The sequence below is a fragment of the Salmo trutta genome, chromosome 34, assembly GCF_901001165.1.
Source record: "Salmo trutta chromosome 34, fSalTru1.1, whole genome shotgun sequence".
Classification (NCBI taxonomy): Eukaryota; Metazoa; Chordata; class Actinopteri; order Salmoniformes; family Salmonidae; genus Salmo; species Salmo trutta.
The window spans coordinates 10,792,391-10,854,533 of NC_042990.1; the positions used below are offsets into that span (position 1 = coordinate 10,792,391).

Sequence of the window (62,143 nt, forward strand, 5' to 3'; positions counted from 1 at the left end):
TTGGAACCACCAAGACTCTTCCTGGAGCTGGCCACCCAGCTAAACTGAGTAATCGGGGGAGAAGGGCCTTGGTGAACCCCATGGTCACTCTGACAGAGCTCTAGATTTTCTGTAGAAATGGGAGAACCTTCCAGAAGGACAACCATCTCTGCAGCACTCCACCAATCAGGCCTTTATGGTAAAGTGGCCAGACAGAATAAATTCCTCAGTATAAGGCACGTGACAGGAGCTTGGAGTTTGCCAAAATGCACCTAAAGGACTCGGACCATGAGAAACAAGATTCTCTGGTTTGAATGCCAAGCGCGACGCTCCCCATCCAACCTGACAGAGCTTGAGAGGATCTGCAGAAAAGAATGGGAGAAACTCCCCAAATACAGAAGTGCCAAGCTTGTAGCGTCATACCCAAGAAGACTTGAGGCTGTTATCGCTGCCAAAGGTGCTTCAACAAAGTACTGAGTAAAGGGTCTGAAGAATTATCTAAATGTGATATTTCAAATCAAATTGTATTTGTCACATGCGCCGAATACAACAAAATAATTAGGTAAATAATAGATAAGATAAAATAAGTAAATAAAGCGCCGCAGTAAAATAACAATAGCAAGACTATTAGTCGAGGTAATATGTGCATGTAGGTAGAGATAAAGTGACTATGCATTGATAATAAACAGAGTAGCAACAGTGTGAAAGGAGGGGGAAATGCAAATAGTCTGGGTAGCCATTTGATGAGCTGTTGAGTCTTATGGCTTGGGGGTAGAAGCTGTTAAGTCTTTTGGACCTAGACTTGGCGCTCCGGTACCGCTTGCGATGCGGTAGCAGAGAGAACAGTATGACTAGGGTGGTTGGACTCTGACAATTTTTAGAGCCTTCCTCTGACGCCGCCTGGTATAGAGGTCCTGGGTGGCAAGCTTGGCCCCAGTTATGCACTGGGCCATACGCACTACCCTCTGTAGTGCCTTGCGGTCGGAGGCCGAGCAGTTGCCATACCAGGCAGTGATGCAACCAGTCACGATGCTCTCGATTGTGCAGCTGTATAACTTGAGGATCCATGCCAAATCGTTTGTTTTCTGAGGGGGAATAGGCTTTGACGTTTCCTCATCAAGACTGTCTTGGTGTGTTTGGACCATGATAGTTTCTTAGTGATGTGGACACGAAGAAACTTAAAGCTCTCAACCTGCTCCACTACAGCCTCCTCGATGAGAATGGGGGCATGCTTGGTCCTCCTTTTCCTGTAGTCCACAATCATCTTTGTTTTGATCCCATTGAGGTAGAGGTTGTACTGGCACCACACAGCCAGGTCTCAGTTGTCAGTGAGCAGGCTGTTGTCATGAGCAAAGGTAATGGTGTTGGAGTTGTGCCTGGCCATGCAATCATGAGTGAACAGGGAGTACAGGAGACTGAGCACACACCCGAGGTGCCCCCGCGTGACAGATGTGTTGTAACCTACCCTTACCACCTGGGGGCGGCCTGTCCGGAAGTCCAGTTGCAGAGGAAGGTGTTTAGTCCCAGGGTCCTTAGCTTAGTGATGATCTTTGTGGGCACTATGGTGTTGAACGCTGAGCTGTAGTCAATGACTAGCATTCTCAAACCTGTTTTTGCATCATCATTATGGGGTAGAGGGGGGAACTATCTAATCCATTTTAGTATAAGGCTGTAACATAACAAAATGCAGATTAAGTCCAGGGGTCTCTATACTCTCGGAAGACACTGTTGGCAAATTCATACTTAACAAAAATATAAAACGCAACAATTTCAAAGCGTTTACTGAGTTAGTTCATATAAAAGTCAATTGAAATAAATTCATTAGGCCCTAATCTATGGATTTCACCTGACTTGGCTGCACCCCTGCCCATCGGTATAATTTTCTAAAACAAGGGTTTTATTACAGACAAAAATACAGCCCCCCCCCCCAACAAATTTGAGAGAAATACAATGTGCATTTTATTTCCGCTCATGAAAAAACTAAATGTTGCATTTATATTTAGTGTAGTAAATGAACCCCACATCTTCACTAAATTCTGTGATGTTTCATTTTGGTTGGTTGTGAGAATGACCATGTATAACACCAAGGTGGACAGTACAGCATTCCATTCACTAGGTTGCAACTGAACCTAGGACTTTGACCATCACTCCGGTCCCTTTTACAACCTTTTCAAAACTATACCACATATATGAATGAGTATACACCGCCTTTCCCATTCCTGGCCTGTCTACAGTGCCTGTGTTCAGTCCCCTCTAATTGGGGATCGATTAAGACTTGGGCACAACATTGTGTAACATTCAGATAAATTGACATACCGGACATTGTAGAATAAGAAGTTACATGAGTTCCATTCATGACATTCCCACCTTTGCTTACAGAACGTGGCCCAGGTGAGTGTAGTCTCTGTTCATAAAGTGACAAACTACCTACATGGGAGCAAAGAAAGCCAAAACTGCCACTGACCGAGGCTCTGTTCTGAATCAACTACACAACTCCAACAACCGCACCAAAACAACTCCGTATGAAGAGATGAGCAAACAGCCAAATGTGTGAACTGTGGCATTTATTGACACATGGGGAGCAGGGAGACAGTTTACTTCTTCTTGGACACACCAACGGTGCGACCACGACGACCGGTGGTCTTAGTGTGCTGGCCACGCACACGCAGACTGAAAGAGAGAGGGACAGTCAGTCGTTACAAATGTATCCAGGAAGTCAACTTGAGAAATCCCATACTAATGAGATTTAGTAGTAGGTTTGTAGGACAAAACACAGACAATTACTTGAACACGTTGACAGCAGAAGTTGACGAATGTGCGTACCATTATACCATAACATTGGTATGCCTACAATAAGCACTTACTCAAGGAACTTGTGCAATATTTTGAGTTTTACTGCAATGGACTACAAAATAAATGGGCTAATAATGCCTTCTTGATATAACATCTCAGCAGTACAGAGATCAATCAATCTAAATTTGTCCAAAAATAGGGAGTTGAGTCTTGTTCTCATTTTCTATGTGCCCTAATGAACAACCCCGGAACTAAGTAGTCTGTCCGGGAAACCAGCCCTTCAGCTGAAAAATGGGATTTCCCCCTTTTCATTAAATACAGAAAACACCCAAGCAACATAAAAATGTATAATTTGGTGGGTGCTTATTTTTGCATATCCCAAATCCTTCTGAGTGGGTTCACAGCCAGGGTCATAAAATAAACCTACATAGCTGGACATTAGAACAGCGCTTACCCCCAGAAATGCCTGAGACCACGGTGAGCCCTGATCTTCTTCAGCCTCTCAAGATCCTCTCTCAGCTTGTTGTCCAGACCGTTAGCAAGGACCTATAACACACAAACAAGGACCATTGTAAGACTGAACTCTGAGACAAATGTACGTTTAGCTTTCAGAAATAAATGACTCAATTTGTATTGACAAACCATCGACGGGACGTCAAACTTAAATAGTTAAGTTACAGTTTGGAAATGAGTCACCAGAAGTCGCAAGTATGCTGCAGTCACATACCTGGCTGTACTTGCCATCCTTTACGTCCTTCTGTCTGTTGAGGAACCAGTCAGGGATTTTGTACTGGCGAGGATTCTGCATAATTGTCACTACCCTCTCGACCTGGGGACAAATGCATGTATACGTCAACATTAGCGAGATGCCAGGTAGAAAAAGATACATACGGCTTCTCTCAACATGAAAGCTGTATGTACACAACAGCCCCATGCATTCCTCACCTCATCATCGGTTAGTTCTCCAGCCCTCTTGCTGAGGTCGATATCAGCCTTCCTCAGGACAACATGGGCATATCGTCTGCCAACACCCTGTGCAGGAAAAACACATGAAACATTACTTAGGTTCATTCCCACAATAGCCAACGGTGCGGACATCTCTACCTGGTTCTGAGAAAGACATTCTGAACAAGTCTACCTTGATTGCTGTGATGGCGAAGGCAATCTTCCTCCTACCATCAATGTTCGTGTTGAGAACACGAAGAATGTGCTGGAACTTCTCAGGAATGACCAGAGACTGCAGAGAAATAACAGAACAAACACGGTCAAGAGATTCACTTTGCTAGGTACATTGTCCTTCATTAATAATTGGTCCTTCTGCATTAATAATTTGTATTTCTACAACCAAAGCCTGGAATAAACTAGCAAACATGTAGTGTAAACATCTTGAGTTCAAATGTCAGCCTTCACATGGACTGACTTTAGATACTGTAACTCGTAAACAAGTTCTTACAAACTTTAACAAATCAGCCAACATTGACTAGCAATGCGATTACCAAAACGAGTTGACAAGGATGGCTGAAAACTGATTGGCTAATACCAACCACACAAACAAACTAGCGTGTAAAAGTGAGGGTTACTACAATCTATTTTGAAAATAAAAGACCACAACCAAAGCCTATATTGACAAAAGCTGTACTTCCATGCAGCATAGTGTCCGCGCAGAATAGGCAATTTAGCATTGGCAGTTAGCTTTTCATTTGCATCAATATATGCAACTTCAATATAATAAATACAGGCTAAAAGCTCTCAAAAACAATCTTAACAATCTTACCATCGTTGTCCAATGTACAGAATGACCCTAAAAGCGACGATGAACGCAGATATTTAGAATAATTTGGTAACCCAATTCAGCACTCACCATCTTGGAAGCAGGTTCCGTTCAAAGAGGAAATTCCAAGGCTCTCGCGAGGGGTTTTGCGTTCGTTTCGAGAGTTCACTGAGGAAGTGGTTCCATCCGCAAAACGTGTCCGTCTGGGAACAAATCAAATTGTATATATCACATGCGCCGGATACAACTGGTGTAGACTTTACAGTGAAATGCTTGCTTACGAACTTTTCCCAACGATGCAGAGTAAAAATATATATTTAAAAAAATTATATATATGTAGTAACTAACTCAAGAGGAATAAAATACACAATAATGGAGCTATATACAGGGAGTACCAGATCAATGTGCAGAGGTACGAGATACTTATGTCTATGTACATGAAGGCAGGGTAAAGTGACTAGGCATCCAGATAGATAATAATAAGAATAAAGAACAGAATAAAGCAACAGCAAATGATAAGTGTAAAAGTGTGTGTTTGTATGTTTGCAGTGGTCTATAGTACTTGAGGAAAAATACTTAAGTCGTTTTTTGGGGTATCTGTACTTTACTATTTATATTTTTGACTACTTTTACCTCACTACATTCCTAAATAAAATCATGTATTTCTTACTTCATACATTTTCCCTGACACCAAAAGAACTCGTTACATTTTGGATGCTTAGCAAGACATGAACATAGTCAAATTCACACACTTATTAATATACCATCCCTGGTCATCTCTACTGCCTCTGATCTGGTGGACACACTAAACACAAATGCTTTGTAAATTATGTCTTGAGTGTTTGAGTGTGCCCCTGGCTATCGTAAATAAAATAAAACACGAAAATTGTGCCGTCTGGTTTGCAAATTTTATAAGGAATTTGTAATGATTCATACTTTTACTTTTACTTTTGATACTTAAGTATATTTTAACAATTACATTTACTTTTGATACTTAAGTATATTTTAAACCAAATACCTTTATACTTTTACTCAAGTGGTATTTTACTGGGTTGACTTTCACTTTTCCTTGAGTCATTTTCTATTACGGTATCTTTACTTTTACTCAAGTATGACAATTGGGTACTTTATCCACCACTGTATGTTTGTTTGTGTTGTGTCGGTATGCGTGTGTGTTATGTGTGTGAGTGCGTATGTAGTGTTTGAATGAGTGAGGGATTTGTGTGGGAGTGAAAATGAAGTGTGAGTGAGTGAGTGAGTGAGTGAGTGAATGTGTATATGGTGTGTATTTGAGGTCTAGTGAGTGTGCGTAGGGTCAGTGCAAGATAGAGATACAATATTTAAAAGATAGCTTTTAAAACAATATACCAATAAATAAAATATACATTACCTTTAAGATTGTGTATATTTGTCTAATAATTATATTCAACATACATTTATTTTGCAACTAATTTCAAAATGATCTTGACTTATTGTTTTTCCTCACGTATCCCGGGGACATTGGGGAAGAGCACACTACCTTTGTAGTTTCTCTTTGGTTTGGAAGCTATGGCGGATAGAGCAGTGACTGCTGCTATGTCCGATGTAAACACAACTGTCAACTCAACGGCGAATTCCATGGCATATTTACAAGATGAGGTAACGTTAGCTAATGATTTTGGCATACCGTATATGTTTATGATAACTTGACTGTTCGACTTCTATTGCTCTCGGTGTTCATTACATTGACAACACCAGCACAACTTACGTAGCTAGCGAACTAGATCGCCTGATCTGTCCAGTTAGCCAAGCTACTGTTATCTATCTCTAACCAGCTATATTTCTGATGATTTACATTACCTGTAGTGTTTGCCGTCTTCGTCGTCGTCTGCATCATTCAGAGATGCAAGGCTAGCTAGCCAGTCACTGATTTATTGTTATTATGTTTAAAGCTATGGTCCAGGGCGTCGTTCCTGCACCAGAGCTAGTAAGTTACCTACTAAGATGACCCATACCTCAGAAGTCCCCATTGGCCCCAAGTCAGAGTAGACCAGAGCCCTAGACTTTTTAGGGGCCAGGCCTCAAGAGGTGGAAAAATATAAAACAACTGTCTAAAACCTGCAATTGAAAAGGCCTATTTAAGTAGCTAGCGAAGTCTTTACTCTTATGAATGGAGTAGCTAGCTAGCTAGCTAGCTAATTGAATTGTTATATCTTCCTTTACAAAGTACATCAAAGCCATGTCAATTTACTGTCATTCTTCAACAGATGAAGCCTGACACAGATGCCATGGCCCCTCTCAACCTGGGTGACTTGGACTTGACCACGGATGAGTTCATCTTGGATGAGGTGGACAGTAAGTCCTTCAGCATTATTGTCTTTTAGATGAAGTAATGGTCATATCATCTGGTAAAATTTGTTCTTAGCCAAATAGTAATTTAGCTAATTAGTTCAGTGTCTTGGATGAATGTAAGAACGGACCTTTATGGAGATTAAACTAGCTACTTTCCTTTACTTCACCCACCAGTTCACATACAGGCTAATCTTGAAGATGACTTGGTGAAGGAGGCACTGAAAACGGTAAGATCACGGTACCACGGCTGCACCATGCATGGTCCTGAACATCAACACATTTCAGTTTCAATTTTATTTTCGGTTAGTTTTCATTTTATAGATTGTATATAAGGCTACGTTCCATCAACGGATGGTTTCCTTTCATCTGAATCTCTGTTTCTTTCAGGGAGTTGACCTCCGGCAATACTCCAAACAAGTGGAGGATGAACTCCAACGGATTGAACAAGCTTCCATCAAAGACTGTATCCATTAATGTCTTGAATGATTGTGTGAAAGAATTAGTGCTTTATTTATGGTCATTCCTGATAGATACAGTAGTTCACCCTGATGGGTAATCTTTGACCAAGCTTGTGTCAGATATCAAGGAGAGCCAGAATATTGCCTCTCTGCACAACCAGATCACAGCCTGTGACTCCATACTGGAGGTGAGTGGATGATTTCCTCAATCAAAAGTGTATCAAGTGGCTTCAGAAGTCCATAAGTCCATTCTAAACGGATCAACATTTTTTGCATGTGCAGTTGTTTGAAAGAATGCTTTTGCAATTCCCTGGCAAAAATATGTAATGAAGCCATTGACAAATCTATTTTCTCCCCCCTTCTTTCTTGCTCTCTCTCTACTGCCCATATCTCTCTCTCTAATCCCCACCTTTCCCCTCTCCCTTTCCAGCGAATGGAGGGCATGCTGAGCGGCTTCCAGAGTGACCTCTCGTCCATCAGCAGTGAGATCCAGACTCTGCAGCAGCAGTCGGTCAGCATGAACATGCGGCTGAAGAACAGGCAGGCCGTACGCAGCCACCTCAGCCAACTGGTGGATGAGCTGGTGGTGCCCGGAGCTATGATCCAGTAAGGGAGTGTGTGTTTTAGTGTTTTATACAGATTTGTAACGATACATGTACCTGTATAGTTTTAATGGGAGAGCACATGTCATATTGATGTCTGCAACGAGAAATGTACTTGACGGTCTCTATGATGTTGTAAGTGTTCCTGCGGGTAAGCGTGTGTTCTAACTGTTCCCCACGTGTTGTCCGGTCTGCAGGGTAATCCTGGAGAGCCCGGTGACAGAGCAGGAGTTCCTTGAGCAGCTCCATGAGCTCAACAACAAGATCAACTTTGCCAAAGAGCTCAGCTTCAGGGAGACTTTGGCCTGCTCTGACATCCAGGACATTGTGGACCGCCTCAAAATCAAGGTGAAGATACAGGGAGGGAGAGAAATAGAATGGGATGGGAAGAGGAGAAGAAGATAAAAGCGAGGAATAATGGTGTGGAAGGTAACGGAGCAAAGATATTGGGTATAAAACTGGCTTTTATTTTGTTCCACAGGCTGTCACCAAGATCAGAGAATTTATCCTGCAGAAGATTTATTCCTTCAGAAAGCCCATGACCAACTATCAAATCCCTCAGAACACCCTCCTCAAGTACAGGTAATGATATAGGCTGATAACAGGCTTTAAAACCTTCCACATGTTTGGGTACCTTAAAACAGACTAAAAAGCACCACTACAATCATGTATCTACCAAAATCGTAAATGTTTCTTTGTACTTTAGGTTTTTCTATCAGTTCCTCTTGGCAAACGAAAGGACAGTGGCCAAGGAGATCAGGGATGAATATGTGGACACCATGAGTAAGATCTACTACAGTTACTTCAAGTCGTACAGCGGCAGGCTCCTCAAAGTACAGGTGAGCGAATGGCACAGGTGCTAAGGGAGTGAAGGAGTTAAAATGCCTTCTCTTGGTTGATAGGCTCAATATACAGTACCTTCATTTAGGTTGTCACTGTGAATTGTTCTGGAACAGCTTGCTGCTATAATGTACAGCAAGGGCTATGTTGTGTTTGATGGTACATTTTCAACAGTGTCGAGTATCATATCAATCAAATTAGCTGATAATATTTGAATACTGTTCGCGTAACATCTTTCTCTGTTGACAGTATGAAGAGGTGGCAGACAAAGATGACTTGATGGGAGTGGAAGACACGGCCAAGAAAGGTTTCTTCTCCAAGCCCTCCCTGAAGAGCAGGAACACCATCTTCACCCTGGGCCAGCGGGGGACCGTGCTGAGCCCTGCCGAGCTGGAGGGGCCCATCCTCATCCCCCACACTGCCCAGAGAGGGGACTGCAGGGTGAGACCACTGGCAGCGCTGTGCAACCCAAATCAGACCCTCCAAACTATGCCATGTACTACTGCTCGACAGTAACAGACATTTTGAATGAAATGAACCTACCTTTACTATAAGATGTTAAGCACTACTCTGAAATCATGTGAACATGCATAGAGTATAAGGTTGTGAGGTGAAGACACAAAGCCAACCCTAAACATCTAGATATCGTTAAGCTGTACTGCTCCAAAAGACCTGTGCTTCTCTCACTACCTTCTTGTCACCACACACACACATCTTAAAGGAATGCACAACGTTAGAACTCAGACCACAGATTGACAGTTAAACGCAATGCTTCGCAGAAAAGAATGTAGACTCCAGTTCTAATATTAACATTGATGTAGATGATCAAGTCACCCAACCAGCCTTCTTCGTCCTCTCTCAGTATCCCTATGAGACGCTGTTTCGCAGTCAGCACTACGCCCTCTTGGACAACGGCTGTCGAGAGTTCCTCTTCCTGTCTGACTTCTTCATGGTGGCTGGAAATTCTGCGCTGGACCTCTTCAACAGCGTCATGGGAAAGACGCTCAGCTTGTTCCTGGTACGATAAGACTTTTCACCAAAGCATTGCTGTAAAAGAAATGGTAAAGCCATAACACAGCGTTTTAACAGTGGAAATGTGAAATGATCATGATGATGGTCTCTTATGATATGACTAACTCTTTCACTAACGTACCTATACCCACCTTTCCCGCTCATCCTCTTTTCTTTCCCCTGCAGAAGAGCATGTCCACCTATGTGTCGGACTGCTACGACAGCATCGCCGTGTTCCTGTGTATCCACATCATCCTGCGTTTCAGAGCCATCACAAACAAGAGGACCATCCCAGCCCTGGACAAGTTAGTAGTACTCCATCAGCGCAAAAACTCCATACACTTTAAACTTGGAGCATAATGCTATAGACTTACCCTATTTCCTGCAGTATGCTATACGCTCACCGGACAGTTTATTAGGTACCCCGGTCACGAAAATGGATCGCTCCTGAAGACAGTGAGCCACGTGGCCGTGGCTTGCTATATAAAGCAGGCATACAGGAATCGAGGCATTCAGTTACTGTTTGATTGAACATTAGAATGGGCAAAACGAGTGACCTAAGCGACTTTGAGCGTGGTATGATCGTCGGTGGCAAGCGCGCCCGATCCATTATCTTAGAACTGGCTGCCCTCCTGGGCTTTTCACTCACGACAGTGTCTAGGGTTTACCGAGAATGGTGCGACAAACAAAAAATATCTAGTTAGCGGCAGTCCTGTGGACGAAAACAGCTTGTTGACGAGAGTGGTCGAAAGGGAATGGCAAGAATCGTGCAAGCTAACAGGCCACAAACATAACGGCACAGCACAACAGTGGTGTGCAGAACTGCATCCCAGAACGCACAACTCGATCCTTGTCATTGATTGGCTACTGCAGCAGACGACCACACTGGGTTCCACTCATATCAGCTAAAAACGAGAAGCAGCGGCTCCAGTGGGCACGCGATCACCAACACTGGACAATTGAGGAGTGGAAAAACATTGCCTGGTCCGACGAATCCCGGTTCGTGTTGCGTCATGCTGATGGCAGAGTCAGGATTTGGCGTAAGCAGCATCCATGGACCCATCCTGCCTGGTACAGGCTGGTGGCGGTAGTGTACTGGTGTGGGATTTTCTTCCTGGCATGTGTTAGGTCCCTTGTAGAATCCACCCCCCGAAGAATTCAAGCTGTTCTGGAGGCAAAGGGTGGTCCGACCCGGTACTAGATGGGTGTACCTAATAAACTGTCCTGTGAGTGTATATGCTATAAGTAAAGGGAAAGTCCGAATTGTTAACTTATGATACAGTAGTCTTTTTACTGTATGTACTGTAAAATGTAACGTTTTGGACCTGACATGCTAATGTAATTTGTTTCATGAAAATGGTCCTGAGTGGCTCAGTTGGTAGAGCATGGCGCTTGCAATGTCAGGGTTGTGGGTTCAATTCCCACGGGGAACCAGTACAAAAAGTATGAAAATGTATGCACTCACTACTTTACGCCATCTGCTAAACAACTAAAATGTCAAATGAAAATCACATATTGACGTCAATGGATTTGATACAGATTTGTTCAATGAAAACACACATCTTAACTCAGAATCCACCCTTGATGCTTATGTAATTGTTTCTCCATGGGTTGCCAGGTACTGGGATGCGGTGCTGGAACTGCTGTGGCCCAGGTTTGAGCTTATCCTGGAGATGAACATTCAGAGCATCCGCAACACGGATCCGCAAAAACTGGGCGTGCTGGACACCAGACCACACTATGTATGAATACACACACAGGTGTTTTATGTATCAATATCTAATAATACCAGACAATTGTTGACACCAGTTGTGTTTCAGATCACACGCAGATATGCAGAGTTCTCTTCTGCCATAGTCAGCATCAACCAGACATTCACCAGCGAGCGAACCCACACCCTCCTTGGCCAACTGCAGGTACACAACTAAACAATAGTAAAAACAGTACAACAGTATAAATAGTGGGGATCCTACAATAAGCATAAACATTTGATATAGCTAACACTGGTATTTTCAGGTTGAAGTGGAGAACTTTGTCCTGAAGATGGCTGCTGAGTTCCCTTCACGTAGGGACCAGCTCATCTTCCTCATCAACAACTATGACATGATGCTCAGTGTACTCATGGTGAGAATAACACAAGTTTAAAACCATAAACATGAACGATTCACTTATTTACCCACCTGAAACGATTCAGTCATTTACATTAAAATGTTAGTCATTTAGCAGACTCTCTTATCCAGAGTGACTTACAGGAGCAATTAGGTGCCTTGCTCAAGGGCACATCAGTAGATTTTTTTCACCCCGTCGGCTCAGGGATTCGAACCAGCGACCTTTGGGTTACTGGGTCAACGCTCTTAACCGCTAGGCTATGTCTTGTGAATATACAGAATTGAAAGATGTCATGTTTCCCTCTCTTTCTCTCCATATCATAGGAGAGGGCAGCCGATGACAGTAAAGAGGTTGAGGGCTTCCAACAGCTCCTCCAGGCCAGGAGCCAGGTAAACCTGCACAGGGATTCTGGGAAATTGAGTTTTGTCATGTGTGCCAGATTCACAGATGGTCAGTTTACTCAAAGTATTTACTCCAATGAAATGTTCCCCTCTTTCTTTCTCCTTTCATCAGGAGTTTATTGAGGAGATTCTGTCCTCTCCCTTTGGTGGCATGATAGCATTTGTGAAGGAGAGCGAGGCGCTGACGGAGAAAGGGCAGCTGGATAGACTAAAGAATGACGAAGGTGAGTATAGTGAAAAGATGCAGACCCTTTTATAATGGAATTGTTTGCCGAATGTTTTCATGATTATACAGTTGAAGTCGGAAGTTTACATACACTTAGTTTGGAGTCATTAAAACTAAAACTAGTTTTTCAACCACTCCACAAATTTCTTGTTAACAAACTATAGTTTTGGCAAGTCGGTTAGGACATCTATTTTGTGCATGACACAAGTAATTTTTCCAACAATTGTTTACAGACAAATTATTTCATTTATAATTCATTGTATCACAATTCCAGTGGGTCAGAAGTTTACATACGCTAAGTTGACTGTGCCTTTTAAACAGCTTGGAAAATTCCAGCAAATTATCTCATGCTTTAGAAGCTTCTGAAGGGCTTATTGACATCAATTGAGTAAATTGGAGGTGTACCTGTGGATGTATTTCAAAGGCCTACCTTCAAACACAGTGCCTCTTTGCTTGACATCATGGGGAAATCAAAAGAAATCAGCCAAGACCTCAGGGGGAAAAAATGGTAGAACTCCACAAGTCTGGTTCATCCTTGGGAGCAATTTCCAAACACCTGAAGGTACCACGTTCATCTGTACAAACAATAGTACGCAAGTATAAACACCATGGGACCACGCAGCCGTCATACCGCTCAGGAAGGAGAAGCGTTCTGTCTCCTAGAGATGAACGTACTTTGGTGCGAAAAGTGCAAATCAAACCCAGAACAACAGCAAAGAACCTTGTGAAGATGCTGGAGGAAACCGGTACAAAAGCATCTATATCCACAGTAGAACGAGTCCTATATTGACATAACCTGAAAGGCCGCTCAACAAGGAAGAAACCACCGCTCCAAAACCGCCATAAAAAAGCCAGACTACGGTTTGCAACTGCACGTGGGGACAAAGATTGTACTTTTTTGAGAAATGTCCTCTGGTTTTATGAAACAAAAATAGAACTGTTTGGCCATAATGACCATCGTTATGTTTGGAGGAAAAAGGAGGAGGCTTGCAAGCCGAAGAACACCATCCCAACCGTGAAGCACGGGGGTGTCAGCATCATGTTGTGGGGGTATTTTGCTGCAGGAGGGACTGGTGCGCTTCACAAAATAGATGGCATCACGAGGAAGGAAAATGATGTGGATATATTGAAGCAACATCTCAAGACATCAGTCAGGAAGTTAAAGCTTGGTCGCAAATGGCTCTTCCAAATGGACAATGACCCCAAGCATACTTCCAAAGTTGTGGCAAAATGGCTTAAGGACAAGAAAGTCAAGGTATTGGAGTGGCCATCACAAAGCCCTGACCTCAATCCTATAGAAAATTTGTGGGTAGAACTGAAAAAACGTGCGAGAAAGGAGGCCTGTAAATCTGACTCCGTTACACCAGCTCTGTCAGGAGGAATGGGCCAAAATTCACCCAACTTATTGTGGGAAGCTTGTGGAAGGCTACCTGATACGTTTGACCCAAGTTAAACAATTTATAGGCAATGCTACCAAATACTAATTGAGTGTATGTACACTTCTGACCCACTGGGAATGTGATGAAAGAAATAAAAGCTGAAATAAACCACTCTCTACTATTATTCTGACATTTCACATTCTTAAAATAAAGTGGTGATCCTAACTGACCTAAGACAGGGAATTTTGACTAGGATTAAATGTCAGGAATTGTGAAAACCTGAGTTCAAATGTATTTGACTAAGGTGTATGTAAACTTCTGACTTCAACTGTACATATAAATGGTTATGTTTGTGATAGAGATCAATTTGTTTATGCAAATGCCTGTGCATTTACCAGTGCCAAGATATCCTGTGGTGTGACACAGGGTTCAATAATTGGACCTTTTGTTATTCCTAATCTATATCATTGACTTTACTGCTGGGTCTTCTACCGTACTTCCCCTTCTCTTTGCTAATCATACCAATTGGATTTTATCACACAAGAATATTGATTCAGTAATTAATGAAACCACCTCAGGTATGGCCACATTTTCTGAATGGTTCCAGATAAATAAATCATCTTTAAATGTAAAAAAAAATCCTACTTAATTGTAAGAATAGGAAATATTGTAAAATAAGAGCCAGAATCTCAATTGGTGGGAATGAAATTGAACAAGTCACATCCAGTAGATTCCTCAGATTTATAATTGATGAAAAGTTATCCTGGAAAGATGATATTCAATTTGTCTGTAGCAAAGTACTGAAATCTGTACCAATATCTCATTTACTGTAATATTGTCTGGGACAGTGCCTCCTACCTACACAAATGACTCATAACATTTTCAAGACTAGCCACCTCCTTTAATTACCTGGCTTTACGACATTAATTTACCCCAATTATGCACTTTCATCTACAAATACTCATACCTCCCAGACAGTTTACCAAAACCCTTCATTGGATTCTTCCAGGTTCATACTGAAATCCATCTATATAACACAAGACACTGCGATAACCTTCAGCCTCCCCATTGCCGCACCTCACATAGTACATTCTCTATCAGATACAGAGGTACCATACTCTGGAATTCTTATCTTCACATTGCCAAAGCATCATCATTCCTCAATAACTTCAAGTGACGACTGGGGGTCCGCCTGATGAACCAAACTACCCAATAACCCCCTCTATGTAGCCTAACTCTCACACTCACATGCGCACGCACACACACACACGTTTATTTGTATACTGAGTATATCATGTTATAATTATAATTATGCTTTGTTTAAGTGATTGAACACTTTTTTTTTTTTACTTACATTTGTGATGTGGTTTTCATATCAGCCCTTTTGGGCTTCCAACCTCATCTGCACACTCTTTTTTTTTTACCAGTTTTTATCGGTACTGTTTTGTCTTTCACTTCTTTTATTTGGTGCGAATAAATGAAACCTAAGACTGTGCCCGTTTCCTCGGTAACCTTCTCTTTACTTCTACTTTTCCTCTTGTCCTGACTCATTGTTTATTTACCTCTACTGTTTGGACCTTTTGTTTCTACTCTCCTGTGACACAGCTTGTTGTTTGACTTTCCACCATAACAATTGTCTTACATTTCTCCCACACCTTTTCACACCCATGCCTCCCATCTCGAAACGTATATTTCTTTCTTTCTTTCTTTCCTTCCTCTCAGTCCGGATCACCCAGCTGATCAGGGGTTTCTCCAGCACATGGAAACAGTCTGTGGAGGCTCTGAGTCAGGACGTCATGAGGTCCTTCACCAACTTCAAGAACGGCACTGGCATCATTCAGGTACTGCCCTCTGCTTTCTCTAACGGATGCACTGACCGAAAACACGTTCCAAACCAGTAATATGATTGTATGTAATTAAAGGCTATATAGAACGTTTGCCCCTAGGGGTGCTCTTGAGCCAAAAGGGGTCCCTTAAATCGACAGAAATATGTAAAAAATATATATATATTTAGGCAACCGTGAGCCACGGGCTGTTGTTGTTTTTTTTCTTTCTCTGAAGCTTATTATTCAACTTTAGACTGCTGTCCTCCTATCCTCCAGGGGGCGCTCACTCAGCTGATCCAGTACTACCATGGCTTCCACAAGGTACTGTCCCAGCCCACCTTTCGCAGCCTGGCCGTGCGCTCTGAGCTCATCAACCTGCACCACCTCATGGTCGAAGTCAAGAAACACAAGCCCAACTTCTAACTGGACACTCCAAGAGTAGACTGAGGAATGATGTGATGGATTAAATGAAGGAGCTCAAAATCTGACATGGCCCGATTGGAAACAAGTGAAAGAGTATATCCCTTTGCTCGTGACATCACTCCACTGATTTAAAGACTGTATTGCCCGTGGGAACCTGTCGTTTGTGATTTTACCAATGTCAATGGGTAAGGTGTTGTGTAATAGTGCTACCTTTTCTTTCACGGGTGCTGGGTTCCTTGTTTTTTCGGGATGGGATAAAGAGACAGAAATAGGATGAGGGAAGGTTCAGTGGTTATTGGGATTGACAGGAGAGATTATAGAAATCAAAGGCTGTCAGAAGAAACGGGGTAGATGGTCTATTCCATTCAGGGGTGCACAACTCGAGTTGCGCTTGTTTTGGCTTTCGTCTTATCACATAATTTAACAATTCCTGGTTCATGCGTGAACTCACCTGGTTTCCCAAGTATAATTCAGGCGGGTTTAAATGGCAAGGGCAAAAACCACCAAACACTGCGGCCCTCAGACCTGTGCACCCCTAGTTTATTATGAGTTTGAGAGGGAGGAGCAGGAAAGGGGAGGGATTGGCATCTCCTGGGCCCCTGTTGTGTTCTGATGTGTATACTGTAACTCTAGATGATAACATATTGGAATGTATTAATTTAAGTGTAATATACTCGCAAGGCTGTAAAGGACCATCACATGGCTGTCATTTTCAATGCTTTATTTAACATAAATTAAGATTACATTGCTGTAAAGGACCATCACATGGCTGTCATTTTCAATGCTTTATTTAACATAAATTAAGATTACATTGCTGTTATAAAATTCAACACCAAAATAACTCACACTTTCATTTGATTATATACTTTTTTTGTGTATATAATGCTAATACAATGTTGGTTCCATGGCTGTGCCCTTGCCCAGTCATGTGAAATCCCTAGATTAGGGCCTAATGAATTGATTTCAATTGATTGATTTCCTAATATGAACTATAAATCAGTAAAATCGTTTATGGTTGCGTTTATATTTTTGTTCAGCGTATATATTACTATCATAGGAGTAATAGAATATTTACAAACACTGAACTTCCAAACTAAACATGGTGCTCTCAGGTTATTTGTACAAATCAAACCCATTAACGCTAGAATCCTTAAATGAAACAATAACAAAGCAGCCATCTGCCTGTGTTTTGGTAAAAAGGTAAAAGGATGAACCTGGAGAAATGTAACCACTCAAATCCATAGACAGAGCTATGGAGCCAAGGACTGACCAGCCATGATATCAACATTACAGGTTTAACATTTGCATTCTTTACTAACATCGGAGCAAAACAAGCATGTATTTGGGGTTCTGATATATACGTTGCATTCTTCAAGAATGAATGGGTATATCATTCATTTAGCAACTAAGGATTACAGCTTTAATGATGTGGAGTGAAGAAACAAAGTTTTAGGATGATTTAAAGAGAATGAGTTCATTTCAACTTTTAAATTGTTACTGAATTGGATTGACCCAAACTCTGTAGAACGAGAACTCAATGTGACAGTAGCAGAGAGGAAAAAGGGGCATCACCCTGAACACAATTGGCCGGGTTTTACGCACCCAGATTAAACCTAGTCCTGGACAAACAACCACTTTCAAAAGAGATTCTCCGTTGAGCATGCTTTTTAGTCAAGGACTAGAATTAAACTGCATCCAGGAAACTGGCTCAACCATCTTTCATTTGAGCTTAAAGGTGCACTGGAACTCACTGCCCAGACTACAACCAACATTGTATTAGCCTTTGTTATATTTAACTCTTGCTTTGCGAGGGGTAAGCACTACGCCACTGATTGGCTTACATGGCCCATGGGTGTCACAGACTCTACATGTTGAATTGGGAAGATGACCACGGCACACAACCAACCACACAGCAGGTGGTCCCTAACAACATACCAAGGTGACCACATGCGATAGAATGACCACATGCTGCTTTCAGACAACCATCGGCCCAGTATGTCTTCCCTCTATGCCTATAGACCAAAAATCACTTTCAATGGATGAAAGCGCTTTTTAGTATAGGGTTTTGTTTATTTGGTTCTGGGAAACTAGCCCAAAAGGTTTAAACCTTGTTAGAGGAGCTGTTGAATCAGAGGACTGATCAGTAGGACAAAAACAATGAGCAGAGAGGAGGACCCGTAAACAGTCGATTTACCTAGAGAGACGGAGAAGATGGAGAGAACATGTTCAAAATGTACTATTATTGTCCATCAGTCTTCTACAGTGTCATGAACTTGGTATACTTGCCTTGAATAAGTCATCTCAATGATTTATTTAATTTACTTCCGTCTCTTACCAACAGGTTTGTCCTGGATGTGGATCATCTTTTGAGTTTTAGCAACTTCTGTGGGATACAAAATGTTAAATGTTAGCAGCGGCTGCACGTGTTTACAGATACATCACAAAAAATAAGCAACGTTTACGCATTAGCATTTGAGGCCATTTTATTACCTTCCACTTCGAGTTTCACAGTGCTCACTGAAAGCCCATGGGAATCCAACACTTTATAAGTCCCAGAGTTGTCCATCCTTAACCCTCTGAGGACCACCACCCCTTCAGCCTCCTCAAGACGACCCCTGGTGACCTTCTCGTCACCCCTCATCCACAGGACCTTCCACTCTGTGCTGTTCCTCCCTTGGAAGACCACTCTCATGGCCTGGGGAGTGTGGAGCTTCAGGACCAGGTCTTCACCCATGCCCATTGACAGCTTGGACTTATGGTCTGGAGAGAATAAGGAGAGATGAGGCTAGCTAAATAAAACACAACTATTTCAGCTCAGGTCTGACCTGTAGATCTACCCTTACCATAGACTGAGAGTTGGACACTCTGGATGAACACCCGCCTTTTCGTCCTTGTCCTGTCAACCACCATGAAGCTCTCGTAAAGCCCCACATCCCCAAACTGCACGTCGCGCAAGATCAGAGAGCAGTCGCCCTCCCAAAGCTTTTCCTCAGGTACCTCCAGCCGCCCCTCAAACTCGCTGGCCTGCCACCGTTGCTCCCCGTTTTGCTCAAACACGAGCGCATTGGGTGTCTGCCATAGGACGTGGCAAACTGGGAAGTTGTCTAGCTGGGACTTCCATTTGCAAGGAAGGATGGCTTGGCTTCCAACAGGGGAAGAGATGGAGACAGGGCCAGAGGGTAGGGAGGAGGAGGCTGTAGGAGAGAGATGGAACAAATGTCTAGAAAATCATATGAATTTTTGTTATGTTATTATGTACTCTATCCACAAGTTGTAATTGTTCATTTATACTCACCAACACAGCCCACAATCCACAGACAATGAAGATGTATAACATGTCTAAAAAAAAGAAACGAAAGAGGAAGCAGGATAAGAGGATTTCATGAAATAAAAAAAATATATACAGTACCAGTACCATGCAATTGTGTTCACTGTCCGTAGCTTATTTCTATCCATACCATAACCCCACTACCATGGGGCACTCTGTTCACAATGTTGACATCAGAAAACCGCTCGCCCACACCATACACCTGGGCTGCGGTTGTGATTTCGGTCAGACGTACTGCCAAATTCTCGAAAACAACGTTTTTGGTAGAGAAATGTAAATAAAATTCTCAGGCAGCAGCTCTGGTGGACATTGCACGCTCCCAAAACACTTGAGACATCCGTGGCATTGCGTTGTGTGACAAAACTGCGGTCTTTTATTGTCCTCAGCAAAATGTGCAATTGTGTAATGATCATGCTCACTAACAGGGATGTAAACAAATTTGTGCACAACATTTGAGAGAAATAAGCTTTTTGTGCATATGAAACATTTCTGGGATCTTTTATTCAGCTCATAAAACATGGGACCAACACTGTCAGCAGCATATCTGTAGACACCTCCGCCACAATTTCATTTATGAAATGGGGGGTGAAAAACATGCTATTCTCATGCTTAAATTCAAGGTCAGAATAGCATGGAGAGAAAAGTGCATAAAAAGGGAATTATGTTCCATTTATGCGTGCATAACTCGGGTCGAAATTCACCCCTTGATGCACAGCCATATCATTATATCGTTATATTATTATATAATATCATTATGCAAAAACTGTTGTTAAACAAAAGCCACAATTAGAAAAAAACGAAATATGTTTTACTTTCATATACTGCAAAATGATCTCAAATATTTGTAAAGTTTAAACCTCACTAGCATATTTGGCACTTGGTGTGAAATGAGTTTCGTTTTGCCTCCTGTAGGCGTTTCCAAAAGAGAACGATATAGTTTCAATTGCGTCTCTGTTGAGACTGGCTGTGAGCCCTGCTCTGAAAACGAAACTAGATGAATATTGCGGTGCTAAGGAACCATCCATCTCATCTAGTAAACAAACTTGTCCACACATGATGACATCCACCAAGAAATGCATACATCTCCTCGTTTAAATTAGTTGCACGACGTGAGCGCATAGCCTAGCGCAGCACAGTGAAGAAGAATAGTCAAGCAGTTAAACAGTATCAATCAGCCTGCAGATACAAATGCAATTTTTTTGTTTATTTCACTCTAAGAATTCTTTAGATTATTTGCTAAATAATATGCAAATTAAAATGAAATACGTGTGTCTCTTACCGGTCTCGGTCTATGCCATGCATTTTCATTGTAACAGACTAGCTAGTTGGTTGACTCCTAGAACTTCCAAGTTGTGAGCCTGAGCAGCGGCAGGAAGCAAGGCAATGCAAGCCCCAGCCGCGTCATCTGAGCTACCAGAAACGAAACCTATGGAAAAAATAGATGTATTAATTACAGAGTATTTCCATTTTAAGTATGGGGAACTTCGCAGGAAACACAACCTAAGTCAAAGCAAGCTACATTGTCCAAACCCGCAGCTCAGCCTCAGACGCAAACAATGTCAAATGTGGTGGTCTTTCTCGGGTACATAAGCATTTCCCCATTCAATCCATGACCATATACTGCACCATAGGCTTTATCTTTAGTACTTCGTTAGGGTTGTCTAGTAGTGAATAGACTGTCATCTTCACAGGTGAAATATCGTGCGATTATGGGGAAGTGTGTCTACCTGCAAATTTTATTTTGTAAGTATATTGATTGATGGTGAGACTGACTGACTGACTGACAGATTGATTAATAGAAAGACAGACATGTAGGTACTGATGATAGATAGATAGATAGATAGATAGATAGATAGATAGATAGATAGATAGATAGATGATAGATAGATAGATAGATAGATAGATAGATAGATGATAGATAGATAGATAGATAGATAGATAGATAGATAGATAGATAGATAGATAGATAGATAGATAGATAGATAGATAGATAGATAACAGAGGACGCTAGTGGACGGGGCTTCACGAGGACAGGCTCATTGTAATGGCTGGAATGTAATTGACAGAACGGTGTCAATGTGGTTTCCATATGTTTGATACCATTTAATTTACTGCATTCCAGCCATTACGATGAGCACGTCCTCCTATAGAGTCTCCCACCAGCCGACACTGATAGATAGTTTGCAAATGGGTTTAATAAACTATTTAATGTTCTTTTCTAGATGTTTCTGGACTACACCTTCTGTTCGCATCACCTGTGGTCCATTTTGTTCAGGCTGGACAAAATGCTTCCCTGTCATGCAACCTCACAAACAGTAAAGAAATAATCTGGTTCCAAATGCGCTCAGAGGAACTTGTTACCCTTTTAACTGTTACCAAGCATTCACATTTTCTAAATACTCCAGCAGTTAAAGAGGAATTCATGGGTCACTTTGACACAAAGGAAAACAACAGTTTGGAGATCATTGTGGTGACAGAAGCACATTTGGGACTGTACTACTGTGCTGGTCGCTACGATGGGACAATGCGATTTGGAAAAGGCATCCGTCTGACTTTTGCAGGTATGTGTTGGTCATCATTATATAGTCAAATATGTATTTGGCCCAGTCTAAGAAATGCATTAGCTTGTCTAGTGTACTGAATAGACACGTGTATAATGGGGTCTCAAAACCTTGCGTTACTTAGACAAATTCAGACAAAGGTCAGGTCCCCAGGTGCACAGGGTATTCAGATATATAAAAATGATATGTTAGTACTGTATACTGAACAAAAATATAAACGCAACATGTAAAGTGTTGGTTTCATGAGCTAAAATAAAAATCCCAGACTTTTTCCATACGCACAAAAAGCTTATTTCTCTCTAATTTTGTGCAGAAATTTGTTTACATCCCTGTTAGTGAGCATTTCTCCTTTGCCAAGACAATCCATCCACCTGATAGGTGTGGCATATCAAGAAGCTGATTAAAGAGCATGATCATTACACAGGTGCACTTTGTGCTGAGGACAATAAAAGGCCACTAAAATGTGCAGTTTTGCCACATAACACAATGCCACAGATGTCTCAAGTTTTGAGGGAGCATGAAATTGGCATGCTGACTGAAGGAATGTCCACCGGAGCTGTTGCCAGAGAATGTAATGTTCATTTCTCTACCATAAGCCGCCTCCAATGTCACCTCACAACCTCAGACCACGTGTAACCACGCCAGCCCAGGACCTCCACATCCGGCTTCTTCCCCTGCTGGATCGTCTGAGACCAGCCAAGCTGGGGCCAGTTGTACTGTTAGAGGGGCCAGTTACATTAGACGTTATTGTTGTCATATCGTTTTCTTCACTGCATTGCAGGCATTAGCAGGCAAAGACCATGTTTATAATCATCATCGTTGCCACTGTCTAATAACAGATGTAAAAAAAGAACGATAGCAAAAATTTGTTATGTAAAAATTATTCCATACTCCACAATTAGGGGGGCCACAAGGGGGTCCAAAATTGTTGTCACAGGGGCACAGCCCCCCCCCCCCTCCAGAACCGCTAGTGCTCCATCATTCTTAAAGGGAAGAAGTTTGGAACCACCAAGACTCTTCCTAGAGCTGACTGCCCAGCCAATCGAAGCAATCGGGGGAGAAAGGCCTTGGTCAGGGAGGTGACCAAGACCCCGATGGTTACTCTGACAGAGCTCCAGAGTTCCTATGTGGAGATGGGAGAACCTTCCAGAAGGACAACCATCTCTGCAGCACTCCACCAATCAGGCCTTTATGGTAGAGTGGCCAGATGGAAGCCACTCCTCAGTAAAAGGCACATGATAGCCCGCTTGGAGTTTGCCAAAAGGCACCTAAAGACTCTCAGACCATGAGAAACACGATTCTCTGGTTTGATGAAACCAAGATTGAACTCTTTGGCCTGAATGCCAAGCGTCACGTCTGGAGGAAACTTGGCACCATCCCTACGGCAAAGGGATGTTTTTCAGCAGCAAGGACTGGAAGACTAGTCAGGATCGAGGGAAAGATGAACAGAGCAAAGTACAGAAAGATCCTTGATGAGAACCTGCTCCAGAGCTCTCAGGACCTCGGACTGGGGCGAAGGTTCACCTTCCAACAGGACAACAAACCGAAGCACATAGCCAAGACAATGCAGCAGTGGCTTCGGGACAAGTCTCTGAATGTCCTTGAGTGGCCCAGCCAGAGCCTGGACTTGAACCTGATCTCTGGGGAGACCTGAAAATAGCTGTGCAGCGACGCTCCTGATAAAATATTTTATATGTTTAAAGAAAACGATTCAATAATTCTACCCTGAAACGTAACTAATTAGTAATTGTTTTTGTAGCATGTATAATGCATAATTAAAGTATTAAACATAAGTCCAACTAGGTTGGACTGGGAGGGAGATAAATGTGTGTATGTGTGTGCCGAAGAAAATACAGAGAACAATTAACACTGTGTTTGGCTTGACCTGGCTAGAACTCTGAGAAACTTATGATAGGACAGGGAGTACTTCTCAAGGTTTCTCTAATCTCGGGGGAATGGAAGCGCTGGGTAGTAATACATAGTGGTGAGAACTCTGGAGAAGCACACAACTCACCTACTGTTTGTGTGTATGTACTGTATGTGCTGTCAAGGTTGGCTCAAGGAAGCAGGAGAGGCAGAGTCAAGCGCAGGAGACAGAAAATCCGTGAATACACTTTTAATGAGCATCCACAACGTACGAACACGGTAGGGCAGGGCGCATACAAACAAATGCTCCAAAACCCCAGCTCAAACACTAAGCAGGGACGCAGCCCACAATAACCTCTGAGGCAAACAAAACACAGGCAGAGGGAAACACTCGTTCCTCAAATGACATAAGTCCTAACATAGAACAATCACGCACAAAACACAAACATACCTAGCTAGACTAAATACCCCCCCCCCACCAACAACTAATACAAAACAGGTGCGTGCCTAACCTAGACCTAACCAACAGAAAGTGAAACAGAGGATCGGTGGCAGCTAGTAGGCCGGCGACGGAGGGGCGCCACCTTCCGTCGGTGTCGTGACATGTGCGTAGGATATCTACTGTTTGTGTGGATGTATGTGCGTAGGTAGGAAGTGAACTATAAAATGGATATCTTTGTATAATGAACTTCAGAGTACCCTCGTGAATAAACATTTTGACTATTGTAAGCTGGGACTCTCGTCTGTTTCATTCAACCAGAATCTTACAAACTCTGGGTTGCAGACTGAGTAGATTAATTAAAGTTTATGAACATTGATAACGAAATTCACATAACAGCTCCCCATCCAACCTGACAGAGCTTGAGAGGATCTGCAGAAAATAATGGAAGAAACTCCACAAATACACGTGTGCCAAGCTTGTAGCGTCATACCCAAGAAGACTCAAGGCTGTAATCACTGTGTAACGTTTGTCGTTGGGAGACGAGGAAGCGGACCAAAACGCAGCTGGGAGCGAATACATGTTTATTTAACACACTAGAATTAAACATGTACACAAAATCAAGGAAAAACTGCCAATACGTTACGTGCTCAAATAACAGAGGCAACAACCCACAAACATCGTGGGGGAAAAGGAACTTAAATGTGATTCCCAATCAGACTTCACAAGCGACAGCTGTCTGATTGGGAAATCACCCCCGAGCCCAACATAGAAATAAAACACAAAGAAAGGCTATAACCAAAACATAGAAAATAAAGCATAGAAATGCCACACCCTGACCAAAATAGCAGAGTTCACCTGGTCAGGGCGTGACAGTACCCCCCCTCCAACGGTGCGTACTCCCGGCGCACCAAACTAAAGTCTATTAGGGGGGGGACCCGGGTGGGCGCCTCACCCTCGGTGGAGGCTCTGGCCCCGGGCGTGTTTCTCCCCCTGCCTCCACCCTAGCCCTACCCCTCTGGCCCGGACTGGACCACTGTGGAGCGGCATGCTCAGGCTCCGGAGCGGAGTCGTCGACCGGAACATGATTGGGCACCGGTGGACCAGACACGGGCCGTGCCGGACTGTGGACACGCACCGTGGGCTTGGTGCGGGGAACAGGAACGGGCCGGACAGGACTGTGGACACGCACCGTGGGCTTGGTGCGGGGAACAGGGACGGGCCGGACAGGACTGTGGACACGCACCGTGGGCTTGGTGCGGGGAACAGGGACGGGCCGGACAGGACTGTGGACACGCACCGTGGGCTTGGTGCGGGGAACAGGGATGGGCCGGACAGGACTGGGGACACGCACCACTAACCTGGTGCGGGGAGCAGGGACGGGCCGGACAGGACTGGGGACACGCACCACTAACCTGGTGCGGGGAGCAGGGACGGGCCGGGCCGGACTGGGGACACGCACCACTAACCTGGTGCGGGGAGCAGGGACGGGCCGGACAGGACTGGGGACACGCACCACTAACCTGGTGCGGGGAGCAGGGACGGGCCGGACAGGACTGGGGACACGCACCACTGACTTGGTGCGGGGAGCAGGGACGGGCCGGACCGGACTGGGGACACGCACCACTGACTTGGTGCGGGGAGCAGGGACGGGCCGGACAGGACTGGGGACACGCACCACTGACTTGGTGCGGGGAGCAGGGACGGGCCGGACCGGACTGGGGACACGCACCACTGACTTGGTGCGGGGAGCAGGGACGGGCCAGACAGGACTGGGGACACGCACCACTAACCTGGTGCGGGGAGCAGGGACGGGCCGGACAGGACTGGGGACACGCACCACTAACCTGGTGCGGGGAGCAGGGACGGGCCGGACAGGACTGGGGACACGCACCACTAACCTGGTGCGGGGAGCAGGGACGGGCCAGACAGGACTGTGAACACGTACTGGTGACCTGAAGCGTGGAGCCGGTTTAGCCACTCGTCCTGGCTGGATGCCCATCCTAGCACGGCATGTGCTGGGCATGTCCACCAGACGCACTGGGCTGTGCGGGCGCACTGGCGACACAGCGCGCAACTCTGCATACCATGGCTTGGTGCGGGGAGCAGGGACGGGCCGGACAGGACTGGGGACATGCACCGTGGGCTTGGTGCGGGGAACAGGAACGGGCCAGACAGGACTGTGAACACGCACTGGTGACCTGAAGCGTGGAGCCGGTTTAGCCACTCGTCCTGGCTGGATGCCCATCCTAGCACGGCATGTGCTGGGCATGTCCACCGGACGCACCGGGCTGTGCGGGCGCACTGGCGACACAGCGCGCAACTCAGCATACCATGGCTCCTCCTCCAGATCTTCCCTCTGCAGGTCCTCAATCAAACGCCTCATCTCCTTCTCTTCCTCCGCCGTCATCCCCCACGAGAGCAGTGGTCTGGGCTCTTCCTCTGCCCTTCCGGACCACCCCATTAGCCCCCCCCCAAAATTTTCTTGGGGCTGTTTTCCGGGCCTCCTCGACCGCCGCCTGCGACTCCGTCTACCGGCTGGCTTTTCCTCCTCGACCTGGGAGTCCATCCGCCAGGGTCCTTTCCCCGACATGATCTCCTCCCAGGTCCAGAACTCCTTTCCCTCGCGAGCCCATCTCTCGCGCTCCTTTTCCTCCCGCTGCTTGGTCCTGGTTCGGTGGGTTGTTCTGTAACGTTTGTCGTCGGGAGACGAGGAAGCGGACCAAAACGCAGCTGGGAGCGAATACATGTTTATTTAACACACTAGAATTAAACATGTACACAAAATCAAGGAAAAACTGCCAATACGTTACGTGCTCAAATAACAGAGGCAACAACCCACAAACATCGTGGGGGAAAAGGAACTTAAATGTGATTCCCAATCAGACTTCACAAGCGACAGCTGTCTGATTGGGAAATCACCCCCGAGCCCAACATAGAAATAAAACACAAAGAAAGGCTATAACCAAAACATAGAAAATAAAGCATAGAAATGCCACACCCTGACCAAAATAGCAGAGTTCACCTGGTCAGGGCGTGACACACTGCCAAAGGTGCTTCAAACAAAGTACTGAGTAAAGGGTCTGAATACTTCTGTAAATGTGATATTTCAGTTTTTTTATTCTTTACACATTTGTAAATGTAAATTGCTTTGTCATTATGGGGTATTGTGTGTAGATGTATTAACAAAAAAAGGAACCTTTTTTTAATTAGTCAAGTCAGATTGATCAGGGGAAAATACAATTTGATCAATTTTAGAATAAGGCTGTAGCGTAACAAAATGTGGAAAAATGAAAGAGGTCGTTACCCCAGAAATTGTTAGCCCAGAAAACCTTGTTATTGTGTTATTACATACAGCCGGGAAGAACTATTGGATATCAGAGAGACGTCAACTTACCAGCACAACCAGCACTACTACTAGGAATACAACTTTTCCAAAGCAGATCCTTTGTCTGCACCTCCCAGGGCATTTGAACTGATTCCAGAGGCCGACCCAAAACAACGTCGCCGGAGAAGAGGGAGCTGAAGCGGTCTTCTAGTGAACCATTGGAGGCATGCACACCACCCACCGCTTCCGAGTATATTACTTGCTAATGTCCAATCCCTAGTTAACAAAGTCAACGAAATCAGGGCAAGAGTTGCTTTCCGAAGAGATATCTGATTTGATTGTAACATACTCTGTTTCACAGAAACATGGCTAGCTTGGGATATGCTGTCGGAGTCGGTACAGCCAACGGGATTTTCAGTGCATCGCGCTGACAGGAATAAACATTTCTCCGGTAAGAAGAAGGGCAGGGGTGTATGTTTCTTGATTAACGACTCGGGGTGTAATCATAAACAACATACAGGAACTCAAGTCCTTTTGTTCACCTGACCTAGAATTCCTCACAATCAAATGCCGACCTTATTATCTCCCAAGAGAACTCTCCTCGGTTATTGTCACAGCAGTGTATATCCCCCCTCAAGCGATACAAAGACGGCCCTCAAGGAACTTCACTGGACTTTATGCAAACTGGAAACCATATATCCTGAGACTGCATTTATTGTAGCTGGGGATTTTAACAAAGCTAAATTGAGAACAAGGCTACCTAAATTCTATCAGCATATCAAATGCAGTTCACGAGCGAGTTACACGCTCGACCATTGCCACTCTAACTTCCGTGATTCATACAAGGCCCTCCCCCACCCTCCTTTTGGCAAATCTGACCATGACTCCATTTTGTTGCTCCCTTCCTATAGGCAGAAACTAAATCAGGAAGCGCCCGTACATAGGTCTATCCAATGCTGGTCTGACCAAGGAAGTGTGTAGGAGATGTTGTACCCACTGTGACAATTAAAACCTTCCCAACCAGAAACCGTGGATGAATGGCAGCATTCGCGCTAAACTGAAATCACGTTCCACCGCATTTAATCATGGCAAGGTGACTGGGAATATGGCTGAATACAAACAGTGTAGTTATTCCCTCCATAAGGCAATCAAACAAGCAAAGTGTCAGTATAGAGACAAAGTGGAGTCGCAATTCAACGGCTCAAACACAAGACGTATGTGGCCGGGTCTACAGACAATCATGGATTACAAACAGAACACCAGCCCCGTCGCGGACATTGACATCCTGCTTCCAGACAAACTAAACACCTTCTTTGCCCACTTTGAGGACAATACAGTGCCACCGATGCGGCCCACTACCAAAGACTGTGTGCTCTCCTCCGTGGCCAACGTGAGTAAAACATGTAAACGTGTTAACCCTCGCAATGCCTCAGAGCATGCGCAGACCAGCTGGCTGGTGTGTTTACGGACATATTCAATCAATCCCTATCCCAGTCTGGTGTCCCCACATGCTTTAAGATGGCCACCATTGTTCCTGTTCCCAAGAAACCAAAGGTAACTGAACTAAATCACTATTGCCCCGTAGCACTCACTTTTGTCATTATGAAGTGCTTTGAGAGACTAGTCAAGGATCATATCACCTCCACCCTACCTGTCACCCTAGACCCACTTCAATTTGTTTACCGCCCCAATAGGTCCACAGACGATGCAATCACCATCACACTGCACACTGCCCTATCCCATCTGGACAAGAGGCATACCTATGTAAGAATGCTGTTCATTGACTACAGCTTAGCATTCAACACCATAGTACCCTCCAAACTCATCATTAAGCTTGAGACCCTGGGTCTCGACCCCGCCCTGTGCAATTGGGTCCTGGACTTCCTGACGGGCCACCCCCAGGTGGTGAAGGTAGGAAACAACATCTCCACTCCGCTGATCCTCAACACTAGGGCCCCACAAGGGTGCGTTCACAGCCCCCTCCTGTACTCCCTGTTCACCCATGACTGCGTGGCCATGCACGCCTCCAACTCAATCATCAAGTATGCACGCGACACAACAGTGGTAGACTTGATTACCAACAATGGCGAGACAGCCTACAGGGAGGAGGGGAAGGCTCTCGGAATGTGGTGTCAGGAAAATAACCTCTCACTCAATGTCAGCAAGACAAAAGAGATGATCATGGACTTCAGGAAACAGCAGAGGGAGCACCCCCCTATCCACATCGACGGGACAGCAGTGGAGAAGGTGGAAAGTTTTAAGTTCCTCGGTGTACATATCACCGACAAACTGAAATGGTCCACCCACACAGACAGTGCGGTGAAGAAGGCGCAACACCGTCTCTTCAACCTCAGGAGGCTGAATAAATGTGGCTTGTCATCGAAAACCCTCACTAACGTTTACAGGTGCACAATTGAGAGCATCCTGTCGGGCTGTATCCCCGCCTGGTACGGCAACTGCACCACCCACAACCACAGGGCTCTCCAGAGGGTGGTGCGGTCTGCACAACATATTACCAGGGCAAACTACATGCCCTCTAGGACACCTACAACACCCGATGTCAGAGGAAGGCAAAAAAGATCATCAAGGACAATAACCACCCGAGCCACTGCCTGTTCAACCCGCTTCTTTCCAGAAGGCGAGGTCAGGATGCCTACTTACAGACTTGATATCATTGGCCACTTTAATAAATGGAACACTAGTCACTTTAATAACGCCACTTTAAGAATGCTTACATATCTCGCATTACTCATCTCATATGTATATACTGTATACTGTATCCTACACTATCTCTTCTATACTATCTATCGCATCTTAGCCGCTCTGTCACTGCTCATCCATATATTTTTATATATTCTTATCCCATTCCTTTACTAGATTGTGTGTCATGTCCTGACCAGTAAAGGGGTCATTTTGTTATTGTAGTTGGTCAGGACGTGGCAGGGGTGTGTTTGTTTAGTGTGTTTCAGGGTTTTTGGTTTATGTTCTGTGTTAGTATATTTCTATGTTTATTCTAGTGTGTCTATTTCTATGTTTAAGTTTCTTGGGTTGACCTTCAATTGGAGGCAGCTGTTCCTTGTTGCCTCTAATTGAAGGTCCTATTTAGTAGGGGTGTTTTTTCCTGTGTTTGGTGGGTGGTTGTTTCCTGTTTTGTGTATGTTGCACCTGACAGGACTGTTTACGGTCATTTTGTTGATATAGAATTAAATAAAAGTGAATATGAGCACTTCACACGCTGCGTCTTGGTCCCCGTTAGACGACCCACGTTACAGAACCACCCACCATGACTGGATCAAGCGGCGTGCCCGGGCAGAGATAGACACCTGGTCAGTATTGGAGTGGATGGAGAGAAGAAACTGGACTTGGGGGCAAGTTATTGAACGTTATCGGAGCCTACCAGGGAAGAACGAGAGGCAGCCCCAAACATTTTTTTGGGGGGGCACACGGGTAGTTTGGCTGGGCCAGGGGTGAGCCCTGAGCAAACTCCCCGTGCTTATTGTGGTGAGCATGTGCCTGCTTCTCGAACTCTCTCTCCGGTAAGCCTCCATAGTCCAGTACGTCCTGTTCCTGCTCCTTGTACTAGCCCTGAGGTGCGTGTTACTAGGCTGGCGCCTCCTAAGCCAGCCCCACGCATCAGGCCTCTAGTGCGCCAGCCCAGTCCAGTACGCCCTGTTCCTGCTCCCCGCACTCACCCTCCAGTGCGCCTCCATAACCCGGTACAGCCAGTGCCTGCTGTGAGCACTTGGCCCGCCAGTCCGGCGCAGCCAGAGTCGCCCGCCAGTCCGGCGCAGCCAGAGTCGCCCGCCAGTCCGGCGCAGCCAGAGTCGCCCGCCAGTCCGGCGCAGCCAGAATCGCCCGCCAGTCCGGCGCAGCCAGAGTCGCCCCTCAGCCCTGAGACTTTAGCGGTGGGCTATAGCCCTGAGCCTTTAGCGGTGGGCTACAGCCCTGAGCCTTTAGCGGTGGGCTACAGCCCTGAGCCTTTAGCGGTGGGCTACAGCCCTGAGCCTTCAGCGGGGGTGGACAGGTTAGAGTGGGGATTAAGCCCGGAGCCAGTGCCACCTCCGTGGGGGGAGGTTTGGGAAGGGGGGGCGTAGCACAGGAACCATTGGTGACGGTGGCCACCCTCCCTTCGCTCCCTTTAGTTTGGGGTTATTGTTTTTGTGAGTTTGTTTCAGGTGCATTCGGGGTCTGCACCTTTGGGGGGGGGGGGGGTACTGTCATGTCCTGACCAGTAAAGGGGTCATTTTGTTATTGTAGTTGGTCAGGACGTGGCAGGGGTGTGTTTGTTTAGTGTGTTTCGGGGTTTTTGGTTTATGTTCTATGTTTTCTATTTCTATGTTAGTTTTGTCGTTGCTTCTAATTGGAGGCCATATTTAAGTGGGTTAATTTTCTCTTGTGTTTGTGGGTGGTTGTCTCCGTGTATTGTCAGTGTACCTTACAGGACTGTTTTTCGTCGTTCTTTTGTTCAGTGTTAATTTTTCTTTCAATAAAGCAAGATGTTTCACATACCCGCTGCAGTTTGGTCCGATCATTACGACGAGTATGACATTGTGTGTATTAGGTTTTGTTGTGGAATTGTTGATATTACTGCTGCACTGTCGGATCTAGAAGCATAAGCATTTCGCTACACTTGCAATAACATCTGCTAACCAAGTGTATGTGACCAATAAAATGTTATTTGATTTTGATTTGTTTGAGGTTTCTGTTTCTGCTCAGCTATCCTCCTACAGCAACCCTAGCCCTGGGCTGGTGTGTGGTAACTGCTGTGTGGTTTGTGTTACAGATGCAGAGGTGGCAGAGAGGGAATTGGTGTCGTGTTGGACTCTCCTGGCCTGTATTGCCCCTGTCTCAGTCTTGTTCAGCGCCCTCTGTGTCTTTGGACTCTGTTTCCGGTCAGGTGAGCTTTCTGCAATTCCTTGGCTTGCCACCCTATATTTATAGAGGAAAGTTTGCACTTATTTCTCATCAGTGCATCAAACAGAAGCATATGTTATTGCTGCCAAAGGATGGTCAACCAGTTATTAAATCCAAGGGTTCAAATACTTTTCCCACCCTGCACTGTGAATGTTTACACGGTGTGTTCAATAAAGACATGAAAACGTATAATTGTTTGTGTTATTAGTTTAAGCAGACTGTTTGTCTATTCTTGTGACCTAGATGATCAGATCAAATTTTATGACCAATTTATACAGAAATCCAGGTATTTCCAAAGGGTTCACATACTTTTTCTTGCCACTGTATATTATTTTAGAGAAAGAGATTTTGTTTAGCAAGTAATACCAAAATTCTTAAAAAGATAGGAGTCAAAATTATTGGCACCCCTGTTTTCAATACTCCATCACTCGGCCGGGTCTTTTTACAAAAACGTCTGTATAGTCAGAATGGTTTGGGCTAGAAACTATTAAAAGCTCTCTGTTATCTGCTATGTTTTGCTCTATGACGCTCACAAGATACAAAAGAGTCATCAGAAGGTAAAGGTTTCTTCTACATGGAAGATCATAGGAAATCCAAGGCCATAGTGTCTATAATACTGTAATAAGCTCACATAGTTGCTGTCACAAACCCCAACCTTCACACAGTTCTGACTGAGTAGTTGGATATTTATTTACCACTGAGCAAACCATTTCTGTACTTACAGCATTTATATAAATACATTTTATCAGGTTTTTGCTTTGGCTGACCAATTTTTTTTAAATGGACATTTCTCGGGTCAGCCTGTCGAGGTCCAGGATCCAGTTGCAGAGGGAGGTGTTTAGTCCTAGGGTCCTTTGCTTAGTGATGAGCTGTAGTCAATGAACAGCATTCTCAAGTAGGTGTTCCTTTTGTCCAGGTGGGAAAGGGCAGTGTGGAGCGCAATTGAGACTGCGTCATCTGATGGGGCGGTATGCAAACTGGAGTGGGTCTAGGGTCTGCCATTCTCCTTCGACCTCTCTCATCAAAGAGCTGTTTTCGCCCACAGGACTGCCGCAGACGATGTTTTTGTTTCTTGCACCATTCTCATTTAAGCCTAGACACTGTCATGCGTGAAAAGCCTAGGAGGGCGGCCGTTTCTAAGATACTGGATCTGTCGTGCCTGGCACCAACAATCATACCACGCTCAAAGTCGCTTAGGTCACTTGTTTTGCCCATTCTAACGTTCAAATGAACAGTAACTGAATGCCTCGATTCCTGTATGCCTGCTTTATATAGCAAGCCACGGCCATGTGACTCACTGTCTGTAGGAACAATCCATTCTCGTGAATGGGTGGTGTACCTAATAAACTGTCTGGTGATTATAGACTGTATATACACAAGTGTACAAAATATGAACACTTGCTCTTTCCATGACATACTGATCAGGTGAATCCAGATGAAAACTATCCCTTATTGATGTCACTTGTTAAATACACTTCAATCAGTGCTAATGAAGGGGAGGAGACAGGTTAAGTAAGGATTTTTAAGCCTTGGGACATGGATTGTGTATATGTGTCATTCAGAGAGTGAATGGGCATGGCAAAACGATTTAAGTGCCTTGAACATGGTATGGTAGTACGTGCCAGGCACACCAGTTTGTGTCAAGAACTGCAACGCCGTTGGGTTTTTCCACATTCAAGAGTTTGCCGTGTGTATCAAGCATTGGACACCTCTCAAAGGACATCCAGGCATTTTGACACAACTAAAAGAAATAAAAGATCCCAGAAATGTTCCATATGCACAAAAACCTTATTTCTCTCAAATGTTGTGCACAAATTTGTTAAGATCCCTGTTTGTGACCATTTCTCCTTCGCCAATATAATCCATCCACCTGACAGGTGTGGCATACCCAGGAGCTGATTAAACAGCATGTTTTGTCACACAACACAATGCCAGAGAAGTCTCAAGTTTTGAAGAAGCGTGCAATTGGCATGTCCACCAGAGCTCTTGCCAGATAATTGAATGTTAATTTCTCTACTATAAGCCACTTCTAACAACGTTTTAGAGAATGTGGCAGTATGTCCAACTGGCCTCACAACCGCAGATCACTTGTAACTACACCAGACCAGGGTCTCCACATCCGGCTTCTTCACCTGCGGGATCGTCTGAGACCAGCCACCGGACAACTGATGAAACTGTGGTTTGCACAACTGAAGATTTTCTGCACAACTGTCAGAAACCGTCTCAGGGAAGCTCATCTCCGTGCTCACCAGAGTCTTGACCTGACTGCAGGTAACCAACGTCAGTGTGCATATGCTCACCTTCGATCTCCACTAGCACGCTGGAGAAGTGTGGTCTTCAAGGATGAACCCCGGTTTGGGCAGGCATAAGCTATGGACAACGAACACAATTGCATTTTATCGATGGCAATTTGAATCCACAGGGATGCCGTGATGAGATCCTGAGGCCCATTGTCATGCCATTCATCCGCTGCCATCACCTCATGTTTCAGCATGATAATGCACAGCCCCATGTCGCAAAGATCTCTACACAATTCCTGGAAGCTGAAAATGTCCCAGTTCTTCCATGACATGCATACTCACCAGACCTGTCACCCATTGAGCATGTTTGGGATGCTCTGGATCGGTGTGTATGACAGTGTGTTCCAGTACCTGCCAATTTCCAACCTTCGCCCAGCCATTTAAGAGGAGTGGGACAACATTCCAAAGTCCACAATCAATTGCCTGATCAACTCTATGTGAAGGCAATTGTGGCTAGTGGAGGTCTACTTTGATATTGTTGCATGTTGCGTTTTATATTTTTGTTCAGTGTAGACTACTAATAAAGACACTAACAAACTATCATGAGGCTAAATGTGCATATAAGTAAACAAATGGAAAAGGAATAACATAAGAATACCACTTGGTAGCATTGTCCAATATTGGTGCTGTATAGATGCTGTGACAACAGCTTTTCAATAGTGAAGTTATATGTACTTAAAAAGCACACTTTTACCAAAATAACTGGTTTAAAATATGTGGTTAGATAAGGCGGGGTCACAGGAAATAAAGTATAATGTAAATAAACAATACACTCTTATTTTAGGTCATTTTATTACCCTTGAACACATCCATAATAGTAGCCTATCAGGTAAAGGCTATATTTACACTGGATAAAAACTCAATCTTATGCTAATCCTATGACTATAACAAATAAACCTGGTTACTTAGTTGATATAGAAATGTACAGTATTGATCTGATGATACTTCTAATTTTCTGATCAACCTATTTACTTATCTTTCAAACATTGTGCATAATTACCCACCACGAATCCGCACAAAGTGTCACGTCCTGACCATAGTAAGATGTGATTTTCTATGGTAGAGTAGGTCAGGGCGTGACAGGGGGTGTTTTGTGTTTTTTCTATGTTTTCTATTTCTATGTTTTTTGGGGGGGGGTTGATCTCCAATTGGAGGCAGCTGGTCCTCGTTACCTCTGATTGGAGATCATATTTAAGTAGGGGTTTTTCTTCGGTTTTGTGGGTGATTATATTTTGAGTAGTGTTTGTTTCTCTCTGCATCACGGTTTGTTTTGTCAATTTAGTTATTTATGTTTTGCAAAGTTTCACGGATTTAATAAAATGTGGAACTACAACCACGTGACACTTTGGTCCGATCCTTTCGACAGCCGTGACACGAAGACTAGGGTTGAGTTATTGTAGGTTTAGGGGAAGCGCCATATCATCTCTTTTCTGTGGTGCCCAGTGTGATTGTCATTTCTCTTGTGGTCTGGTGTGCTCAGCGGAGGGGTTGAGCGAGATTATTTTTTAGTATTTACTTCTGACTATGAGTCGTTGGGAGGTGACTATGAGTCGTTGGGAGGTGACTATGAGTCGTTGGGAGGTGACTATGAGTCGTTGGGAGGTGACTATGAGTCGTTGGGAGATGTTGTAAAAATTAGGACCTTGATGTTCTTTTCATTGGAGCTTGTAGTTGATGGTCTCTTGTGTGCCCTGTTCCTGAATGTTTACATGACTGACCATTGTTTGGTAGTGTCAGGTTATATCTCTCCTGTCTGTTCCCTCCTGGTCTCGTTTTCTTCTTTCCTCTTTAAACATTGCTTCCTGTGTGCAAAGGTTGCTGAGGTCTGGGGAGGAGGAGGTTGGCTGGGGCAAGTGGAAGTGTGAACATGTAACACCTCGTCAATTTGGGACGCAGAGGCTGGGAAGTTGTTCCGGGGTCCTTGTTGGTCCCCGGTTTTATGGGGGGGGGGGGGGTGATGACCCTCCCACTCTGTCTGCCGTATTCTCTCTCTTTGCTCTTGTTTCCTTATTAAGATGCCGGTGGGCGGAGTTGGGAGGGTAGTCGGCTACATGGGAAACACCTGGGCCCGGGTGTGTCCCAGGATAAATAGACCTTTTCCACATTCATAGTGGAGACTCTCTCCATGCAGACACACTATGTTTATTTGTATATAGGTTACCTTAGTTAATAAATATATATTTTGTTGTTCCTTGTCTCCACGTTGTCTCGCTTTTGTTACGAACTTTGAGCCGGTTCGTGACAAGACTGTGCTGTGGAGTGTTACTTTAATTTTACATTCACTTTCTGCTGCAGTGACAAGAAAAGCAAGTAAGAGTGTATTGTAAACATAGAAAGATAATGTTCAAATCTTGGTAATCCACATTCTTGTTATGGTTGAATGGTAGCACCAATGACAGCAGGGAATGTAAACGCAATCAAACAGTTAATACTTTGAACGTATCTCAAGTTGGACAAGTTTACTTAGAGACATTATACTCCAAAACCATAGTTAGTATTTTGCAAATCTGCAGTTGATTCATGCATTTTTTGACTTTCAAAAGTAATAATAATTTGTACCCATTGATTCTTGAATAATATCACCTATAAATGCCTCATGAGCTTAGTTCAACTGTCCTACCCCATCAAAACCCCAAATATAAGATTGTTTTACTCCAATGTCTAAACACAGTAAATGTAAACACTGTATATCTTCAAAACATGATTAAAACTATAATTTGATCTCATGGCTGGTCAGTCCTTGCATCTATAGTTCTGTCTATTCATTTGAGAGTGGTTCCATCTCTCCAGACACATTGCTCAGCTATTTACCAAAGCAGTGGTGGGCTAAGCTTTTTGTAATTGTTTGAATTGCAGATTGCCCCTTTAAAACTAAATTGTTCCCTCTTTCAGGTAAAACCAAATGTTTGTGCAACACCTGTGTGGACAGGAATTCAAGTCTCAAGGTAAAAGTACTTCTGTAAATGATTGAAGTCATAATAGTTAGGACTAAACCTTATCTAACTGTAAATGTATGCCTGAGAGGTTTGGATGGCATGATGGTAATATCTCTAATCATGATAAATATGTTTTTCATAGGAAGAGGGTCTGCACTATGCCAGTCTGAAGTACATTGGTAATGCCCGCCCCACTGCTCAGGGAGTGCCAGGATTTGCCCAGGGAGATGTCACCTATGCAACAGTGGCCCAATGTGTTCATACAGGCAAATGATACATCACTACTGTACTTCTGACATGGTTCCTTGAATATCCATTCTTGATGGAAAGAAGATTGTATTTTGATTCGTGCATGTATGTGTGTTTCTGTAAATAATGAAAAGGCTTATAGTTACTGTTAATGTTCTCCAAAGAATCTCAATAAAAACATTAAGGCACCAGGATATAGAATTAGTTGGATAAAATAATAATATCTTGGGTATCTTGAAAGGCGCAAATAAATGTACTATATTATTAAAGAGCAACCTTTGTAAAATGTAGTCGTACTGTAATACAACTAAATAAAATACAAATGGTCTGTTAAGGAGTCAATCGGTCAAATCAATGTGTTACTCTCTTCAAACCCTGGAATGCTGGTCTAGCAGTGACCACAGCGGAATAGATGACGTGATGCTGGTCTACCTGTACCCTCGATCTTTCCCTCCAGTTCTGCCGACCCAGAGATGCCAATTGAACCTCAGTGTCTTCCACATGAGAAGGGCCCTGAGACACAAACATTCATTTTTCAGCAATGCTTTCAGTTTGCAGTGAGATGTATTCATTTGTACTCACTTCTTCCCCATCACCCTGTGTGATCGCAGACCCTATAAGACAAAATATGAAACAATCATTTGTTTACAATGAGAGCAATACTTGTTGGGAGAATGCACACATTTCACACAAACCCTACTATTGGGACTTTTCTGGTAGCAAACAATTAGACAGTGTTCTTTACCTAGTCTGGAGCTCCTTCCTGCTTGTGTCCTGTCACTATAGGAAATAAGGTGATCATATCACATGTTTGTAAAAAGGTTGTTGCATGACCGCATAGGCCAATGTAATAGCTTAATATGGACCTAAAAGCTTGTACAGACAAGATCAGAGGCATATAATGTCACAATATAGTTTTTAGACATTTTTACCTGTACTGTAATTCTTTCTTCCTGTTCACTCTGTCTATCAGCAAAATGGCCCGGCATTCCAGCCAAAAGCACCACGACGCATAGTCCAACGACAGCTATCATCACCACAACTGAAAGACAAAAGCACAGTTCAACATGTGAAAATGTCACCTGTATTAAAGATAGCAGGACGAAAGATTTGAACTACTTTTCATTCAGTCTAATTTGTGTCTGAATGTCCGTGGACAACGTACCATTTGTAGGTCCTTATCTCTCTACCAACATCATCTGAAAATAGGTGAAGAATATAGGTCATGGAATTTACTTTGACAGTGTAAAAAATAATTGCATAGTGTTGCTGTGTGTTACCTGTTTTCATAACAGCAGTGGTACTCTGGATTTTGAGGTGATCTGAGTTTGCCAAAATAAATAAATAATCAAGTCAGGCATAAGCATGGTATTTTAAATGAAAGGGGAATGGCATTAGAGGGGTCTCTACAGTGTGGTTCCCCCAACGCTTTCTCTCACTGCTTTTCCTAGGAAGTGATGAAGTTGATTGTTGAGCCTGATCTTTTAATTAAATGAAAATGTCATTGTTAAAATAAAACATGGACAATTAAATAGATAAAATGCCATTTGGAAAGCTCTACCTGTCAACACTGTTACTTTAGCTGCCATTTCCCCATTACACAGGTACTTTCCAGAGTCCCCTGGCTGCAGATTGAGGTTCTGCAGGGCTCCATCTTCATCAAAGGAAAACCTGTTCTGTGGGTCCTCCCTCTCCCTTTTCCTGTTTCGCATGACTATCTTTCTTGAAGAACCACCTCTGCTTTTCTAGATACTGTACAGGGCAGCAATAGGGTTCTGCCAGCAGAAACAGCACCTTTTTGGCCTGTGGGAAGACATTTATGAAATGATTGTAACAAGATGCAGAAATGTTACAGACAATGATAGGAATATGCTCATTAGACAAAACAAAGTATGTTTCAGCTAATTTCCTTAAAAATGTTTATTGGTGGTTGTCCACTTGTTCTGCTTGAAATTGATAATTGGTTCAACCATTATTGATCGTCCAGTCAGTGGTCCATTTTCAGCTCTCATCATCAAGGACAGCATAAAAAACATATTCATTATTCTAGAGGGGTGGACAGATAAGCGTTACATTTCACACACTGTAACCTCCTGTCCTCATACCTTTCAGTACCTCCACGTCTGCCACTAGCTGGTCGTTGCAGTGGTAGGCTCCAGAGTCGGAGGGCTCCAGCTCTTCTATAACCAGAGAGTCATCAGGCTGGGGGTCATATTTCTGGTGGTTCCGGTAAGCAACCGACTGGCTTCGTTTGATGACTATGATCCCGTTGACCTGGTGTCTCCACTGTAAGTCAACGGTGCCACTGCAGGCCAGGTACAGACAATAATCCTCAGGCACTGAGACTCTTCTCACTGACGGCAGACATAGACAAACTCAATTCACGCCTGCTAACTAGAAAAAACTTGACTAACTGATAGTGGGACATATAGAAATCATTTTGGCAAGTTTGTCAACCCTTCTGAGCATGTCTGATTTGTGTCACAGCTAATTTATTCAGACTCAAAATGTGGGGTAATGTGTTGGATCAGGGGGGTTTTCTGAGAGCCTGACTTGTCATAAGCCTGTGCCATCACCTGAGAGTGCAGTCTACTTCCACAGTGGCTGTATGTATGAGAATATAAATGTTTTGTCTACAACTGCATGCAAGGCTATGTGTCACTCATATCTTCCTGAGTCAATTTAGGTCCTGCTTCCTGTGTGATCCACTATTCCTCTTTATCTAAAGCGAACATGGTATATCCTTAGAGTGGGAATACAATTAGCCTGCTTCAAGGAAGATGACGTGTGTGTTTTTTTCCCAAGACACAAAACCATTAAAACAAACACAGGTAATATGGTGATATTATGTTGGGAAAATGTTACTGTCAAGGTGTTGACAAAATGTATTGAATCTCTCCTGAACAACGAAGAAAGAGTTATTTTGGCACTGATTATAGGCAACTATGATTGTTCACATATATGTCTTCACTAAGTAGCATCTTAAATCTAGTTAAATAGAAATTGCTCATAATTATTCGGATACACTATGGTTTTCCCAGTAGCTAGTATTACTACTTCCTATTCTTACGTTTTGTTAATTTTGTCTTGGATAGAAACAAAGTTTGAGTGGTGCCCGTGTAGTACTCAATGCACATAACAAAATGTTCACTTGTCACATCCTGACCATAGAGTGCTCTTATTTTCTATGGTAGAGTAGGTCAGGGTGTGACTGGGGGGTTTATCTAGTTTATTTTTTCTATGTTGTGTTCTAGTTTATTTTTTCTATGTTGGGTTTTTTGTATGATTCCAATTAGAGGCAGCTGGTCATTGTTGTCTCTAATTGGGGATCATATTTAAGTAGTGCTTTTTCCCCCTCCTGTGTTTGTGGGAGATTATTTTGAGTTAGTGCATGTTGCACCGCTGTCGTCACGGTTTGTTATTAGTTTATTGTTTGTCTTGTTAAGTTTCACATTCAAATAAAAGATGTGGAACGATACTCACGCTGCGCCTTGGTCCGTTTCTACACACAAGTGTGACGTCACTGTAGCTGTTACACTGGAGGTGAGGAGAATCATTAGAAAACACAAAAGACTTTAAAATGTTTCACCAGAACTTTTATTATTACGTGTTATTACTTTTCTATTATTTCTCTATTCTCTGTCTACATTGTTGGGAAGGGCCCGTATGAAAGCATTTCACTGTTAGTCTACACCTGTTGCTAACGAAGCATGTGACAAATAAAATTAGATTTTGATTTGATACTTGTTAAAAGTCATTCATTAATTTAATTTCTTTCAAGGACAGTTGCAGTGCGTGGGTAAAATCACTTGGGAAGCCAAACCAGAAAAGAAAGATATATTACAACCTACATGTTGTGATGATTGCGTTGTTTGCTCTATAACCTGTTAGTTCATATGCCTTTGACTGTGATTTTTAGGCCTAAGCAGTGGTGATTTTAGCATGTAAATCTTGGTGGGGCAAACCCAAAAATAAATTAAAATGTTGAATTCCAGCAAAGCCACTACACAACACTAAACAATACATTAATTGCACTATAACGGTGACAAACGGTGCCCACAAACTGTAAGGGCCTGCATTAAGCTGTCCCAAAAGCAGAGACCCAACACCTTACCACTGCTACACCTGACTATGAGCGGAGCCTTGTCTGGCAGCGGAACAGTTCATTCAGCCTCATTTACTGCATTTAAAAAAAACATGGCTGACTTGTTTAACAAATGTGTTTTTTACTGACAATTGAGACGTACAAACTATGGCATAAGGGTACGACGGGCGGATAAGAGGAAATCCGTAATTTCGATGAAGACATTAATGAGCGTGATAGGACAGAAGTAGTCAATATAACTACGAGACCTCAGGATAAGACCCAGATGCAGACAGTTCGAAGTAACAAAAGTTTATTACAAAAACAGGGGGCAGGCAGAGGTCAGTAATCCAGAGCAGAGTCTGAAAGGTACAGAACGCCAGGCAGGCTCAGGATCAGGGAAGGCAGAGGTCAGTAATCCAGGGCAGTATCACAAGGTACAGAATGTCAGGCAGGGTCAGGGTGGGAAGAATGGTCAAAACCGGGAAAACTAGAAAAACAGGGACTAGAGAGAACAGGAGTACGGGAAAAGCGCTGGTAGGCTTGACGAGACAAGAACTGGCAACAGACAAACAGAACACAGGTATAATGGGATAATGGGCAGATGGGTGACACCTGGAGGGGGGTGGAGACAAGCACAAAGACAGGTGGAACAGATCAGGGTGTGACAACTATTTGTTCAGCACTTTGAAATATACAGATACAGAATTCAAAACATGGGCCGTTCTAACAAGCATTCTCCCTGTACACCAAATCAGAACTGTAGGATAAATATAGGGGGCATATAAGCAGACAATGAAAGCTCTTACGATATTTGATGATTACATTCTTCTAAAACAGGCTATTGGCTACATGTGCACCACCATGTCAGAACAGTAGGCTGAATTATGAAACGGTCATCCAACTCGGAGAGCGTTTTTTTCCGAGTTCCCAGTTGTCTTGAAATCACTGAAGCCTGAGATTTCCCAGTTCCAAGTTTACAGTTGTTTTGAGTGCCTCTGAAGTCATGCTGGATTGACAGCATGGCCAACGTTGGATTTTTATCCTTTTAAGCTTGGAAAAGAGACCCTTACACCCAGACTTGGACCACTCGCAGTTAGCCACTGATTCCTTCTAAACCAATCATTGTTGAATTTGCGATTTCCAACTTCTTGTATAATGTTTATGTCCAATTAGCACCGATACATTTTATCTATAATTTCTCTTCACATGACAAGAAGTGAAAAGGATTTGCCAGTAGATTGTCGACTTTATTCATGACTGCTAGCTTGCTAGCTAAGATTTTGAAAGTATGATGTTGACATGATCAGTCCAATCAAAGCTACTGTAAATGTAACTTAATTTGACATCATTGTATCTGTGGCCAATGACCTTGAGCCTTCTTAGATGGGCACTTCTAATGTAACTCTGTGGCAGCATCCAAGGACCTTGAATTTTCGGGCTCTACCTGTAGATTTAGCGATGACATAGTGTCCCCATGAGCGAAAGAACACTGAGCCAATCATGGTGCAACTAGAGAACATTACTAACCCCTAAGCTCCGTATTTTCCGCTGGCTGCCCCAACACCACGGAAAGCACTGAGCAGCAGGTCGCATCAACTGAGCTACCAGGAACGAAACCTAAGGAAATAAAAAGGTAGAATAATTTCATTTTAAGTTACGGTGTCCAAAACCGCAGCTCAGCCTCAGTGCAGCAAATGTCAAATGTGGTGGTCTTTCTCGGGTACATAAGCATTTCCCCATTCAATCCATTACCATATACTGTACCATAGGCTTTATCTTTAGTACTTCGTTAGGGTTGTCTAGTAGTGAATATACTGTCATCTTCACAGGTGAAATATCCTGCTATTATGGGAAAATTAGTCTACCTGCTCATTTTCTTTTGTAAGTATATTGATGGATGGATAGATGGATCGATGGTGATACTGACTGATTGATTGATTGATAGAAAGACAGACAGGCAGGTACTGATACTTGATATATAAATAGATAGATAGCAGAGAAGGCTGGTGGAAGGGGCAATAGGAGGACGGGCTCTTTGTAAGGGCTGGAATGTAATTAATGGAACGGAGTTCATGTGGTTTCCATATGTTTGATGAGTTTGATACCATTTCATTTATTCCATTCCAGCCATTACGATGAGCCCGTCCTCCTATAGCTGCTTCCACCTACCGGCACTGATGGATAGTTTGCAAATGGGTTTAATAAACTATTTAATGTTCTTTTCTAGATGTTTCTGGACAACACTTTCTGTCCGCATCATCTGTGGTCCATTTTGTTCAGGCTGGACAAAATGCTTCCCTGTCATGCAACCTCACAACCAGTAAAGAAATAATCTTCCTCCAAATGCGCTCAGAGGAACTTGTTACCCTTTTAACTGTTAACAAGCATTCACGTTTTCTAAATACTCCAGCAGTTAAAGAGGAATTCATGGGTCACTTTGACACAAAGGAAAACAACAGTTTGGAGATCATTGTGGTGACAGAAGCAGATTTGGAACTGTACTACCGTGCTGGTCGCTACGATGGGACAATGCGCTTTGGAAAAGGCATCCGTCTGACTTTTGCAGGTATGTGTTGGTCATCATTATATAGTCAAATATGTATTTGGCCCAGGCTAACAAATGCATTAGCTTGTCTTTAGTGTACTGAATAGACACGTGTATAATGGGGTCTCAGAAGCTTGAGTTTCAAATTCAGACAGAGGTCAGGTCACGGGGTACACAGGGTATTCAGATATATAAAAATGGTATGTATGTACTGTATACTGACCAAAAATATAAACGCAACATGTAAAGTGTTGGTCCCATGTTTCATGAGCTGAAATAAAAGTTCCCAGAAATTTTCCATACACACAAAAAGCTTATTTCTCTAAAAATGTGTGTAGAAATTTGTTTACATCATTTTACCAAGATAATCCATCCACCTGACAGGTGTAACATATCAAGAAGCTGATTAAGCAGCATGGTCATTACATACGTGCACCTTGTGCTGGGGACAATAAAATGTGCAGTTTTGACAACAGAATTCCAGAGATGTCTCAAAATTTAAGGGAGAGTGCAATTGGCATGCTGACTGCAGGAATGTCCACCAGAGCTGTAGCCAGAGAATTAAATGTTAATTTCTCTACCATAAGCCGCCTCCAATGTCGTTTTAGAGAATTTGGCAGTACGTTCAACCGGCCTCACAACCGCAGACCACATTTCACCACGCCAGCCCAGAACCTCCACATAAGGCTTCTTCATCTGCGGGATCATTTGAGACCAGCCCGCAGGACAGCTGATGAAAAAGCCCTTTTGTGGGGAAAAACTAATTCCGATTGGCTGGGTCTGGCTCCCCGGTGGGTAAGCCTTGCTCCCAAGTGGGTGGGCCTATGCCCTCCCAGGCCCACCCGTGGATGCTCCACTGCCCAGTCATGTGAAATCCATACATTAGGGCCTAATGAATTTATTTAATTTGACTGATTTCCGTACATGAACTGTAGAAAAGTAAAATCTTTTAAATTGTTGCATGTTCTGTTTATATTTGTGTTCTATATATTTTCAGATGCTTGAATATGTGATTCCATATTACAATAACTTTTCAGGAACATTTTGGGGATGTTATTCATGATACTGAAAGGGCCCTGTGCAGGTTACCAGTATAAAATTAGAATTGGCCATATGGTCAAAAAATAAAACGTTGATGCTGTTAAGTGTTCCATGTCAGCTTTTCAAGATAAAAAGATTTTGACTAAACAAAGGCCACATGAGACCACACGGAGGGCCCAGAAAATACAGTTGACCTTGTGGATAACATATTGACAAAGCTTAGTCTGGTTTCTCTATTCACCAGATGAGTTGGTTTGTTTGTTTTCCTGTTTACCAGTGGTTGACTATCAGTGTACATACATAGGCATCATTTCTGTTTGCGGTTTCTGTTTCTGCTCAGTTCTCCTCCCACAGCAACCCAAGCCCTGGGCTGGTGTGTGGTAACGGCTGTGTGGTTTGTGTTTCATACGCAGAGGTGACGGAAATGGAGGTGGTGTCATGTTGGACTCTCCTGTCCTGTGTTGCCCCAGTCTCAGTCTTGTTTGGCACCCTCTGTCTCTTTGGACTCTGTTTCCGGTCAGGTGAGCTTGCCGCAATTCCTTGGCTTGCCACCCTATAGTTACAGAGGAAAGTTTGCACTTATTTCTCATCAGTGCATCAAACAAAAGCATATGCAGTATATACATTCCCATCCATAATTATTGACACCCTTGATAAAGATGAGTAAAAAACACAATAAAATAAATAATACTGAGCATAATGCATGAAAAAAAGGGGGAAATTATATTATTTAATAATAATACAATAGCTCAGAGGAAGAGATTACAAAAATAGAAAAATTCTTGAAAAGATACATTTATTGGCTACCCTGTTTTCAGTACTCCATCATCCTACCCTTGCGAGGATAACGACACTGAGCATTTTTCTAAAATATTTAATGAGATAATATGTGTGATTAACAGGGGCTGAGCTAGAGTGGTGTTTGTGAGACAATGGTGCATCCCGAAGGGGTCCGGGGCCGGGACTTTTTACAAAAATGTCTGTAGAGTCTGAATGGTTAGAGCTACAAACTATTTAAAGCTATCTGTTATCTGCTGACGCTCACAAGATACAAAAGAGTCATTAGAAGGTAAAGGTTTCTTCTACATGGAAGATCATAGGAAGTCCAAGATCATAGTTTCTATAATTTTGTAATAAGCTCACAGTTGCTGCCACAAACTCCAAACTTCACATTGTTGTCACTGACTAGTTGGATATTTATTTCCCACTGAGCCAGAAATGTCTGTGCATCAAATTGATCAGGTTTTCGATTTTGCTGACCACATTTTTGTATTGACATTTCTCAATAAAACTCATGAATGTTTATTTCAAATTGTTTTGGTAAAATACTACATTGTGAGGCTAAATATAAGGGCTGGACATGCAGATACATGAAAGTCAGATAAATGAAAATACGATGCACCTGAGCTCAATTTCGAGTCTAATAGCAAAGGGTCTGAATACTTATGTAAATTACATATTTGCATTTTTTATTTTGAATAAATGTGCACACATTTAAAAAAATCTGTTTTCGCTTTTTTCATTATGGGGTGTTTTGTAGAGGCTGATGAGGGAACATTTTTATTGAATCCATTTTAGAATAAGACTGTAACGTAACAAAATGTGGAAAAAGTCAAGGGGTCTGAATACTTTCCAAATACGCTGTATACTGAGTGTACAAACATATAGAGTATGTGAGCATGTGGGCTGAGCAGACATTTAACAGAAAACACACAAAAAACATAAAGCAAAGTACTGATTTTACTTTGAGGCACTATGGTGTTTAGGGCTTTTAAGCTGGAACTAATGTACCAAAAGTCTGTGGATTATGCCGTTGTACATATATTGGAGACAGACTGTCACTTAAGTATTGTGATCAGTTTGTATTACCTTATTTAATTTAATAAAAATATAGTGGCTGGTGGGGGTCTACTTGGGCAGAGTGGGTCCACCGAGAGACTTTAGTGAGATGAGTGGAGGCCCCACACACACCTCAGAGAAGTGTCTGATGCCCTCCCAGTCACCATTCTAAATTCCCTCGGATAGAGCCCATCTCTGCTCTTACCAATAACCACTACTGAATCTTAGCTATAATGACAAACAAGGAATAATAATGACTACAAAATAGTAGCAATTAGAAAGGCACCATGACAGGGACAACTTACAATATGGTTGTTATGTGCTAAAAAAGCAAGGATTTCCTGGTTACTAAAAACAATTCTAAAGTTGACTTTATTCTCAAAATTACATTTATTTAGTTATAATAAACATTTAGTTTATTCTCGAAATATTGCAGCTTTATTCACAAAATTGAATTGGGACTTTATTCACAAAAATGTATCAAGGGTTTTAATATTATGTACAGTATACAGTTGAAGTCGGAAGTTTACATACACTTAGTTTGGTGTCATTAAAACTTGTTTTTCAACCACTCCACAAAATTCTTGTTAACAAACTGTAGTTTTGGCAAGTCGGTTAGGACATCTGCTTTGTGCATGTGTAACCGATGTGAAATGGCAAGTTAGTTAGCGGTGGTGCGCGCTAATAGCATTTCAATCGGTGACGTCACTCGCTCTGAGACTTGAAGTAGGGTTTCCCCTTGCTTTGCAAGGGCCTTGGCTTTTGTGGCGCGATGGGTAACGATGCTTCGTGGGGTGTCAGTTGTTGATGTGTGCAAGGGTCCCTGGTTCGAGCCCGGGTTGGGGCGAAGAAAGGGACAGAACCTACACTGTTACACATGACACAAGTAATTTTTTCAACAATTGTTTACAGATTATTTCACTTATAATTCCAGTGGGTCAGAAGTTTACATACACTAAGTTGACTGTGCTTTTAAACAGCTTGGAAAATTCCAGAAAATTATGTAATGGCTTTAGAAGATTCTGATAGGCTAATTGACATCATTTGAGTCAATTGGAGGTGTACTGGGGGATGTATTTCAAGACCTACCTTCAAACTCAGTGTCTGTTTGCTTGACATCATGGGAAAATCAAAAGAAATCAGCCAAGACCTCAGAAAAAAATTGTAGACCTCCAAAAGTCTGGTTCATCCTTGGGAGCAATTTCCAAACGCCTGAAGGTACCATGTTCATACTTACAAACAATAGTACACAAGTATAAACACCATGGGACCACACAACAGTCATACAGCTCAGGAAGGAGAAGCGTTCTGTCTCCTAGAGATGAACGCACTTTGGTGTGAAAAGTGCAAATCAATCCCAGAACAACAGAAAAGGACTTTGTGAAGATGCTGAAGCGTCCTATATCGTCATAACCTGAAAGGCCGCTCACTGCTCCAAAACCGCCATAAAAAAAGCCAGACTACGGTTTGCAACTGCACATTGGGACAAAGATCGCACTTTTTGGAGAAATGTCCTCTGGTCTGATGAAACAAAAATAGATCTGTTTGGCCATCATGACCATCGTTATGTTTGTAGGAAAAAGGGGGAGGCTTGCACGCCGAAGAACACCATTCCAACCGTGAAGCACGGGGGTGGCAGCATCATGTTGCGGGGGTGCTTTGCTGCAGGAGGGACTGGTGCACTTCACAAAATAGATGAAATCATGAGGCAGGAAAATTATGTGGATATATTGAAGCAACATCTCAAGACATCAGTCAGGAAGTTAAAGCTTGGTCACAAATGGGTCTTCCAAATGGACAATGACCCCAAGCATACTTCCAAAGTTGTGGCAAAATGGCTTAAGGACAACAAAGTCAAGGTATTGGAGTGGCCATCACATAGCCCTGACCTCAATCCTATGGAAAATTTGTGGGTAGAACTGAAAAAGCTTGTGCGAGCAACGAGGCCTACAAACCTGACTCCGTTACACCAGCTCTGTCAGGAGGAATGGCCCAAATTTCACCCAACTTATTGTGGGAAGCTTGTGGAAGGCTCCCCAAAAACGTTTGACCAAGTTAAACAATTTAAAGGCAATGCTACCAAATACCAATTAAGTGTATGTACACTTCTGACCCACTGGGAATGTGAGGAAAGAAATAAAAGCTGAAATAAATCATTCTCTCTACTATTATTCTGACATTTCACATTCTTACAATAAAGTGGTGATCCTAACTGACCTAAGACAGGGAATTTTTACTAGGATTAAATGTCAGGAATTGTGAAAAACTGAGTTTAAATGCATTTGGCTAAGGTGTATGTAATCTTCCGACTTCAACTGTATACACTCAAAAGACAGTTTATTAGGTACACCCATCTAGTACCAGATCGGACCCCCCTTTGCCTCCAGAACAGCCTGAATTATTCAAGGTAATCTAAGTGTTGTTGGAAACATTCCACTAGGTTGTTGGTGCATCCTGATGCGATGGCATCACGCAGTTGCTGCAGTTTGGACGGCGGGAACATTCAGGCTGCAAACAGCCCATTCCATCTCATCCAAAAGATGCTTCTTCTTGTTTTTAGCTGATAGGTGTGGAACCTGGTGTGGTCGTCTGCTGTAATAGCCCATATGTGACAAGGATCAATGAGTTGTGCGTTCCGAGATGCCGTTCTGCACACCACTGTTGTACTGAGCTGTTATTTGTCTTTTTGTGGCCCGCCTGTTAGCTTACATGATTCTTGCCATTCTCCTTCGACCTATCTCATCAAAGAGCTGTTTTCATCCACAGGACTGTCGCTGACTGGATGTTTTTGTTGTTGTTGTCAAACCATTCTCAACCACAGGCCACGTTTAACCACGCCAGCCCAGGACCTTCACATCCAGTTTCTTCACCTGCGGGATCGTCTGACACCTGCCAGCTAATGAAATTGTGGGTTTGCACAACCGTCTCAGGGAACGTCATCTGCATGCTCACCAGGGTCTTGACCTGACTGCAGTTTGGTGTCGTAACCAACTTCGGTGGGCATATGCTCACCTTCGATGGCCACTAGGACGCTAGAGAACTGTGCTCTTCAAGGATGAATCCTGTTTGGGCAGGCATAAGCTACAGACAACAAACACAATTGCATTTTATCGATGGCAATTTGAATGCACATAGAGATATCGTGACGAGATCCTGAGGTCAATTGTTGTGCCATTTATCTGCCGCCACAACCTCTTGTTTCAGCATGATAATGCACAGCCATGTCGCAAGATTCTGTACACAATTGCTGGATGCTGAAAATGTCCCAGTTCTTTCATGGTCTGCATTCTCAACAGACCTGTCACCCATTGAGCATGTTTGGGATGCTCTGGTTCGAAGTGTACGATAGCGCGACACTGGCCAGGCCTCGTCTCCGGTCCCCAACCATCCATCTCCATCCCTGTATTTGTTCAAAACCTTCAGGGCAATGTGGTTCCAGCCACAGGGTCTGACGTCCAGCTCCTTTCCCCCGAGTAAACACTGTTTCCCCATCCTTAACATTTGTAAAGTCGTAGTCATACCGAGAATCAAGGAACTCATTCACGTTCACAGAAACAGTGGTTTGTGGAATGGAAAAGCATCTGGTAAAGCTAAGGCACGTGGTAAAGAAAATGTCTACAAACTTGGGTATTCAACTCCTTTAGTGCGACCACATTGACAAAGTCCTGTGGTGTTAGTGAAATTGTTCCCGTGGTGGCTGATTCCACCTTGCAACCCGAGACAGTAAACAGAGCCTCCAAAATGAGATTTACGTTTGGCATAGCGAGAGCAAGAAGGCAGAAAAACGTAAAAATCTGTGTGAAAAATGACTTCACAGAGAGCAGAAACATCCTTCCTGTGTGTAATCAGCAGGAAGGTGTCTGCTCTTGTACTTTATATACATAGACCTTGCCTTAGAGTGTACTTTTAACTTTAAATTCACTTTCTGTTGCAGTGACAAGAAAAGCAAGTAAGATACTGTACTGTGAACATAGAAAGATAATGTTCAAATCTTGGTAATCCACATTCTTGTTATGGTTGAATGGTAGCACCAATGACAGCAGGGAATGTAAACGCAATCAAACAGTTAATACTTTGAACGTATCTCAAGTTGGACAAGTTTACTTAGAGACATTATACTCCAAAACCAAAGTTAGTATTTTGCAAATCTGCAGTTGATACATACATTTTTTGACTTTCAAAGTAATAATAATAATTTGTACCCATTGATTCTTGAAGAATATCACCTATAAATGCCTCATGAGCTTAGTTCAACTGTCCTACCCCATCAAAACCTGAAATATAAGATTGTTTTACTCCAATGTCTAAACACAGTAAATGTAAACACTGTATATCCTCAAAACATGATTAAAACTATAATTTGATCTCATGGCTGGTCAGTCCTTGCATCTATAGTTCTGTCTATTCATTTGAGAGTGGTTCCATCTCTCCAGACCCATTGCTCAGCTATTTACCAAAGCAGTGGTGGGCTAAGCTTTTTGTAATTGTTTGAATTGCAGATTGCCCCTTTAAAACTCAATTGCTCCCTCTTTCAGGTAAAACAAAATGTTTGTGCAACACCTGTGTGAACAGGAATTCAAGTCTCAAGGTAAAAGTACTTCTGTAAATGATTGAAGTCATAATAGTTAGGACTAAACCTTATCTAACTGTAAATGTATGCCTGAGAGGTTTGGATGGCATGATGGTCATATTTAATCTCTAATTATGATAAATATGTTTTTCATAGGAAGAGGGTCTGCACTATGCCAGTCTGAAGCACATTGGTAATGCCCGCCCCACTGTTCAGGGAGTGCCAGGATTGGCCCAGGGAGATGTCACCTGTGCAACAGAAGTCAAATACGAACTGTGTGGTTAATCAATGTGTTACTCTCTTCAAACCCTGGAATGCTGGTCTAGCAGTGACCACAGCGGAATAGATGATGTGATGCTGGTCTCCCTGTACCCTCGATCTTTCCCTCCAGTTCTGCCGACCCAGAGATGCCAACTGAACCTCAGTGTCTTCCACATGAGAAGGGCCCTGAGACACAAACATTCATTTCAGCAATGCTTTCAGTGTAACGCCCTGGCCATAGAGAGGGGTTTTTGTTCTTTATTTTGGTTAGGCCAGGGTGTTACATTGGGTGGGCGTTCTATGTTCATTTTTCTATGTTTTTGTATTTCTTTGTTTTGGGCCGTGTGTGGCTCCCAATCAGGTACAGCTGTAGTTCGATGTTGCTGATTGGGAGTCACACATAAGTAGCCTGGTTTTCCTTTGGGTGATTGTATTCTGTTAGTGTGTTTTCCTGGCAGAACTGTTTCTGGTCGTTTTTGTTTCGTTTTGTATTGTGTTCGTTCAGTCAATTAAACTTCTAATGATGAACACATCCTCCGCTGCACCTTGGTCTAATTCTGACGACGGCCCTTACATTCAGTTTACAGTGAGATATATTCATTTGTACTCACTTCTTCCACATCACCCTGTGTGATCTCAGACCCTGTAAGACAAAATATGAAACAATCATTTGTTTACAATGAGAGCAATACTTTTTGGGAGAATGCACACATTTAACACAAACCCTACTATTGGGACTTTTCTGGTAGCAAACAATTAGTGTTCTTTACCTAGTCTGGAGCTCCTTCCTGCTTGTGTCCTGTCACTATAGGAAATAAGGTGATCATATCACATGTTTGTAAAAAGGTTGTTGCATGACCGCATAGGCCAATGTAATAGCTTAATATGGACCTAAAAGCTTGTACAGACAAGATCAGAGGCATATAATGTAACAATATCGTTTTTAGACATTTTCACCTGTACTGCAATTCTTTCTTTCTGTTCACTCTATCAGCAAAAAGGCCCGGCATTCCAGCCAAAAGCACCACGATGCATAGTCCAACGACAGCTATCATCACCACAACTGAAAGACAAAAGCAGTTCAACATGTGAAAATGTCACCTGTATTAAAGATAGCAGGATGAAAGATTTGAACTACTTTTCATTCAGTCTAATTTGTGTCTGAATGTCTGTGGACAACGTACCATTTGTAGGTCCTTATCTCTCTCAACAACATCTGAAAATAGGTGAAGAATATAGGTCATGGAATTTACTTTCACAGTGTTACTTTCATACTTGTTATAAGAATTGCATGGCGTTGCTGTGTGTTAACTGTTTTCATAACATCAGTGAACCTCTGGATTTTGAGGTGATCTGAGTTTGCCAAAATAAATAAATAATCAAGTCAGGCATAAGCATGGTATTTTAAATGAAAAGGGGAATGGCATTAGAGGGGTCTCTAAAGTGTGGTTCCCCCAACGCTTTCTCTCACTGCTTTTCCTAGGAAGTGATGAAGTTGATTGTTGAGCCTGATCTTTAAATTAAATGAAAATGTCACTTAAAATAAAACATGAACAATTAAATACATAAAATGCCATTTGGAAAGCTCTACCTGTCAACACTGTTACTTTAGCTGCCATTTCCCCATTACACAGGTACTTTCCAGAGTCCCCTGGCTGCAGATTGAGGTTCTGCAGGGCTCCATCTTCATCAAAGGAAAACCTGTTCTGTGGGTCCTCCCTCTCCCTTTTCCAGTTTCGCATGACTATCTTTCTTGAAGAACCACCTCTGCTTGGCTTTTCTAGATACTGTACAGGGCAGCAATAGGGTTCTGCCAGCAGAAACAGCACCTTTTTGGCCTGTGGGAAGACATTTATGAAATGATTGTAACAAGATGCAGAAATGTTACAGACAATGATAGGAATATGCTCATTAGACAAAAAAAAATGTTCAGCTAATTTCCTTAAAAATGTTTACTTATATTATTCTATCCCTCCAATGACAGAACAATTTCATTGGTGGTTGTCCACTTGTTCTGCTTGAAATTGATAATTGGTAAACAGTCAGTGGTCCATTTTCAGCTCTCATCATCAAGGACAGCAACCAATATATTTATAAAAAACATATTCATTATTCTAGAGGGGTGGACAGATAAGCGTTACATTTAAATTTGATTTGAGACTCGAAATTGAGCTCAGGCGCATCCTGTTTCCATTGATCATCCTTGAGATGTTTCTACAACTTGGAGTCCACCTGTGGTACATTCAATTGATTGGTAATGATTTGGAAAGGCACACACCTGTCTATATAAGGTCCCACAGTTGACAGTGCATGGCAGAGCAAAAACCAAGCAATGATGTTGAAGGAATTGTCCGTAGAACTCTGAAACAGGATTGTGTCGGGAACATATCTGGGGAAGGGTACCAAAAAAGTTAAGCAGCACTGAAGGTCCCCAAGAACACAGTGGCCTCCATCATTCTTAAATGGAAGAAGTTTGGAACCACCAAGACTCTTCCTAGAGCTGGCCACCTGGACAAACTGAGCAATCGGGGAGAAGGGCCTTGGTCAGGGAGGTGACCAAGGACCTGATGGCCACGCTGTCAGAGCTCCAGAGTTCCACTGTGGAGATAGGAGAACCTTCCAGAAGGACAACCATCTCTGCAGCACTCCACCAATCAGGCCTTTATGGAAGAGTGGCCAGACGGAAGCCACTCCTCAGTAAAATGCACATGACAGCCTGCTTGGAGTTTGCCAAAAGGCACCTAAAGACTGTCAGACAATGGGAAACAAGATTCTCTGGTCTGATGAAACCAACATTGAACTCTTTGGCCTGAATGCCAAGCATCACGTCTGGAGGAAACCTGGCACCATCCCTACAGTGAAACATTGTAGTGGCAGCATCATGCTGTGGGGATGTATTTGAGCAGCAGGGACTGGTAGACTAGTCAGGATCGAAGGAAAGATGAACGGAGCAAAGTACGGAGAGATCCTTGACAAAAACCTGCTCCAGAGCAGTCAGGACCTCAGACTGGGGCGAAGGTTCACCTTCCAACAGCACAACTTTTATTTAACCAGGTAGGCCAGTTGAGAACAAGTTCTTATTTACAACTGCGACCTGGCCAAGATAAAGCAAAGCAGTGTGACAACAACAACAGCACAGAGTTACACATGGGATAAACAAACGTACAGTCAATAACACAATAGAAAATATATGTACAGTGTGTGCAAATGTGGTAAAGTTAGGGAGGTACGGCAATAAATAGGCCATAGTGGCGAAATAATTACAATTTAGCATTAACACTGGAGTGATAAATGTGCAGATGATGATGTGCAAGTAGAGATACTGGGGTGCAAAAGAGCAAAAAAATAAATAACAATATGGGGTGAGGTAGTTGGGTGTGCTATTTACAGATGGGTTGTGTACAGGTACAGTGATCGGTAAGCTGCTTTGACAGCTGATGCTTGAAGTTAGTGAGGGAGATAAGTCTCCAGCTAAGTGTGATTTTTGCAATTTGTTCCAGTCATTGGCCGCAGAGAACTGGAAGGAAAGGCAGCCAAAGGAGGTGTTGGCTTTGGGGATGACCAGTGAAATATACTTGCTGGAGCGCGTGCTACAGTTGGGTGTTGCTATGGTGACCAGTGAGCTGAGATAAGGTAGGGCTTTACCTAGAAAAGACTTATAGATTTCCTGGAGCCAGTGGGTTTGGCAACGAATATGTAGCGAGGGCCAGCCAACGAGAGCATACAGGTCGCAGTGGTGGGTAGTATATGGGGCTTTGGTGACAAAAAGGATGGCATTGTGATAGACTGCATCCAGTTTGCTGAGTAGAGTGTTGGGGGCTATTTTGTAAATGACATCGCCGAAGTCAAGAATCGGTAGGATAGTCAGTTTTACGAGGGTATGTTTGGCAGCATGAGTGAAGGAGGATTTTTTGCAAAATAGGAAGCCGATTCTAGATCTAAATGTGGATTGGAGATGCTTAATGTGAGTCTGGAGGGAGAGTTTACAGTCTAACCAGACACCTAGGTATTTGTAGTTGTCCACATATTCTAAGTCAGAACCGTCCAGAGTAGTGATGCTAGGTGGGCAGGTGCGAGTAGCAATCGGTTGAAGAGCAGGCATTTAGTTTTACTAGCGTTTAAAATCAGTTGGAGGCCATGGAAGGAGTGTTGTATGGCATTGAAGCTCGTTTGGAGGTTTGTTAACTTCTATGGGCTAGGTGGGACGCTATGTTAGGACATAAACTTCACAAGAAAAACCACACAGCCATTTTCCAAGCAAGGACATGCATCACAAAAACCAAAAATATAGCTAAAATATTCACTAACCTTTGATGATCTTCATCAGATGGCACTCATAGGACTTCATGTTACACAATACATGTATGTTTTGCTCAATAAAGTTAATATTTATATCCAAAAACACCATTTTACATTGGCGCATGATGTTCAGAAAATGTATTCCCACCAAAACATCCGGTGAATGAGCGCATCAATTTACAAAAATACTCATCATAAACGTTGATAAAATTTACAACAGTTATTGAAAGAATTATAGATATACTTCTCCTTAATGCAACCGCTGTGTCAGATTTTAAAATAGCTTTACGGAGAAAGCACATTTTTCAATATTCTGAGTACATAGCTCGTCATCAAAGCAAGCTATACAGATACCCGCCAAGTTCTGGGGTCAACTAAACTCAGAATTATTATTATAAATATTCTCTTACCTTTGCTGATCTTCGTCAGAATGCACTCCCAGGACTGCTACTTCCACAACAAATGTTATTTTTTTTCGAAATACTCCATATTTATGTCCAAATACCTCCGTTTTGTTCATGCGTTCAGATCATTATCCAAAGGCATAACGCGCGAGCGTAAATCCAGACACGAAAAGTTAAATAGTTCCATTACCTTTCGTAGAAACATGTCAAACATTGTTTACAATCAATCCTTAGGGTCTTTTTAACATAAAACGTAGATAATATTCCAACCGGACAATAGCGTATTCATTACAGAGGAAAAAGAAGGAGGGGCGTGCTGGTGGGCTCGCGCATCACCAAGTCCTTTGTCCTCAGGCAGTCCACTCATTGACTGAGCTTCTATTTTCTGTCCAGTAACAGGAGAAGGATGAAACACGTTTCTAAAGGCTGGTGACAGCCAATGGAAGCCTTAGGAAGTGCAACGTGACCCCACAGACACTGTCGTTTCGATAGGGATTCAAAAGAAGAACTACAATTCTCAGATTTCCCACTTCCTGGTTGGATTTTTCTCAGGTTTTTGCCTGCCATATGAGTTCTGTTATACTCACCGACATCATTCAAACAGTTTTAGAGACTTCAGAGTGTTTTCTATCCAAATCTACTAATAATATGCAAATATTTGACTCTGGGCCCAGGTATTAGGCAGTTTACTCTGGGCACGCTTTTCATCCGAAAATGAAAATATTGCCCCCTATACCTTAAAAGTTAACTTGGCTTTCGAAGACTTTAGAAAGGCAGGGCAGGATGGATATAGGTCTGTAACAGTTTGGGTCTAGAGTGTCTCATGACCGCGGCATTTTTCCAATCTTTAGGGATCTGAGACAATACGAAAGAGAGGTTGAACAGGCTAGTAATAGGGGTTGCAACAATTTCGGCGGATAATTGTAGAAAGAGAGGGCCCAGATTGTCTAGCCCAGCTGATTTGCAGGGATCCAGATTTTGCAGCTCTTTCAGAACATCAGCTTTCTGGAGTTGGGTGAAGGAGAAGCGGGAGGGGGCTTGGGCAAGTTGCTGGGGGTTGCAGAGCTATTGGCCGGCGTAGGGGTAGCCAGGTGGAAAGCATGGCCAGCTGTTGAGAAATGCTTATTGAAATTCTCGATTATCATAGATTTATTGGTGGTGACAGTATTTCCTAGCCTCAGTGGGAGGAGGTGCTCTTATTCTCCATGGACTTTACTGTGTCCCAAAACTTTTTGGAATTAGTGCCACAGGATGCACATTTCTGTTTGAAAAAGCTAGCCTTAGCTTTCCTAACTGACTGTGTATATTGGTTCCTGACTTCCATGAAAAGTTGCATATCACGGGGGCTATACGATGCTAATGCAGTATGCCACAGGTTGTTTTTGTGCTGGTGTCACGTCCTGGCCATAGTAAGATGTTATTTTCTATGGTAGAGTAGGTCAAGGCGTGACAGGGGGTGTTTTGTGTTTTTCTATGTTCTTAGGTTCTAGTTTTTGTATTTCTATGTTGGTTTGTTTGGGATGATCTCCAATTAGAGGCAGCTGGTCATTGTTGTCTCTAATTGGAGATCATACTTAAGTAGGGGTTTTTCTTCCTGGGTTTTCTGGGTGATTATTCCTCTGCGTCACGGTTTGTTGTTTTGTCAATTCAGTTTATTTATGTATTGCAAAGTTTCACAGATTAAATAAAATGTGGAACTACACACACGCTACACTTTGGTCCTCTACTCCTTTCAACAGCCATGACAGCTGGTCAAGGACAGTCAAGTCTGGAGTGAACCAAGGGCTATATCTGTTCTTAGTTCTACATTTTTTAAATGGGGCATGCTTATTTAAGATGGTGAGGAAAGCACTTTTAAAGAACCAGGCATCCTCTACTGACGGGATGAGGTCAATATCCTTCCAGGATACCCGGGCCAGGTCGATTAGAAAGGCCTGCTCGCTGAAGTGTTTTAGGGAGCGTTTGACAGTGACGAGGGGTGGTCATTTGACCGCGGGCCCATTACGGACACAGGCAATGAGGCAGTGATCGCTGAGATCCTGGTTGAAGACAACAGAGGTGTATTTAGAGGGCAAGTTGGTCAGGATGATTTCTGAGAGGGTGCCCATGATTACGGATTTAGGGTTGTACCTGGTAGGTTCCTTGATAATTTGTGTGAGATTGAGGGCATCTAGCTTAGATTGTAGGACGGCCAGGGTGCTAAACATATCCCAGTTTAGGTCACCTAACAGTACGAACTCTGAGGATAGATGGGGGGCAATCAATTCACATACGGTGTCCAGGGCACAGCTGGGGGCTGCGGGGGGTCTATAACAAGCGGCAACAGTGAGAGACTTATTTCTGGAAAGATGGATCTTTAAAAGTAGAAGCTCGAACTGTTTCGGCACAGACCTGGATAGTAAGACAGAACTCTGCAGGCCATCTCTGCAGTAGATTGCAACTCTGCCCCCTTTGACAGTTCTATCTTGACGGAAAATGTTGTAGTTAGGGATGGAAATGTCAGCATTTTTGGTGGCTTTCCTAAGCCAGGATTCAGATACGGCTAGGACATCAGGGTTGGCGGAGTGTGCTCAAGCAGTGAATAAAACAAATTTAGGGAGGAGGCTTCTGATGTTAACATGCATGAAACCAAGGCTTTTACGTTTACAGGAGTCAACAAATGAGAGCGCCTGGGGAATAAGTGTGATGCTGGGGGCACAGGGCCTGGGTTAACCTCTACATCACCAGAGGTGGAGTAGGATAAGGGTACGGCTAAAGGCTATAAGAACTGGTTGTCTAGTGCGTTGGGAACAGAGAATAAAAGGGGCAGATTTCTGGGCGTGGTAGAATAGATTCAGGGCATAATGTACAGACAGCATGGTAGGATGTGAGTACAGTGGGGGTAAACCTAGGCATTGAGTGACTCTAAGCACACAGCCAAGACAATACAGGAGTGGCTTAGGGACAAGTCTCTGAATGTCCTTGAGTGGCCCAGCCAGAGTCCGGACTTGAACCCAATCGAACATCTCTGGAGAGACCTGAAAATAGCTGTGCAGCGACGCTCCCCATCCAACCTGACGGAACTTGAGAGGATCTGCAGAGAATGGTAAAAACTTCCCAAATACAGGTGTGCCAAGCTTGTAGCGCCATACCCAAGAAGACTCGAAGGTATAATCACTGCAAAATGTGCTTCAATAAAGTACTGAGTAAAGGGTCTGAATACTTCTGTAAATGTGATCTGTTTATTCATCTTTATAAATTTGTTTTAAAAAGTTAAAACCTGCTTTTGCTTTGTCATTATGGGGTAGTGTGTGTAGATTGAGGGAAAAAATGATTTAATCAATTTTAGAATAAGGCTGTAATGTCACAAAATGTGGATAAAATCAAGGGGTCTGAATACTTTCTGAATGCACTGTATCAGTCAAAGCTTTGTCTGCTTTTTCTATTCACCAGAAGAGTTAGTTTGTTTGGTTTCCTGTTTATCATTAGGCAGCAGGTAAAGAATACAGTGATTGACTATCAGTGTACATACATAGGCATCATTTCTGTTCCAGGTTTCTGTTTCTGCTCAGCTCTCCTCCCACGGCGACCCTAGCCCTGGGCTGGGGCTAGGTTTGTGTTCCAGATGCAGAGGTGACAGAAAGGGAATTGGTGTCGTGTTGGACTCTCCTGGCCTGTGTTGCCCCAGTCTCAGCCTTGTTCGGCGCCGTGGCTTTGGACTGTTTCCGGTCAGGTGAGCTTACCGCAATTCCTTGGCATGCCATTCTATATTTATAGTGGAAAGTTTGCACTTATTTCTCATCAGTGCATCAAACCGAAGCAAGTGCAGTATATACATTCACGTCCATAATTATTGGCACCCTTGATAAAGATAAAATGGGCAAAAGGCAAAAAACACTATAAAATAAATAAAACACAATTACTCAAGAGAGATTTTGTTTAGTAAAAGCAAAATTCTTAAAAGATGGGTGCCAATAAATAAGTTGACCATTTTTCAATACTCCATCACTCTACCCTTGCGAGGATAACAACGCTGAGGCTTTTTCTAAAATATTTATCAGATTGGAGAACACATCGGGAGGGATCTTAGACCATTCCTCCTTACAGAATCTTTCCAGATCCTTGATATCCTTCCTCTGTGCTTATGGACTGCCCTCTTCAATTCAAACCACAGCTTTTCAATGGGGTTCAAGTCTGGAGACGTAGATGGCCATGGAAAGATTTTGATTTTGCGATTAATCATTTCTTTGAGGATTCTAATGTGTGCTTGGGGTTATTGTCCTGCTGGAAGATCCACTTGCTGCCAAGTGTCAGCCTCCAGGCAAAGGCAACCAAGTCTTTGGCTAAAATGTCCTGGGACTTGGTAAAGTTCAAGTTCATGCCGTTGTCCTTAACCCAACGCAAAGTCCCAACGCGAAGCCGGCACCATTTGGACTTATAACCCCTTTTTAACATTGTGTGAGCTACAGACATCTGGGTACCATTGGATAAGTCTCTCTCTTCTGCATCCGTTGGTACCGACCATTAGTCTGTGTGATTAACGTGGGCTGAGCTAGAGCGGTGTTTGTGAGACAATGTCGGATCCTGAAGGGGTCCGGGGCCGGGTCTTGTTACAACGTCTGTATAGTCCGAATGGTTTGAGCTACAAACTATTACAAGCTCTCTGTTATCTGCTATATTTTGCTCTATGACGTTCACAAGCTTCACAAGAGTCGTTAGAAGTTAAGAGGTTCTTCTACATGGAAGATCATAGGAAATCCAATGCCATAGTGTCTATAATACTGTAATAAGCTCACATAGTTGCTGTCACAAACTCCAACCGTCACACAGTTCTCACTGAGTAGTTGGATATTTATTTCCCACTGAGCAAACCATTTCTGTACTTACAGCATGTATATAAATACATTTTGATCAGGTTTTTGCTTTGGCTGACATATTTTTATTGACATTTCTCAATAAAACTCAGTCGAGTGTGCACAGCTGACATCAAGGCAAATGTTGGCTACGTTGAAGAATCTCAAATATAAAATACATTTTGATTTGTTTAA

The 62,143-nt window shown here is 43.1% G+C and overlaps 4 protein-coding genes and 1 long non-coding RNA gene across 6 annotated transcripts; 2 read left to right on the plus strand and 3 right to left on the minus strand.

Moving 5' to 3' along the window:
* Positions 1-1,925: 1,925 nt before the first annotated feature.
* On the minus strand, positions 1,926-4,737 carry LOC115173574 (40S ribosomal protein S18). 2 transcript variants are annotated; one of them, XM_029731802.1, is made up of 6 exons: positions 4,634-4,737; positions 3,911-4,009; positions 3,718-3,804; positions 3,500-3,601; positions 3,227-3,318; positions 1,926-2,649 (listed from the first exon to the last, which is right to left on the minus strand). In XM_029731802.1, the coding sequence occupies exons 1-6, from the start codon at positions 4,634-4,636 to the stop codon at positions 2,574-2,576; spliced, it is 459 nt and encodes a 152-aa protein (XP_029587662.1). In that variant the 5' UTR covers positions 4,637-4,737; the 3' UTR covers positions 1,926-2,573. The 2 variants fall into 2 exon arrangements, with proteins under 2 accessions (XP_029587662.1, XP_029587663.1); XM_029731803.1 differs by lacking the exon at positions 4,634-4,737 and adding an exon at positions 4,547-4,567.
* A 1,288-nt stretch (positions 4,738-6,025) lies between these two features.
* LOC115173562 (vacuolar protein sorting-associated protein 52 homolog) lies at positions 6,026-16,913 on the plus strand. The gene is made up of 19 exons (XM_029731784.1): positions 6,026-6,181; positions 6,790-6,877; positions 7,049-7,101; positions 7,262-7,337; positions 7,453-7,520; positions 7,763-7,938; positions 8,132-8,282; positions 8,416-8,516; positions 8,641-8,773; positions 9,024-9,215; positions 9,637-9,792; positions 9,972-10,090; positions 11,404-11,527; positions 11,606-11,701; positions 11,802-11,909; positions 12,218-12,283; positions 12,408-12,519; positions 15,623-15,741; positions 16,003-16,913. Exons 1-19 carry the CDS (start codon positions 6,092-6,094, stop codon positions 16,147-16,149), a joined length of 2,175 nt encoding a protein of 724 aa, XP_029587644.1. The 5' UTR covers positions 6,026-6,091; the 3' UTR covers positions 16,150-16,913.
* A 6-nt stretch (positions 16,914-16,919) lies between these two features.
* On the minus strand, positions 16,920-21,081 carry LOC115173570 (uncharacterized). Its single transcript, XM_029731797.1, has 6 exons — positions 20,757-21,081; positions 19,445-19,488; positions 18,993-19,343; positions 18,640-18,909; positions 18,485-18,532; positions 16,920-18,343 (listed from the first exon to the last, which is right to left on the minus strand). The coding sequence occupies exons 1-6, from the start codon at positions 20,783-20,785 to the stop codon at positions 18,261-18,263; spliced, it is 825 nt and encodes a 274-aa protein (XP_029587657.1). The 5' UTR covers positions 20,786-21,081; the 3' UTR covers positions 16,920-18,260.
* Positions 21,082-21,088: 7 nt separating this feature from the next.
* LOC115173571 (uncharacterized) lies at positions 21,089-38,407 on the plus strand. The gene is made up of 5 exons (XM_029731798.1): positions 21,089-21,220; positions 21,700-22,038; positions 32,455-32,568; positions 37,778-37,830; positions 37,964-38,407. The coding sequence occupies exons 1-5, from the start codon at positions 21,187-21,189 to the stop codon at positions 38,093-38,095; spliced, it is 672 nt and encodes a 223-aa protein (XP_029587658.1). The 5' UTR covers positions 21,089-21,186; the 3' UTR covers positions 38,096-38,407.
* Positions 38,408-53,381: 14,974 nt separating this feature from the next.
* LOC115173575 (uncharacterized) lies at positions 53,382-54,326 on the minus strand. Its single transcript, XR_003871624.1, has 3 exons — positions 54,005-54,326; positions 53,598-53,629; positions 53,382-53,476 (listed from the first exon to the last, which is right to left on the minus strand). It is a non-coding gene; the product is annotated as an uncharacterized LOC115173575 (long non-coding RNA).
* Positions 54,327-62,143: the final 7,817 nt, after the last annotated feature.

Bases quoted from the DNA above. Each gene is read 5' to 3' on its own strand.
- LOC115173570 (XM_029731797.1), bottom strand. From the start codon at position 20,785: ATGAAAATGCATGGCATAGACCGAGACCG. The intron at 19,489-20,756 runs GTAAGAGACACA...TCTTTTTTTTAG, and splicing joins CATGGCATAGACCGAGACCG to ACATGTTATACATCTTCATT. The intron at 19,344-19,444 runs GTGAGTATAAAT...TCTCTCCTACAG, and splicing joins GTGGATTGTGGGCTGTGTTG to CCTCCTCCTCCCTACCCTCT.
- LOC115173571 (XM_029731798.1), top strand. From the start codon at position 21,187: ATGGGGAAGTGTGTCTACCTGCAAATTTTATTTT. The intron at 21,221-21,699 runs GTAAGTATATTG...GTTCTTTTCTAG, and splicing joins CTACCTGCAAATTTTATTTT to ATGTTTCTGGACTACACCTT. The intron at 37,831-37,963 runs GTAAAAGTACTT...TGTTTTTCATAG, and splicing joins ACAGGAATTCAAGTCTCAAG to GAAGAGGGTCTGCACTATGC.
- LOC115173574 (XM_029731802.1), bottom strand. The intron at 3,319-3,499 runs GTATGTGACTGC...TGTGTGTTATAG, and splicing joins AGGATGGCAAGTACAGCCAG to GTCCTTGCTAACGGTCTGGA. The intron at 2,650-3,226 runs GTAAGCGCTGTT...TCTCTCTTTCAG, and splicing joins GGTCTCAGGCATTTCTGGGG to TCTGCGTGTGCGTGGCCAGC.
- LOC115173562 (XM_029731784.1), top strand. From the start codon at position 6,092: ATGGCGGATAGAGCAGTGACTGCTGCTATGTCCGATGTAAACACAACT. The intron at 7,338-7,452 runs GTATCCATTAAT...AGCTTGTGTCAG, and splicing joins ACAAGCTTCCATCAAAGACT to ATATCAAGGAGAGCCAGAAT. The intron at 8,774-9,023 runs GTGAGCGAATGG...CTCTGTTGACAG, and splicing joins GCAGGCTCCTCAAAGTACAG to TATGAAGAGGTGGCAGACAA.